This window comes from Arachis hypogaea, chromosome 15, assembly GCF_003086295.3.
Source record: "Arachis hypogaea cultivar Tifrunner chromosome 15, arahy.Tifrunner.gnm2.J5K5, whole genome shotgun sequence".
Taxonomy (NCBI): domain Eukaryota; kingdom Viridiplantae; phylum Streptophyta; class Magnoliopsida; order Fabales; family Fabaceae; genus Arachis; species Arachis hypogaea.
This window is the reverse complement of record NC_092050.1, coordinates 112,622,344-112,694,432: the sequence shown is the minus strand read 5'-3', so window position 1 is coordinate 112,694,432 and position 72,089 is coordinate 112,622,344.

Sequence of the window (72,089 nt, the reverse complement as noted above, 5' to 3'; positions counted from 1 at the left end):
GTTTGGGCGTTTAACTCCAATTCTGGTGCCAGTTCTGCGTTTTACGCCAGAAAAGGGTCTCTGGCTGGCGTTTAAACGCCAGTTTGGGCCATCAAATCTCGGGCAAAGTATGGACTATTATATATTTCTGGAGAGAGCGCCAATTAGGCTTCTCAAGCTCCAGAAAATCCATTTCGAGTGCAGGAGGGTCAGAATCCAACAACATCTGCAGTCCTTTCTCAGCCTTTGAAATCAGACTTTTGCTCAGGTCCCTCAATTTCAGCCAGAAAATATCTGAAATTTCAGAAAAACACACAAACTCATAGTAAATTCCAGAAATGTGATTTTTGCATAAAACTAATAAAAATATAATAAAAAGTAACTAAAACATACTAAAAACTATGTAAAAACAATGCCAAAAAGGGTATAAATTATCCGCTCATCACAACACCAAACTTAAATTGTTGCTTGTCTCCAAGCAACTAAAAATAAAATAGGATAAAAAGAATAGAAAATACAATAAATTTCAAAAATATCAATGAAGATTAGTTTCAATTAGATGAGCGGGACTAGTAGCTTTTTGCTTCTGAACAATTTTGGCATCTCACTTTATCCTTTGATGTTCAGAATGATTAGCATCCATAGGAACTCAGAATTCAGATAGTGTTATTGATTCTCCTAGTTCAGTATGTTGATTCTTGAATACAGCTACTTTATGAGTCTTGGCCGTGACCCTAAGTATTTTTTTTCCAGTATTACCACCGGATACATAAATGTCACAGACACATAACTGGGTGAACCTTTTCAGATTGTGACTCAGCTTTGCTAGAGTCCCCAGTTAGAGGTGCCCAGAGCTCTTAAGCACATCTTTTTGCTTTGGACCATGACTTTAACCGCTCAGTCTCAAGTTTTTCACTTGACACCTTCACGCCACAAGCACATAGTTAGGGACAGCTTGATTTAGCCGCTTAGGTCAGGATTTTATTCCTTCGGGCCCTCTATCCATTAATGCTCAAAACCTTAGATCCTCTTTACCCTTGCCTTTTAGTTTAAAGGGTTATTGGCTTTTTCTGATTGCTTTTTCTTTTTCTTTCTTTTTCTTTCTTTTTCTTTCTTTCTTTTTTTTTTTTGCCATTTTTTTTCACAAGCTTGTGTTTTTCACTGCTTTTTCTTGCTTCAAGAATCAATTTTATAATTTTTCAGATTATCAATAACATTTCTCTTTTTTCATTATTCTTTCAAGAGCCAACAATTTTAACATTCATAAACTTCACTATCAAAAATATCCACTGTTCAAGCATTCATTTAGAAAACAAAAAGTATTGTCACCACATCAAAATAATTAAACTATTTTCAAGATAGAATTCGAAATTCATGTACTTCTTTTTCTTTTTCAGAAAATATTTTTTATTTAAGAAAGGTGAAGGATTCATGGAATCATTCATAGCTTTAAGACCTAGACACTAGACACTAATGATCATGTAATGAAGACATAAACATAGTCAAAAAATAAAGCATAAAAACCAAAAACAGAAAAGAAAATAAACAAGGAGATTAAAGAACGGGTCCACCTTAGTGAGAGCGGCTAGTTCTTCCTCTTAAAGATCCTATGGAGTTTTTGAGCTCCTCTATGTCTCTTCCTTGCATTTGTTGCTCCTCTCTCATGGCTCTTTGGTCCTCTCTGATTTCATGGAGGATAATGGAGTGCTCTTGTTGAGGTCCATGAGTGGGCTCTCTTGTTTGCTCCATCCTCTTTCTAGTGATGGGCTTTTGAGATGACTTTCTCTATTTCCCATGACTCAGAGTTGGAAGCAACTGCCTTCCCTTTCCTCTTCCTAGAGGTTTCTCCGGCCTTAGGTGCCATTAATGGTTATGGAAAAACAAAAAGGATAGCTTTTTCCACACCAAACTTAACAGGTTTGCTCATCCTCGAGCAAAATAAGATAGAAGGGAGTAGAAGAAGAATGATGCAATTAATTTTGAAAACTTATTACTGTATGCAAGAAAAATTAAAAAGAGTTGAAAAGAATTTGAAAAGATATGTAAGTTTTGAAAACGTTTTGGAAGGAATTGAAAAGAATTGAAAAAAAAGAATTAAAAAGAATTGGAAAGATTATTAATATCTGAAAATAGAATTTGAAAGATGAACGTTTAAAATATGTTTGATGCAAAAATTATGAATTAAAACATGAAAAATTGAAAAAAAATCGAATTGGAAACAAAATTACCTCCCTTGTGTCATCCTGGCGTTAAACGCCCAGAATGGAGCATTCTGGGCATTTAACGCCCACTTGACTGCCTCTTTGGGCGTTTAACACCCAGCCAGATACCCTGGCTGGCGTTAAATGCCAGGAATCCTTCTTTACTGGGCATTTTTCTGAATGCCCAGAATACTGCCTGCATGGGCGTTAAACGCTCATTCTGCTATCCTTACTGGCGTTTAAACGCCAGTAAGCCTGTCCTCTAGGGTGTGCTGTTTTTGATGCTATTTTTTATGACTCTGCATGATCATCAACCTAAAGAAAACATAACATGGCAATGGAAAACAAATGTCTATAAAAAATAAATATAATTAAATAACATTGGGTTGCCTCCCAATAAGCACTTCTTTAATGTCAATAGCTTGACAGTGAGCTCTTTCACAGAGACTCAGAGCTTAATGGTGGCCTCCCAATACCAAACTTAGAAGTTGAGTGTGGGGGCTCTGTTTGGCTCTGGATTGATAGAAGCTTTTCATGCTTCCTCTCCATGTTTACAGAAGAAGATCCTTGAGCCTTAAACACAAGGTAGTCCTCATTCAATTGAAGGACTAACTCTCCTCTGTCCACATCAATCACAGCCCTTGCTGTGGCCAGGAAGGGTCTTCTAAGGATGATGAATTCATCCTCATCCTTCCCAGTGTCTAGGATTATGAAGTCAGCAGGGATGTACAGGCCTTCAACCTTCACTAAGACATCCTCTACAAGTCCATAAGCCTGTTTCATTGATTTGTCTGCCATCTCTAATGAGATTCTTGCAGCTTGTACCTCAAAGATCCCTAGTTTCTCCATTACAGAGAGTGGCATCAGGTTTATTCCTGACCCCAGGTCACACAGAGCCTTCTCAAAGTTCATGGTGCCTATGGTACAAGGTATTAAGAACTTTCCGGGATCCAGTTTCTTCTGAGGTAATTTCTGTTAAACCAAGGCATTTAGTTCATTGATGAGCAATGGAGGTTCATCCTCCCAAGTCTCACTACCAAATAACTTGGCATTCAACTTCATGATTACTCCTGGATTATGGGCAACTTGCTCTTCAACAATATCTTCATCCTCTTCGGAGGAAGAATACTCATCAGAGCTCATAAATGGCAACAGTAAGTTCAGTGGAATCTCTATGGTCTCTGTATGAGCCTCAGATTCCTTTGGTTCCTCATTAGGGAACTCCTTAGTGGTCAGTGGACGTCCAGCAAGGTCTTCCTCACTGGAAATCACTGCTTTTTCTTGCTTCAAGAATCATTTTTATGATTTTTCAGATCATCAAATAACATTTCTCCTTTTTCATCATTTTATCAAGAGCCAACAATTTTAACATTCATAAACAACAAATTCAAAAGACATATGCACTGTTCAAGCATTCATTCAGAAAACAAAAAGTATTGTCACCACATCAAAATAATTAAACTAGTTTCAAGGATGAATTCAAAATCATGTACTTCTTGTTCTTTTGTGATTAAAAACATTTTTCATTTAAGAGAGGTGATGGATTCATAGAAAATTCATAGCTTTAAGACATAGACACTTAAACACTAATGATCATATAGTAAAGACACAAACATAAATAAAACATAAGGCTCAAAAACCAAAAAACAGGAAAATAAGAACAAGGAGATTAAGGAATGGGTCCACCTTAGTGAGGGTGGCGTCTTCCTCTTCTTGAAGAACCAATGGTGCTCTTGAGCTCCTCTATGTCTCTTTCTTGTCTTTGTTGCTCCTCCCTCATAGCTCTTTGATCTTCTCTAATCTCATGGAGAATGATGGAGTGCTCTTGGTGTTCCATCCTTAGTTGTCCCATGTTGGAACTTAATTCTCCTAGGGAGGTGTTGATTTGCTCCCAATAGTTTTATGGAGGGAAGTGCATCCCTTGAGGCATCTCAGGGATTTCATGGTGAGGAATTTCCTCATGCTCTTATTGAGGTCCATGATCTCTTGTTTGCTCCATCCTTTTCTTAGTGATGGGCTTGTCCTCATCAATGAAGATGTCTCCCTCTATGTCAATTCCAGCTGAATTGTAGAGGTGGCAAATGAGGTGAGGAAAGGCTAACCTTGCCAAAGTGGAGGACTTGTCAGCCACTTTGTAGAGTTCTTGAGGTATAATCTCATGAACTTCCACTTCCTCCCCAATTATGATACTATGGATCATGATGGCCCGGTCTACAGTAATTTCAGACCAGTTACTAGTAGGAATAATTGAGCGTTAGATGAACTTCCAACCATCCTCTAGCTACAGGCTTAAGGTCCGGTCTTCTCAATTGAACCGGCTTGCCTCTTGAGTCAACTTTCTATTGAACTCCTTCCACACATATGTCCATGAGGACTTGGTCCAACCTTTGATCAAAGTTGACCCTTCTAGTGTAGTGGTGTGCATTTTCTTGCATTATTGGCAAGTTGAACGCCAACCTTACATTTTCCGGACTGAAATCTAAGTATTTCCCTCGAACCATTGTAAGCCAGTTCTTTGGGTTTGAGTTCATACTTTGATCATGGTTCCTAGTGATCCATGCATTTGCATAGAACTCTTGAACCATTAAGATTCTGACTTGTTGAATAGGATTAGAGAGAACTTCCCATCCTCTTCTTCTAATCTCTTGTCGGATCTCTGGATACTCGCTCTTTTTGAGCTTAAAAGGGACCTCAGGGATCACCTTCTTCTTGGCCACAACTTCATAGAAGTGTTCTTGATGGACTTTTAAGATGAATCTCTCCATCTCCCATGACTCAGAGGTGGAAGCAATTGCCTTCCCTTTCCTCTTTCTTGAGGTTTCTCTGGCCTTAGGTGCCATTGATGGTTATGGAAAAACAAAAAGCAATGCTTTTACCACACCAAACTTAAAAGGGTTGCTCGTCCTCGAGCAAAAGAAGAAAGAAAGTAGTAGAAGAAGAAGAAAATAGAGGAGATGGAGTGAGAGAGTGTATTCGGCTAAGGGGGAGAAGTAGTGGTTGTGATGTGTGAAAATGGAGTAGTGTTAAGGGGTTTATATAGGGGTGGGGAGAAGGTTAGGTTTCGGCCATTAGGGTTGGGTTTGGAAGGAAAAGGAATTTGAATTTGGAGGTAGGTGGGGTTTATGGGGAAAAGGTAATAAGGTGATTGGTGAAGGGTATTTGGGGAAGAGGTAATAAGGTGATTGGTGAAGGGTATTTGGGAAAGAGTATTATGTGAAGGTGTTAAGAGGAGAGAAGAAGAGGTGTGGTAGGTGGGGATCTTGTGGGGTCTACAGATCCTAAGGGGTCAAGGAGTAAGCATCCCTGCTCCAAGTAGGCGTGTAAAACGCCCTTAGAATGCATGTCTGGCGTTAAACGCCAATTCCATGCTCTGTTCTGGCGTTAAATGCCAGTCTGGTGCTTGTTTCTAGCATTTAACGCCAGCTTGATACTTCTTTATGGCGTTAAACGCCAGTAAGCTCTTCCTCCAAGGTGGGCTATTTTTAATGCTATTTTTCATTCTGTTTTTGATTTTTCAGTAGTTTTTGTGACTTCACATGATCATCAACCTAAAGAAAACATAAAATAGCAATGAAAAACAAATAGATATAATTAAATAACATTGGGTTGCCTCCCAACAAGTGCTTCTTTAATGTCAATAGCTTGACAGTGAGCTCTCATGGAGCCTCACAGAAAATCAGAGCAATGTTGGGGCCTCTTAACACCAAACTTAGAGTTTGGTTGTGGCTTCCCAACACCAAACTTAGAGTTTGAATGTGGGGATTTTGTTTGACTCTGTATTGAGAGAAGCTTTTCATGCTTCCTCTCCATGGTTACAGAAGGAGAACCTTGAGTCTTAAATACAAGGTAGCCCTCATTCAACTGAAGGACCAACTTTCCTCTGTCAACATCAATCACAGCTTTTGCTGTGGCTAGAAAAAGTCTGCCAAGGATGATGGATTCATCCTCATCCTTCCCAGTGTCTAGGATTATGAAATCAGCAGGGATGTAAAGGCCTTCAACCTTTACTAACACGTCCTCTACTAGTCCATAAGCATGTTTCATTGATTTGTCTGCCATCTCTAATGAGATACTTACAGCTTGTACCTCAAAGATTCCCAGTTTCTCCATTACAGAGAGTGGCATGAGGTTTATCCCTGACCCAAGGTCACACAGAGCTTTCTCAAAGGTCATGGTGCCTATGGTACAAGGTATGAAGAACTTTCTGAGATCCGGTTTCTTTTGAGGCAATGTCTGCCTCATTAGTGCACTCAGTTTATTGGTGAGCAAGGGGGGTTCATCCTCCCAAGTCTCATTACCAAATAAACTGGCATTCAACTTCATGATTGCTCCTAGATACTTAGCAACTTGCTCTGCAATGGTGTCTTCATCCTCTTCAGAGGAAGAGTATTCATCAGAGCTCATGAATGGCAGAATGAGGTCCAATGGAATCTCTAGGGTCTCTGTATGAGCCTCAGATTCCTTTGGTTCCTCAAAAGGGAACTCCTTTCTGTCCAGAGGACGTCCCAAGAGGTCTTCCTCACTGGGATTCACGTCCTCCTCCTCCTCTGGGCATTCGGCCACACCAACTAAGGTTATGGCCTTGCACTCTCTCTTGGGATTTTCTTCTGTATTGCTTGGGAGAGTACTGGGAGGAGTTTCAGTAATCTTCTTACTCAGCTGACCCACCTGTGCCTCCAAATTTCTAATGGAGGACCTTGTTTCATTCATGAAACTTAGTATGGTCTTGGATAGATCAGAGACTATGGTTGCCAGGCCAGAATGGCTCTATTCAGAATTATCTGTCTGTTGCTGAGAAGATGATGGAAAAGGCTTGCTATTGCTAAACCTATTTCTTCCACCATTATTATTGAAGCCTTGTTAAGGCTTCTGTTGATCCTTCCATGAGAAATTGGGATGATTTCTCCATGAAGGATTATAGGTGTTTCCATAGGGTTCTCCCATGTAATTCACCTCTGCTATTGCAGGGTTCTCAGGATCATAAGCTTCTTCTTCAGAAGATGCTTCTTTAGTACTATTGGATGTAGCTTGCAATCCATTCAGACTCTGAGAAATCATATTGACTTGCTGAGTCAATATCTTGTTCTGAGCTAATATGGCATTCAGAGTATCAATTTCAAGAACTCCCTTCTTCTGAGGCGTCCCATTGTTCATAGGATTTCTCTTAGAGGTGTACATGAACTAGTTATTTGCAACCATTTCAATGAGTTCCTGAGCTTCTGCAGGGGTTTTCACGTGAAGAGATTCTCCTGCAGAATGGTCCAATAACATTTTTGACAACTCAGACAGACCATCATAGAATATACTTATGATGCTCCATTCTGGAAGCATGTCAGTAGGACACCTTTTGATCAGTTGCTTATATCTTTTCCAAGCTTCATAGAGGGATTCTCCTTCCTTCTGTCTGAAGGTTTGGATTTCCACTCTAAGCTTGCTCATCTTTTGAGGAGGAAAGAATTTGGCCAGGAAAGCACTGACCAGCTTATCCCAAGAGTTCAGGCTTTCCTTAGGTTGTGAATCCAACCATGTTCTAGCTCTGTCTCTTACAGCAAAAGGGAAAAGCATAAGCCTGTAGACCTCAGGATCAACTCCATTGGTCTTGACAGTGTCACAGATTTGCAAGAATTCAGCTAAAAACTGATGAGGATCTTCCATTGGAAGTCCATGAAACTTGCAGTTCTGCTGCATTAGAGAAACCAATTGAGGCTTAAGCTCAAAATTGTTTGCTCCATTGCAGAAATTGAGATGCTTCTTCCATAGAAGTTAGAAGAAGGTGCAATAAAGTCACTAAGCATCTTCCTTGCATCTCCACCATTGTTATTAGGTTCGGCCATGTCTCCTTCTTTTTCGAAAATTTCTGTCAGGTCCTCTCCAGAGGGTTGTGCTTTAGCTTCTCTTAGTTTCCTCTTCAGAGTCCTTTCAGGTTCAGGGTCAGCTTCAACAAGAATGTTCTTATCCTTGTTCCTGCTCATATGAAAAAGAAGAGAACAGAAAAGAAAATATGGAAACCTCTATGTCACAGTATAGAGATTCCTTTATGTGAGTAGAAGAAGAGAAGAATAGAAGAAGGAGAAAATAAGAATTCGAACACAGAGGAGAAGAATGGGTTCGAAATTTTGAATGGAAGAGGGGGAAGAATTCGAAAATTAAAAAGAAAATAAAATAAAATTAAATTAGAATTTAAAACAAATAGTTAATTAAAAAGGAATTTTGAAAAAGTGGGGAAGAGTTTTCGAAAATTAGAGAGGGAAAATTAGTTAGGTGATTTTGAAAAAGATATGATTGAAATAGAAAAAAAAATAAAAAATTCAAGTAGTTAATTGAAAAATATTTGAAAATCAAATTTGAAAAAATAAAAAGTTAAAAAAGATTTTGAAATTAAGTTTTGAAAAAGACATGATTGAAATTGAAAAGGATTTGAAAAAAAGGAGATTAAAAAGATTTGATTTTGAAAATTAAAGTTGATTACTTGACTAACAAGAAACTAAAAGATATGATTCTAAAATTTAAAGATGGAACCTTTCTTAATAGGCAAGTAACAAACTTTAAAATTTTTGAATCAATCACATTAATTGTTAGTAAAGATTTTGAAATTATAAAATGAAATTAAAAAAGATTTTGAAAATCATTTTAAAAAGTTTTCGAAAATATGAAAAAATGAGAAAGATTTGATTTTTGAAAAGGTTTGAAAAAGATAGAATTTTTAAATTGAAAATTTGACTTGACTAATAAGAAACAACTAGATTTTAAAAATTTATAACTAAATCAATTCAAATTTTCGAAATTTATGAGAAGAATAAAGGAAAGATATTTTTTTATTTTTGAATTTTTAAGAAGAGAGAGAAAAACAACAAAAAGACTCAAAACATAAAAATTATGAATCAAAACACACAATGCATGCAAGAACACTTTGAATGTCAAGATGAACACCAAGAACACTTTGAATATCAAGATGAACACCAAGAACTTATTTTTGAAAATTTTTAAGAAAAGAAAAACATGCAAGACCCCAAACTTAGAAATTTTCAATAATTAGACACTAACAAATTGAAAATGCATATGAAAAACAAGAAAAGACACAAAACAAGAAAATGCAAAGATCAAACAAAGAAGATCATCAAGAACAACTTGAAGATCATGAAGGACATTATGCATGAATTTTTCGAAAATTTTTAAGAAAAATAAAAGAATGCAATTGACACCAAACTTAAAAATTGACACTAGACTCAAACAAGAAACATCAAATTTTTTGTTTTTTATGATTTTATTATAATCTTTTTGTATTTTTTTTCAAAAATTAATTTGAAAAAGAAAAATAAGGATTTCAAAATTTCTAATGAGAATTCCAGGAATCATGCAATGTTAGTCTAAAGCTCTGGTCCAGGAATCAGACATGGCTTACTAGCCAGCCAAGCTTTCAGTGAAAGCTCCAGTCCAAAACACTAGACATGGCCAATGGCCAGCCAAGCTTTAAGATACAAATCAGGCATACAACAGCTGAATTGATGAGAATCAAAAAAGCTCTTGTGATGATAAGTTGAAATCTCGGTCCAAAAGATTAGACATGGCTTCACAGCCAGCCAGACTTCAACAGATCATCATGAAACTCTAGAATTCATTCTTAAAATTTCTGAAGCCATAGAATAATTTAAATTTTTTTTTAAGTTTTTTCGAAAATAAAAACAAAAACAAAAAGCTTAAAATTAAAATAAAATTACCTAATCTGAGCAATAAGATGAACCGTCAGTTGTCCAAACTCGAACAATCCCCGGCAACGGCGCCAAAAACTTAAGACGCACGTTCATAATCTTAGTTCTTTTTCACAACTTCGCACAACTAACCAGCAAGTGCACTGGGTCGTCCAAGTAATAAACCCTACGTGAGTAAGGGTCGATCCCACGGAGATTGTCGGCTTGAAGCAAGCTATGGTCATCTTGCAAATCTCAGTTAGGCGGATTCAAATGGTTATGGTGAATTGATAGTTAAAATATAATTAAAATATAAAATGGGATAGAGATACTTATGCAATTCATTGGTGAGAATTTCAGATAAGCGTATGGAGATGCTTTTGTTCCTTCTGAACCTCAGCTTTCCTACTGTCTTCATCCAATCATTCATACTCCTTTCCATGGCAAGCTGTATGTTGGGCATCACTGTTGTCAATGGCTACATCCCGTCCTCTCAGTGAAAATGGTCCAAATGCGCTGTCACCGCATGGCTAATCATCTGTCGGTTCTCGATCATGCTGGAATAGGATCCAGTGATCCTTTTGCGCCTGTCACTACGTCCAACACTCGCGAGTTTGAAGCTCGTCACAGCCATCCCTTCCCAGATCCTACTAGGAATACCACAGACAAGGTTTAGACTTTTCGGATCTCAAGAATGGCCGCCAATAATTCTAGCCTATACCACGAAGACTCTGATCGTAAATCAGGAGGCTAAGAGATATGCATTCAAGCTTGCTTTCATGTAGAACGGAAGTGTTTGTCAGGCACGCGTTCATAAGTGAGAATGGTGATGAGCGTCACATAGTCATCACATTCATCATGTTCTTGTGTGCGAATGAATATCTTAGAGAAGAAATAGGCTTGAGTTGAATAGAAAAATAATAGTACTTTGCATTAATTCATGAGGAACAAAGAGCTCCACACCTTAATCTATGGTGTGTAGAAACTCTACCGTTGAAAATACATAAGAACAAGGTCAAGGCATGGCCGAATTGCCAGCCTCCCCAAATGGCATATGAATTTGAAAATAGGGAAAAAGACCAATCCCAGATCAAGGATGATCAAAAGATGTAAAATAAATCACTAAAAGTACTTTTTATACTAAACTAGTAGCTAGGGTTACATAAGATAAGTAAATGATGTAGAAATCCACTTCCGGGCCCACTTGGTGTGTGCTTGGGCTGAGCATTAAGATTTCATGTGTAGAGACTCTTTTTGGAGTTAAACTCCAGGTTGTAGCCTGTTTCTGGCGTTTAACTCTGATTTGCAACATGTTTCTGGCGTTTAACTCCAGGATATGACAGGAAGTTGGCGTTTGAACGCCAGTTTGCATCATCAAAACTCGAGCAAAGTGTGGACTATTATATATTGCTGGAAAGCCCTGGATGTCTACTTTCCAATACAATTGAGAGCGCGTCAATTGGGTTCCTGTAGCTCCAGAAAAGCCACTTTGAGTGAAGGGAGGTCAGAATCCAACAACATCTGCAGTCCTTCTTCAGCATCTGAATCAGATTTTTGCTCAAGTCCCTCAATTTCAGCCAGAAATTACTTGAAATCATAGAAAAACACACAAACTCCTAGTAAAATTCCAGAAATGTGATTTTTATTTAAAAACTAATAAAATTATATTAAAAACTAACTAAATCATACTAAAAACTATGTAAAAACAATGCCAAAAAGCGTATAAATTATCCGCTCATCAATCTTTCCATGAGAAATTTGGATGATTTCTCCATGAAGGATTATAGGTGTTTCTATAGGATTCTCCCATGTAATTCACCTCCTCCATTGCAGGATTTTCAGGGTCATAAGCTTCTTCTTCAGAGGAAGCTTCTTTAGTATTGCCAGATGCAGCTTGCATTCCAATCAGATTCTGAGAAATCATATTGACTTGCTGAGTTAATATTTTATTCTGAGCCAATATTGTATTCAGAGTATCAATTTCAAGAACTCCTTTCTTCTGAGTCATCCTATTATTCACAGAATTTCTTTCAGAAGTGTACATGAACTGGTTATTTGCAACCATTTAAATGAGTTCCTGGGCTTCTGCAGGTGTTTTCTTCGGATGAAGAGATCCACCAGCAGAGTGGTCCAATGACATTTTGGACAATTTAGACAGACCGTCATAGAATATACATAAGATGCTCCATTCTGAAAGCATGTCAGAAGGACACCTTTTGATCACTTGCTTGTACCTTTCCCAAGCTTCATAGAGTGAGGGATTCACCTTCCTTTTGTCTGAAGATTTGGACTTCCACTCTAAGCTTGCTCAACTTTTGAGGTGGAAAAAATTTGGCCAAGAAAGCATTGACCAACTTTTCCCAAGAGTTCAGGCTTTCTTTAGGTTGTGAGTCTAACCATATCCTAGCTCTGTCTCTTACAGCAAAGGGGAAAAGCATAAGTTTGTAGACCTCAGGATTAACCCCATTGGTCTTAACAGTGTCACAGATTTACAAGAATTCAGCTAAGAACTGATGAGGATCTTCCAATGGAAGTCCATGAAACTTGCAATTCTGCTGCATTAGAGAAAAAAATTGAGGTTTAAGCTCAAAGTTGTTTGTTCCAATTGCAGGAATTGAGTTGCTTCTTCCATAGAAGTCAGAAGTTGGTGCAGTAAAGTTACCAAGCATCTTCCTTGCATCTCCACCATTGTTGTTGGATTTGGCTACCATGTCTTCTTTTTTTACGAAAATTTCTGTAAGGTTCTCTCCGGAGTGTTGTGCTTTAGCTTCTCTTAGCTTCCTCTTTAGAGTCCTTTCAGGTTCAGGATCAGCTTCAACAAGAATGTCCTTATCCTTATTCCTACTCATATGAAAAAGAAGAGAGCAGAAAAGAAGAGGAATCCTCTATGTCACAGTATAGAGATTTTTTTATGTGAGTATAAGAATAGAAGAGTAGATGAATGAGGTAGAGAGAGAGTGAGAGGAATTCAAACACAGAGAGAGGGAAAGGGTTCGAATTATGAGTAGAAGAGAAGTGTTAGTACATAATTAAATAAATAGAAAGAGAGGAGAGAGAGAGTATTCAAATTTTGAAAAGAGGGAGAAGAAAAATATTTATGTTTTTATTTAATTAATTAAGTTAGAATTTGAAATTAAAAAAATAAAATAAAATTAGAATTTAAAATAATTAGTTAATTAAAAAGATTTGAAAAGATAAAATTTTTAAATTGAAATTTTGACTTGACTAACAAGAAACAACTAAATTTTGAACATTTTTGACTAAGTCAACCTAAAATTTCAAAATTTATGAGTAAAATAAGGAAAAGATATTTTTTTTATTTTTTTGAATTAATGAAGAGAGAGAAAAATAACAAAATGACACAAAACATAAGAAATTAAGATCAAAACAAATAATGCATGCAAGAACACTTTGAATGTTAAGATGAACACCAAGAACACTTTGAAGATCATGATGAACATCAAGAACATATTTTTGAAAAAGTTTTTTTTTTAGAAAAGAAACACATGCAAGACACCAAACTTAGAAATTTTTAATGTTTAGACACTAATAATTCGAAAATGCATATGAAAAACAACAAAAAAATCAAACAAGAAAAATTAAAGATCAAACAAGGAAAATTATCAAGAACAACTTGAAGATCAAAGAAGAACACAATGCATGAATTTTTGAAAATTTAAGAAAAATTAAAAACATGCAATTAACATCAAACTTAAAATTTGACACTAGACTCAAACAAGAAACACAAAATATTTTTGGTTTTATGATTTTATTAAATTTTTTGTATATTTTTCGAAAATTATTTTGGAAAAAGAAAATAAAGAAATTCAAAATTTTTAATAAGAATTCCAGGATTCGTGCAATGTTAGTCTAAAGCTTCGGTCCAAAAGAATTAGACATGGCCAAATGGCCAGCCAAGCTTTAACATAACATTACATACAACAGCCCAATGAATAGGAATCCAAAGGCTCCTGCAATGATAAGTAGAAACCTCAATCCAAAAGATTGGACATGGCTTAACAGCCAGTCAGGCTTCAACATATCTCATGAAGCTCTAGAATTTGTTCTTAAAAATTTTTACGAATTTTTCGAAAAACAAGATTTTTTTTGTGTTTTTATTTCGAAAATAAAAATAAAAAGCTTAAACATAAAATAAAATTACCCAATCTAAGCAACAAGATGAACCGTCAGTTGTCCAAACTTGAACAATCCCCAAAAACGGCGCCAAGAACTTGGTGCACGAAATTGTGATCACACTTTTCACAAATCCGGTACAACTAACCAGCAAGTGCACTGGGTCGTCCAAGTAATACCTTACGTGAGTAAGGGTCGATCCCACGGAGATTGTCGGCTTGAAGCAAGCTATGGTCATCTTGTAAATCTTAGTCAGGTGGATTCAATTGGTTATGAGTTTTGATAATTGAAAGATAAATAAAACGTAAATTAAAATAAAGATACTTATATAATTCATTGGTGGGAATTTCAGATAAGCGTTTGGAGATGCTTTGTTGCTTCTGAACCTCTGCTTTCCTATTGTCTTCATCCAACCATGCGTGCTCCCTTCCATGGCAAGCTGTATGATCCTCTCGGATGAAAAATACCAGGTACAGTTTCTGCACGGCTAATCAACTGTCGGATTTCTCATCTCGGATGAAAAATACCAGGTACAGCTACCGCACGGCTAATCATCTATCGGTTTTCACTAGCGTCGGAATAGGATCTGTCTATCCTTTTGCACACTGTCACTGTGCCCAACATTCGCGAGTTTGAAGCTCGTCACATTCATCCCTTCCCAGATCCTACTCGAAATACCACAAACAAGGTTTAGACTTTCCGGATCTCAGGAATGCTGCCAATTGGTTCTAGCCTATACCACGAAGATCCTAATCTCACGGACTCGGTCCGTGGATTAGAGACCCAAGAGAATATACTCCGGCTGTCATCCAATGGCTACGTTGAACATCATGTAGACCGCTTGTGGTTGTCAGGCACGCGAATCTTGGCAAAGCGAGTAACGAAGATAGTGGGTGATTGTCACGGGTCACCTCTTCATTCTAACTTAACTGAATTAACTACGAGAGTATATCTTGGAGAAGAAGTAGGCGTGAATTGAAAGAAAAATAATAGTACTTGCATTAATTCATGAAGAACAGCAGAGCTCTGCACCTTAATCTTTGAGGTGTAGAAACTCCACTGTAGAAAATACATAAGAGAAAAAGGTCTAGGTATGGCCGTGTGGCCAGCCTCCCAAATGCAACATAAAAGTTCCAAGTCAAAGGACTAAACGTCCAGAGATATATTATATATGCGAATACAATAGTAAAAAGTGCTATTTATACTAAACTAGTTACTAGGGATTACAGAAAATAAGTAACTAAGTGCAGATAGTACAGAAATCCACTTCCGGGGTCTACTTGGTGTGTGCTTAGGCTGAGCATTGAAGCTTCCACCTGCATAGGCCATTCTTGGAGTTAAATGCCAGCTTGGATGCCAGTTTGGGCGTTTAACTCCAGTTCTGGTGCCAGTTCTGGCATTTTACGCCAGAAAAAGGTCTCTGGCTGGCGTTCAGACGCCAGTTTGGGCCATCAAATCTCGGGCAAAGTATGGACTATTAAATATTGCTAGAAATCCCAAGATGTCTACTTTCCAACGCAATTCAGAGTGTGCCAATTGGGTTTCTGAGGCTCTAGAAAATCCATTTCGAGTGCTGGAGGGTCAGAATCCAACAGCATCTGCTGTCCTTTCTCAGCCTCTGAATCATACTTTTGCTCAGGTCCCTCAATTTTAGCCAAAAAAATACCTGAAATTACAGAAAAACACAGAAACTCATAGTAAAGTCCAAAAATGTGATTTTTTCATAAAAACTAATAAAAAGTAACTAAAACATACTAAAAACTTTGTAAAAACTATGCCAAAAAAGGTATAAATTATCCGCTCATCAGCCTGCGATACTTTCATAATTTAAATTTGAGATTGGTCACCGACGCGAATTCGTGCATGGTGTGCACGCGTCGATGTGATGTTATGGGAGATTGGCGCAGACGCGTACATGATGCCAAGGCGCAGAAGTGAAGTTTCATCATCCACGCGCACGCGCAAAGGGCGCGTATGCGTGAGGAGCGTTCATGGCGCGAACGTAGTGTTGAGTTAATGAACACTACCAAGGGACGCGCCGTAGATGGTACGCACACGCGTCGATGGGGAAAAGCGCAATGGACGCGCATGCACTAAGGACACGCACGCGTCGGTGAAAGAACGCTACGTTCACCTGATGCTGCATGGAATTACCATTTTGGACCCACTTCATCAGAAAACCAACAAGCCCACTCCAAGCACCGAATGACTGAATTAGAAAGTGTATAAATAGGAGATCCTTTTTTGGAAAGAGGGAGCTCTCTTGGAATTTTTCTTTTAGAATTTTAGCATTGAGATCAGATCTAAATTTTCCTTTCTGTTTTGCTTTCTCTTTTCTGCAATTGTTACCTTCTGCTTTTGGGTTTTGGAACTTTGATTGGAGAATTCTTTGAAATCTCTTCACCTTGGAGTATTCTTTTTATTTTTCATGTTTCTAGTTTTATGAATTTGAGATCTGATCATAGTTTACCTTCTAATTTTCTTTCTTCTGCAATTATCAATTTCTCATTTAGAATTTTATAGCTGATCTAAGTTTTCATTCTGTTTTGATCTTCTTCTGAAATTTTCCATTTATGTTTTGGTACTAAAATCTTGATTGATCTACTTTCTAAATCTCTTCATATAATAGTGTTGGCGCTACATTTGTTCCAAGAGCGCTTGCGATAGCAAAGTTGAAAAATTTTGTCGGTGATGCGTACGCGTGAGATTGATATTTTTGAAAGTCCCCGCGTACGCATGGACGAGGCATACAGGTTAAATAGCACCGTTGAGGCTAACGCTATGCTTTTCCCAAAAGCGCTGAAGACCACGCGCACATGTGTGTGACGCGTACGCGTGAGTGCACGAGCACTAACACTGCAGAAAAATGCTACGCCAGCCTGGGAGCAGAATATTCTACAGCCAATGCCTATAGGACTGTACCAACTGAAAGTTTGAAAAGCCCACTTTGAGAAACTTGCAAGTACACCTGAGGAGCCAGGAAATTTGTATAAATAGGTGGTACCTTGAATCAAAAGGGGACTTTTTGGACTTTTGGAACTTTTACTTTTTGCTCATACTTTATATTACTTTCAGTTTCATCTTTGCTTGTAGCTTTCCTTTTCTTTTAATTTTGTACTTAGTTTAATTTCTAGTTTTGAATTTCTGTTTGTACTTGGAGCTATGAGTCACTAAACCCCATTTTCATTAAGGGAAGGAGCTCTGTTGGTTTTAATGAATTAATACTTCTTCTTTTCTTCTCAATTCAAGTGGTTTATCTAAGAGGAAACTCTTGTGCTTCATAGATTCGATTACTATCAAGAGAGGGATTGAATCTACTTGAATTGTGTGATAAACTTGAGAAAGGAGTCATAAAATTTAGTTTGGGGTTTATCCTCTCATGATTCTCTTGGTTGATATATTCTTGATTTGGTATGTGAGATGTAATCACCTTGAATTGAAATCCTGGGAATTATGTGGCATTTGGGATTAGCAATTGATCTTCATCTCTTCTCATGAGCAATTAGATCAAGAGATTGGCAATTGTTTGTGATAAGAGAAATTGAATCACCAAGAGATTGGGATTCAATTACTCACAATCCGCCATAGATCTATTCACATGATTGAGAAGGAATTGATCACCATTAATTTATGAGAAATCAACATATCTGATCCCTAGTGATCTCACCCATCACAAATCTTCACTTCTATTCCTTTGAGTTTCTAATTACCCACTACCCAACTTCCCTGTTTACATTCCTGCAATTTATAATTCCTGCCATTTACATTTAAGCTCCTACTTACTTGCAATTTACGCTTTAGCCATTTACATTTTAGTTCTTAGTTTCTTGCACTTTAAGTTTCCGCTCTTACATTTCCAGTCATTTATTTCATTCTTTTACTTTCAGTCATTTCAATTCCTTGTCATTTATATTTTTGTATTTTACTTTCATGTTGAATACACCAAGAAATCACGAATCGTTTGTCTAACTAGAGCACTATTTAACTAAAATTGCTTAATCCACCAATCTCTGTGGGATCGACCTCACTCTTGTGAGTATTACTACTTGATACGACCCGGTATACTTGCCGGTAATTACATGAAATTAATTTTTTCGTATCATTACTTCAATGTCAAATTCTTGTAGCAACAACACCCACCTAATAAGCCTTGGCTTAGCATCCTGTTTAGACATGAGGTACCTGAGAGCAGCATGGTCAGTGTATACTACAGTTTTTGAACCAATCAAGTATTGCCTGAATTTGTCAAATGCATAAACAATTGCCAATAGTTCTTTTTCTGTGGTGGTGTAATTTTTCTGTGCCTCATTTAACACTTTACTTGCATAGTATATGACATGATGCAATTTATTCTTCCTTTGTCCCAACACAGCACCAATTGCAAAATCACTTGCATCTCAAAAGGTAGTCCCCATTCCTGGGGTGTGATAATTGGTGTTGTAGTAAGTTTAGTTTTCAAGGTTTCAAAAGCATGTTTGCATTCATCATAAAAAAGAAATGGATTATCAACCACCAGCAAGTTGCTTAGTGGCTTAGCTATCTTTGAGAAATCTGTGATGAATCTCTTGTAAAATCCAGCATGCCCAAGAAAACTTCTTACTGCTTTCACATTGATTGGTATAGGAAGCTTTTCTATGATTTCTATTTTGGCTTTGTTAACTTCTATACCCTTGCTTGAAATTTTATGCCCAAGAACAATGCCTTATGGTACCATGAAATGACATTTTTCCCAATTCAAGACTAAGTTTGTTTCTTGGCATCTTTTCAAGACAAGGGTTAGATGATGCAAACAAGTGTTAAAAGAGTCACCAAAAACAGAAAAATCATCCATAAACACCTCTAAGAATTTCACTACCATGTCAGAGAATATGGAAAGCATACACCTTTGAAAGGTTGCTGGAGCGTTGCACAGCCCAAAGGGCATCCTTCTGTAGGCAAAGACTCCGAATGGACAAGTGAAAGAGGTCTTTTCTTGGTCCTTGCGATCTACCACTATCTAATTGTACCCGGAGTACCCATTTAAGAAGCAATAGTAGGCATGGCCAGCCAATCTTTCTAGTATCTTATCAATGAAGGGGAGATGAAAGTGGTCCTTTCTTGTAGCATTATTCAATCTCCTGTAGTTAATGCACATTCTCCACCCGGTCACTGTCCTTGTGGGGATGAGTCCATTCCTTTCATTGAAGATGACAGTCTCGCCTCCCTTCTTTGGTACCTGACGTTAGGATTTTTGCTGGTAAAAAATTTTATAAAAATAGTCGCGTTGTAGATATAGTTTCTAAACCGACAGAAATCCCTTTGTACAAACGTTTTGGTTGTCACAAGTAACAAACCCCTTTAAAATTAATAACCGAAGTATTTAAACCTCAGGTCGTCTTCTCAAGGAACTGCAGGGAGGTATGTTCTTACTATTGGTTATGAAGATTGTAAATTAGGGTTTTAAAAGTAAGGAACAAGTAATTTAAATGACAAGTAAAATAAATAAATAACTGTAAAATACACTTTTGGCAAGGTATGAGAAATTGAAAGTCCTATCCTAGTTATCTTTATCAATGGTGTTGAGAATTGAGTCTTACTCCCACTTAGTTAGCCTTTACTAAAGCAAGGGAAGATCAAGTGGATTAATTAGTCTGATCTTCAGGTTCTAGTCAATTCTTGAGAAAGGACTGGAATTATTGAAGTTCAATTCAATTAGCAAAGATAACAATTATCGATCACGTTGAGTTTGATAACTCCTGAGTTATTGATTTCTTAACCAAGACCAAAAGGGGAAAAGTAAATCTACTCGAATAAAAATATCTTCAGGTTGGAAGTAACAGTAACATAAACAAAAGAGAGCAATCATAAACTGAAATACCTCAAATAACATTAATTAAGAGAATTATCTGTAACATAGAAAAGTTCATAAATTAAATTGAGAAGATAATAAAAAGGAAAGTTGAACCTGATAAAAAGGAACAATCATGAAAGCAAGAAAAATCCTAAATCCTAATCGTAAGAGAGAGGGGAGAGAACCTCTCACTAAAAACTACATCTAAATCCTAAAATTGTGTATTATCAGCTTGTTCTTATGAATGAATGGGTTCCTCCACTTTATAGCCTCTAATATGTGTTTTTTGAGCCGCAAACTGGGTTAAAAACAGCACAGAAATCGCTGTAGAAGAAATCTGCCACGCTGATTTTTGTCAGTGCGACGCGTCCGCGTGGAGCACGCGTTCATGTCGCTTAGCGTCATGGCAACTATGGCATATTATATATCAAATCGAAACCCCCGACGTTAGCTTTCCAACACAACTAGAACCGCATCATTTGGACCTCTGTAGCTAAAGTTATAGCAGTTTGAGTGCGAAGAGGTTAGGCTAGACAGCTTAGCAATTTCTCCAACTTCTTGTATTCCTTCCACTTTTGCATGCCTCCTTTCCATCCTCTGAGCCATTCCTGCCCTGTAATCTCTGAAATCACTTAACACACATATCAAGGCATCTAATGGTAATAAGAGAGGACTTAAACATAGGGAACTTAAGGCCAAAGAAGCATGGTTTCAATCAAAGCACATAATTAGGAAGGCAAATGTAAAACCATGCAAATAGTATGAATAAGTGGGTAAAGAGTTGATAAAAACCACTCAATTGAGCACAAGATAAACCATAAAATAGTGGTTTATCAACCTCCCCACACTTAAATATTAGCATGTCCTCATGCTAAGCTCAAGAGAAGCTATAAAAGTGTGAAGAGGAATGGTAAAATTTATGAAATGCAACCTATCTATTTGAATGCAACTATATGCTAAGATGTTTCTATCTACTTGGTTAAAAGTAAACAAGTTCTCCAAGACAAAAATAATTTAAATTCCACTAATTCAAATCATATAATAAAAGACAAGTAAACTTGTGAGAAGATAGCTCATAAAAGTAGGGAACATAGAATCAAGCATTGAACCCTTACTGGTAGTGTATATCACTCTAATCTCTCAAGTGTCTAGGGTTAATCACTCTATTCTTCTCTAATCATGCTTTCTAAACCTTGTTCTTCATCTAACCAATCAACAAATATTTAGCATACTAATGCAAACATCATGAGGTCTTTTCAGGGTTGTAATGGGGCTGAGGTAAAGATATGGGTACATGTATGGCCAAGTGAGCTATAATATGAATCTTTGACTAACCTAAGCTCTCACCTAATATACATATACTCTATATACTGTTAAATTCATGCCTAACTATCCATAATTCCCATTTTTGTATGATTCCCATACTCATGTACCAAATTTTTTATATTTCTTTAAATTATCACATGTGCATTGATCTTTTTATTAACTTAGCATTGGAGTAATTTTGTCCCCTTATTTATTTACTTATTTATTGAATATTTTTGGATTTTTCTCTTTTTTTTTGTAGAGAAATAAACATAACTTATCAATGCACATGGATTTTTCTATTATTTTTCTATTTTGGTTTTTTTTCATGAGTCGGTTCCCAAATTTCCAATATTCAAATAAATTAGAAACATGATACATTCCCTTATTAACCCATGTTCCTACAATTTTCCCACACTTAGTTGATGCACAATCTCTATCTTAAGCTAACCAAAGATTCAATTGGGGTATTTAATTTGTTTTTCTGCTTAAGGCTAGTGATGTGGTAAAATATAGAATAAATGGGATTAAAAAGGCTCAAGGTGGCAAACAAAGGTGATTGAAAGGGTAGGCTTATTTGGGATAAGTGAGTAAAAATTCATATAATGGCCTCAATCATATGCAAGCATGTAAATACACTAAATAATGGACATACAGACTGGAACAAAATATAGATTACAATCATAGAGAAGAAAACACACAAGAATAAAATATTATGGTTAAATAATGTAACCATATAAATAAGCTCAAAGTCTCACAGGTTGTGTGTTCTTAGCTTTTTAAACTATGTTCCAAATACAACTTCAAACAAGTTTTAATAGAAAAGTTTTTAATTTAAATTAGTGAAATATTATAAAAATTTCTTGAAAAAGAAAATACTACTTTAACCAAGCAGTGGTAAAATATGCACAAAATCAAGAGAATATGCAATCAAACATGCAAATGCAACAATGAACAAACAAAGAAAATAGAGTATTGGTGTTGAAAAAAAGGTAACTAACCCCTGGAAGTCGGTATCGACCTCCCCACACTTAAAGATTGCACCGTCCTCGGTGCATACTAAGATGTACAAGTGGATGGGGGTTGTGGTTCCTTAGCTGGGGCTCTTTTTGTTCCTTTCCTTGCCGGTGGTTTGGGAGTAGCTTTCTCTTTACCCTTCTTGGTGGCCATCCTAAAAAGGGAAAAAGAAAGTAACTTTTAAAGCTAAGGGTTAGAGCAAGGAAGAGAGCGGTAAAGGTGGTAATCAATGCACAATAAAGAAGAATGACGTTAACACATGGTCATGACTACATGTGAAAAGTTCATCAATAGAAATATAGCAAGTGCATGTAATAACAATTAAATGCAAGATGTTTATTGGCATGCTGGCAAAGGCATGAGTAGCATAGATCAATCATTCAATGTCCAAGTTAGATTACCAAGTATTTCAAACTAACAACATGTTTGTAATGACAATTATATTGAATGAATATGATATGAAAAAGGGTTTTGTGAAAAGCAAGCATTCAGAGTAGTAGGAGAAAAGATATTGAAAAACAGTGCATAATGCCGTACGGGCGTTTTCACAAACACATAGCATGCATGGTAAATAATCTAAGGAAAATAATAAATTGAACATGCAAGCAACCCTTTAAATTAATATATAATTGCCAAATAATTTTGCAGCAATCCACAATGACCCAAATAAATTTTCAACACCAATTAAAAGAAAAAGAAAGAAAAAAGAAAACATGTACAATGAAAGTAAAAAGAAAGAGAAAGGAAGAAGAAAACATAAAATAAAGAAGAAGAATAGAAAAGAAATGAGGGAAGAAGAAAAGAAAAACCTTGATAATGGTGGTGAGAGAGAGAGAAAGTAGAAAGTGAGAAGGAGGAAAGAAGGAAGAAAGGGGAAGAAAGAAAGAAGAAGGGAAAAGAAAAAGTAGGATTTGGGGAAGAGAAAGAAAAGATATTTTGGCAGATTAGGGTAAGCTGTGCGGCGGAAGCGACGCGGACGCGTGAGTGACGCGTTCACACGGATAGCACTTCGATGAAGTGATGCGAACGCGTGGGTCACGCTTTCGCGTGAAGTGATTCGTGCCTTCAGCGTGAGTGCAGTCTCGCGGCCGCGCAACTCTCTGGTGAAAAGCTCATTTTGCCAAAAATTTGGGTCACGCAATCGCATGGTGGATGCGATCGCGTGAATGGCCTTGTTTAAAGAACGACACGGATGCGTAGGGCATGCGTTCGCGTGGTAAGGCTTGTGCTGCTAGCACGAGTCCAGCCCAATTCCAGCTCAACTTTCGGCCATACACCCTTTTTACGTCGATTTACAGGGCCACGCGGTCACGTGGATTAGTTTGTGCGAAAGGCACGCCTTCAGCCACACTTTCGCGTGACTCTCTGTTAAATTTCTTTTCTTCCTAAGGCACAGATGACGCGAACGCGTCGGCGACGCTGTCGCGTCGCGTGCCATTTTTTTTGCAGTATGCAGAATGCAATGCTAATATGAATGTTATGCAAAACTCCAGGTTCAATACAATAAAATAAAATAAAACTCGAAAACAAATAAAACTAAATAAAAATGAAAAAGGAACGATCATACCATGGTGGGTTGTCTCCCACCTAACACTTTTAGTTAAAGTCCTTAAGTTGGACATTTGATGAGCTTCCTGTTATGGTGGCTTGTGCTTGAATTCATCCAGAAATCTCTACCAATGTTTGGAATTCCAGTAGCCTCCGGGATCCCAAACTAGGCATAGAAAGCCTTCAAGTAAGTTGAAGCAGGTGACAAGGCCCCAAGAGTGTTGATTGGTAGAATGAATTCCGGGGTCCCAAGTCTTGCTTTTGCACCCGTCTTCTTGTTGATCATTATTATTCCATCCAGGTAGCAAGCAATCTGAATTCTCACTAAAGCGGCCAAACAACTTCCTAGACCCATTCAATTGAGCTCTACACCAACTTTTGCATTTAAACTTTGAGCACATAACCATGTTGAACCTTGCTTGACAACTCCAACCACTAACCATCTTCCTCTTACTCTTAATGCCACAAAGAGCTCTAAGTTGACCATCTGTCTCCAGTAGCCCATATTCAAGTAGAATTAGAAAGCTAAGGGATATGAATTTTACCCACTTGAATGTTGTGAAGGATGATGGCAACTTAGGGGGAGGTATTGTTAACGAATTTGCAAGCTCCACTCCCTTGTGCTCTTCTCTGACAACTTCCACCTCTTTACAAGTTTCTTCAATATCAACCTCTTCCTCTTGGTAGCTTTCTTCCAGTTCAATCTCTTCTTCATTGCTCACCAAGGGCATGAGAGGCTGTGCTTCTTCTTCTTTAATCTCCATCTCTTGACCAACCTCTTCCAAGTCTTCAACTATGATATGCCTTGGAGGTTGTACACCCGCCTCAGCATCAATTTCAATCGCCTTGGAAGGAGGCTCTATGTCTTGACTTTCCCATGGAGGTTCAACATCTCCCAAGTCTTCAACCACTTCTTCTTCTTCTTCAATAATTCTGGCTTCCTCCACTTGTTCCAGTACAAATTCATGCTCCTTACTGTCCACCGGAGTTTCTAATGTCTCCTTCATGCTACGTTCTTCATTAGATTGTCCACATGAAGCCATGGGGTTCCTTAATTGTCCGAAAGTCGGGAAGCTAATTGATGTATCGCTTGCTCCAATTGATGAAGGGTTTCATGAAATTGATCCACTATTTACTTGAGACGATCCGTTGATTCTTGTTCCGCTTGGGTATCATAAGTAGGACCATAAGGCTCTTGGATTGATGGATATGGATATGGTGCATATGGAGGTGGTGGTTCTTGAGAGTAATTGGGTTGGAATTGGGGTGGTTCTATTTATGGTTCATATGGTTCATAAGGTGGTTGGTATGGTGGATGAGGGTTAGGATCATATGAAGGTAAATGGTGGTAGTTAGCTTGTGAGTGTGGTGGTTCAAAGTTGTGTTGAGGAGGTTCATAGGCATATGATGGGGGTCCATCATATCTATCATCTTGGTATGCCCCCTGGAATGGCTCTTGACTATAGTAATTTGGTGGGTGTTGGTTGTCACGGAAGGGTCCACCATAACTATTGTCTTGGTATACATCGTGGAATGGTCTTTGTCTGTGGTACTGTGGAAGGTGTTGTTGCCAGAAGGGTCGATCAGATCCTCGTGGCTCCTTCTATCTCTGATTGTTTTGACCTTGATGCATGTTCCTGTTATAATTTCCATTCCTTACAACAACATTGGAACCAAACTCAAAGCGAGAGGGGTGAGAACTCATAATAGTAATTAAAAATTAAAAACGAAAACAAAAACAAATTTAAATTAAAAGGTTATTTAAATTTTGAATTTGAAAATTAAATTTCGAAATTTGAAATTTGAAATTTTGAAATTTGAATTTTGAAAAAGTCAACAATATAAGATAAAGTTTTGAAAAAAATTTAAATTTTAAAAAGGTTTGATTTTTAAAATTTTAAATTTGAATTTTGAAAATTGAAATTTGAATTAAATTTTTTTTTAATTTCAATTTTGGGAAATTGAAATTTGAAATTTGAAATTTTGAGTTTTAAATTTTGAATTTTTGAATTTAGTGAGGAAAGAGAAAAACAATAAAATGACACCAAACATAAAATTTTTAGATCAAAATGAAGAAAACAACTAAGAACAACTTGAAGATCAAGATGAACACGAAGAACAAATTTTTGAAAATTTTTTAATAACTAAATAAAAACCAATAACCTCTTAATTTAAAAAAAATTAAAAAAATAAAAACAAATAAACAAACAAAAAGCAAATATTTACAATAACCAATAATAAGGCACACGTTTGCAATTCCCCGGCAATGGCGCCATTTTGACGTTAGAATTTTTGCTGGTAAAGAATTTTATAAAAATAGTCGCGTTTTAGATATAGTTTCTAAACCGACAGAAATCCCTTCGTACAAACATTTTGGTTGTCACAAGTAACAAACCCCTTTAAAATTAATAACCGAAGTATTTAAACCTCGGGTCGTCTTCTCAAGGAACTGCAGAGAGGTATGTTCTTACTATTGGTTATGAAGATTGTAAATTGGGGGTTTTAAAAGTAAGGAACAAGTAATTTAAATGACAAGTAAAATAAATAAATAACTGTAAAACATACTTTTGGCAAGGTATGAGAAATTGGAAGTCCTATCCTAGTTATCTTTATCAATGGTGATGAGAATTGAGTCTTACTCCCACTTAGTTAGCCTTTACTAAAGCAAGGAAAGATCAAGTAGATTAATTAGTCTGATCTTCAGGTTCTAGTCAATTCATGAGAAAGGACTGGAATTATTGAAGTTCAATTCAATTAGCAAAGATAACAATTATCGATCACGTTGAGTTTGATAACTCCTGAGTTATTGATTTCTTAACTAAGACCAAAAGGGGAAAAGTAAATCTACTCGAATAAAAATATCTTCAGGTTGGAAGTAACAGTAACATAAACAAAAGAGAGCAATCATAAACTGAATTACCTCAAATAACATTAATTAAGAGAATTATCTGTAACATAGAAAAGTTCATAAATTAAATTGAGAATATAATAAAAAGGAAAGTTGAACCTGATAAAAAGGGACAATCATGAAAGCAAGAAAAATCCTAAATTCTAATCCTAAGAGAGAGAGATGAGAGAACCTCTCTCTAAAAACTACATCTAAATCCTAAAATTGTGTATTATCAGCTTGTTCTTATGAATGAATGGGTTCCCCCACTTTATAGCCTCTAATCTGTGTTTTCTGGGCCGCAAACTGGGTCGAAAACAGCCCAGAAATCGCTGTAGAAGAAATCTGCCACGCTGATTTTCGTCACTGCGATGCGTCCGCATGGAGCACGTGTTCGCGTCGCCTATCATCAGGGAAACTATGGCATATTATATATCAAATCAAAGTCCCAGACGTTAGCTTTCCAACGCAACTGGATACGCGTCATTTGGACCTTTGTAGCTAAAGTTATAGTCGTTTGAGTGCGAAGAGGTCAGGCTGGACAGCTTAGCAATTTCTCCAACTTCTTGTATTCCTTCCACTTTTGCATGCCTCCTTTCCATCCTCTGAGCCATTCCTGCCCTGTAATCTCTGAAATCACTTAACACACATATCAAGGCATCTAATGGTAATAAGAGAGGACTTAAACATAGGGAACTTAAGGCCAAAGAAGCATGTTTTCAATCAAAGCACATAATTAGGAAGGCAAATGTAAAACCATGCAAATAGTATGAATAAGTGGGTAAAGAGTTGATAAAAACCACTCAATTGAGCACAAGATAAACCATAAAATAGTGGTTTATCAGTACTCACCCAAGAGCTGTCAGAAATGGGGTATATGATTCCAACATTCCATAACTTCATCATCTCCTTTTGAACCACCTCTTTCATGGTTGGATTGAGCCTCCTTTAATGTTGCACCACTGGCTGTGAGTCCTCCTCTAGCAGGGTTTTATGCATGCAAATAGCAGGGCTTATACCCTTGATGTCATCAATTGTCCACCCTAGAACAGTTTTGTGAGTTTTTAACACCTCAAGCAGCTTTGCTTCATCTTGTGTACTCAAAGGAGAGTTGATGATTACTGGAAGGGTTTCCTTCCCACCAAGGAATGCATATTTGAGATGAGGGGGGAGAGGCTTCAGTTCTTGCTTTGGTGCCTCCTCTTTCTTTCCTTCAAGAGAGTTTTCGGCTACTTGCTTCTCTTTGGCATCTTCAACGTGAATCTCTTGAATTTCTTCTTCTTTTTCTCCATGATAACTTGTCTCAAGCACTACTTCCACTAATGTTTCTATCATCTCCACCCTCATATGGTTCTCTTTCTCAGGGGGGTATCGCATTGTCTTAAAGACATTGATGATCATTTGCTCATTATGTACCCTGAGAACCATTTCACCTTTTTCTACATCAATGATGGTTCTTACTGTGGCTAAGAAAGGTCGTCCCAAGATAATCGAGTTGTTTCCTTCCTCTTCCATGTATAAGATTACAAAGTCAGCATGGAAAATAAAATCTCTAACCTTCACCAATAAGTTTTCCACAACTTCATTAGGTATCTTGACGGATCTATCAGCCAATTGAAGTGACATTCTGGTGGGTCTAACTTCCTCTATTGACAGCTTTTTCATCATAGAGAGGGGTATCAGATTTATACTAGCACCCAGGTCACAAAGTGCTCTTTCTAATGTTATGTTACCTATGGTACATGATATGAGGAAACTCCTTGGGTCCTTGAATTTTGGTGGAATACCTCTTTGGATTATAGCACTGCATTCCTGGGTGAGGATCACAGTTTCCTTCTCCTTCTAGCTCCTCTTTTTGGTGATGAGTTCTTTGAGAAACTTTGCATAAAGTGGCATTTGCTCCAAGGCTTTAGCTAGTGGAATGTTGATCTCCAATTTCCTGAAAATCTCAAGGAACTTAGGAAAATGTTGATCCTTAATCTCCTTGTGCAATCTCTGAGGGTAAGGTAGTTGAGGAACATATGGTTTCACTTCCTCTTTCTTCTCTTGTGTTTGTAACTCTGAGACTTGCTTGCCCTACCTTGGAGCTTGTGGCTCATTATCCTTCTTGGGATCCACCTTATCATTTTTCTTAATCTCTGTCTCTTCCTTGCTATCAACCTTGTTGTCCTTTCCCAATGTTTTGCCACTCCTAAGCTATATTGCTTTGCACTCTTCCTTTGGATTTGGGATGGTGTCACTTGGGAAGGTATTAATTGGCCTCTCAGCAGGTTGCTTGGATAGTTGCCCTATTTGTCTTTCAAGGTTTCTCATTGATGCTTCATGGTTCTTGCTTGCCATCTCTTAGTTTCTTCATGAGCTTTTCCATCATCATCTCTAGATTAGTGATTCTTTAAGACTCTTGATGTGGCTGGGGTTGTGGATGAGATGTTAGTTGTTGATGGAAGTTGGTTGGGTTATTTGAAGGGTTATTTTGTGGGTAGAATATGGATGTAGAAACATTATTTTGTGGTTTTCTGTATGGACTGTTGTTAGTGGGGTGATGGTTTTGGTTGCTTGTGTTGCGGAAGTTATTGGAATTGGAGTTCTTCTGCCATTGGTTCTGATTGTCTCCCCACCTCAAGTTGGGATGGTTCCTCCATGAGGAATTGTATGTGTCCCCATGGAAATCATTGTGGGAAGAGTTTGTGTGGTGCATATATTGGACTTGCTCAGGCTGCTGCTCACTTTTGTATGCCTCAAAGCTTGGCTTGTTGTGCTGATTGCAGCCAATTGAAGTCCATCCATCATTTTTTCCATCATTTCCATCTGCTGCTGGATTTATCGGTCCATCAGTTTGTTCTAGACTAGGATTGCATCCACACCCTCAAACTCATATACACCTCTCTTTTGAGTTGCTTGTCTCTCTGAGGAGTAGAAGTACTGGTTGTTAGCTACCATATCTATGAGATCATGTGCCTCTTCTGGAGTTTTCATCATTTGAAGTGATCCTCCTGAAGAATAATCCAGTGCCTTTCTTGCTTTCATGGAGAGACCTTCATAGAAGTTCTGAAGCTTCACCCATTCACTAAACATATCCGAAGGACATCTTCTGATCAGTGCCTTATACCTCTCCCAAGCCTCATATAAGGATTCTCCCTCCAATTGTCTGATGGTTTGCACCTCAGTTTTGAGCTTGATAATTCTTTGAGACGTGTAGAACTTGGCCAAAAATTTGTTAACCTAGTCATCCCAATTTGTGATGCTCTCCTTTGGGAAGGTTTCTAACCACCGAGTTGCTTTGTCCCTTAGAGAGAAGGGAAATAGCAGTAGCTTATAGATATCTGGGTGTACTCCATTAGTTTTGACAATGTCACATATCCTCAGGAAAACGGATAAGTGTTGATTTAGGTCCTCCATGGCACCTCCTCCAAACTGGCAGTTATTCTTAACCAGAGTAATGAGCTGAGCTTTAAGCTCAAAGTTGTTGGCATGTACATTAGGTGTAAGAATACTACTCCCACAATTCCTAGGATCAGGAATGGTATAAGAGGCTAGCACTCTCCTGGCAAGTTGGTTGTTGTTGTTAGCCACTCCTTCCTCATGCACCTCATCCTCCTTGACTTGATCCAAGTCCTCTTCTGAGTCCTCTTCACCAACAACTCTCTTCCCTCTAGCTTCACTTCTTAGTCTGAAAAGAGTTCTTTCTGGCTCAGAATCAAAGGATGTTAATGTTTCCTTTCTCCCTCTTGGCATACACAACATTAAGACAAACCAAATGACAAGTAAACACTCTATTGCTAGGGTGTGTGTTAGAGTTAGCTGACACAATGTGTCAAATAGTTAGTATGCTTAAACAAAAACAAAGAAAAGTGCTTAATCTAGACTATCACCCACTTAATCGTTGTTAATCTGAATCAATCCCCAGCAACAGTGCCAAAAATTTGATAACTGGAAATTTGCACAGCACAAATTTTCTCGGCAAGTATACCAAATCGCCAAGTAATAACTCGCTGTTGAGTGAGGTCGATTCCACAGGGATTGATGGATTAAGAAAATTTAGTTAGATGATTTATCTAGTCAAGCTAATGTTTGATGATGTTGGTGTAATTGAACGAACAGAATGTAATTAACAAAGAAAGTAATTATACTGAATTTAAATTGCTAAAGCATAAAGAGCTGAAAGTAATTTACAAAAGGTTGATGGCAGAAACTTAAATGACAAGAAAGTAAAGAGCTAAAGCTTAAATGACAAGAAAGTAAAAGCAAGAATGTAAATAGCAATGAAAGATAAATTGCATGAAATGTAAATGGGCTTTGGGTGTTGGGATTCAAAGGAAACAAGAAATTCAAAGCAATTAAGTAAGGGAAAAATAATGGGGAAGATTCATTAGGGATTGGAGATATTATAATCCATTATGAATCAAAGGGCACTAACCCTTCATTACTCTCTTTCTCATATTTATTCTTGGTCCCACTTATAAAATTAATGATGAGAGATCACACTTTACTCCCTCAATTGTTAAAAAAAATGAGAGGATCCATTTCCTATTTCTCTCCTGCTATTTGTAACATCCTCACTATCGGAATGTCACGCTTCCAGCTGCGTCACTCTGATAGCGAGAATATTACGACGACTTTCTTATTTTTATTAAATAGATATGAGCCTTTAACTCGAAACCATATCACTATTTTCTTTAAAAAAATTAGAAATACATTTTATTTCAATCAAACATGCATATAACCAAATTCAAATCACAATAATCATATATATATATATATATATATATATATATATGTTCTTTCTGAACCAAAGGAGGGCAATGATATCAGATTTCTAAAAATTATGTCTAATCTCTTCCGTTCACTCTCTAGATGTCTCTCCATTAAGGGATCTTCTTCACCTTCTTCCTCATTGATCCGCTTCGGGCCATCTGGTATCAGAGCCTGATGGGGAAGTAGGAATATTATTATTATTATTATTATTATTATTATTATTATTATTATTATTATTAAACTATCTCTGAGGTTCATGGATCTGGAAGTTATATTCTTTGCTTACTATTCATGTTCTTATTTACTGTTCATGTTCTTGATCTCTGTACATACTAATATATATATATATATATATATATATATATATAGACACACACACATACATATACAAAACTCCGTATACAAGTAACTTGCAAATATAAATACATACATATAATTACAACTCCTATCCCTCTTACAAATATAATAATAAAGGCGAGGGAGAACTATAACTATATATATACAATAACAGATGCTCAAAAGAAACTCCTTAAACTCTTCGTCTATCCTAAAAAGAGAAATCTGTATGGGGTGAGAACATCATCCTCGCTGATTCTCAATAGAGAATTTTTAAGAATTATCATAAGAAGATATTTAAAAGAAAGTTGTTTTCAATTGCATTGATTATCACTCTTCTTATGAATCTTTTTGAAAACCAACTACTAATCATCCAAAAACTCAAACCTTTTTGAAAACCATTAATTAATTACCCAAAAATCCATATTCATGTTTCGAATTTATAAAAACTTCAATTAAACACCATATCTCGTAACGTTTCACTATATGTATCAATGGAGTAATTTCATCAAACTGACCACCGATTCATCTAATAACAGCCTCCGCTCTAAACATAACCAAATCACGGCTTCCGGCCCAACACAATATTACATTACGGCCTCTGGCCCAAAATAATATCACATCGTGACCTTTGGCCCAACACAAACAAATCACACTTCAACCACCATAATCCGAACCAACAGTCACAATCACAAGTAATGTAATTCGAGCACAATCAAGAGTAATTACATCAAATATAGCAATTAACAGTTAAATAGAATTATTCACGAAGGCAAACGAAATACAATATACACACCCAAACAATGTCACATTGATGCATATGATGCATGCCTGTCTTACTGGCCAATGATATCATCTGTTGGTTATACAGCCAAACACTACATGTCCGGAGCAAGTGAAATCACTCCACTGCATCTACCCAGACAAGTATAGCTGGTAAACAGAATTACTCCGATACGGCAAGTGGAATCACTCCACTGCAAGTGATGTCAAACGGAATCACTCCTTTGTGACAAGTGGAATCACTCCACTGCATTACAACACAAGTAGAATCACTCTACTGCGGTAAGTGGAATCACTCCACTATAAGTGATGGCAAATAGAATCACTCTGCTGCGGCAAGTGCAATCACTCTACTGCATTACAAGGCAAGGAGAATCACTCTACTGCGACAAGTGGAATCACTCGACTACAAGTAAATTATTTTCAAAACCATTCTCTTCATACCTTAATCAAAATTGATCGTTCATCACCTCTTAACATTATAATCATCGTTATCATATCTCAATCAAATTCATTCATCCTCATCCTCTCAATCAAAATTGATGGAGTTTGATTGATTGTATATTGAATTCTGTTGATATATTGTTATATATGATTAAGCTTGTGATTTGGTCATATTTGTGCTGCCCAAACTGTGATAATGAGGCTGATTTGGGGCTGTCATTGTGTTAGTTTTTGAATAAAATGGGTGAGGTTTAATGGCTGAGGAATTAAATTAAAAGCTATGAAAAAATTGGTAACCGTAAAACTCAAAAACGGATTAAGATTTAAATGTATATTTTAAAAAGAAAATAAGGAGGGTTTCGGTTCTTGGTGAAGAGAAGAATTATCCAAGAAGAATTATTTTTGAGGAAATATCTTGTATTTTTATGAAAAGACTGAGTTTAATATTATAATTATATAAGTTTTTTGGGTATTTTGGGTAATAAATAAAGTTCAGGGTAAATGGATATTTTATAAAAGTTCAGGGTCATTGATGAGCGGATAATTTATACGCTTTTTGGCATTATTTTTACATAGTTTTTAGTATGATTTAGTTAGTTTTTAGTATATTTTCATTATTTTTTAAATAAAATCACATTTCTGGACTTTACTATGAGTTTGTGTATTTTTCTGTGATTTCAGGTAATTTCTGGCTGAAATTGAGGGACCTGAGCAAAAATCTGATTCAGAGACTGAAAAAGGACTGCAGATGTTGTTGGATTCTGACCTCCCTGCACTCGAAATAGATTTTCTGGAGCTATAGAAACCCAATTGGCGCGCTCTTAAATGCGTTGGAAAGTAGACATCCAGGGCTTTCCATCAATATATAATAGTCCATACTTTGTCCGAGTTTTGATGATGCAAACTGGCGTTCAAATGCCAACTTTCTGCCCTATTCTGGAGTTAAACGCCAGAAACGGGTTGCAAATCAGAGTTAAACGCCAGAAACAGGCTACAACCTGGCATTTAACTCCAAAAAGAGTCTGTACACATGAAAGCTCAATGCTCAGCCTAAGCACACACCAAGTGGACCCGGAAGTATGTTTCTACATCATTTACTTTTCTTATGTAACCCTAGCTACTAGTCTAGTATAAAAACTACTTTTAGTGATTTATTTTATATCTCTGGATCTCTGGTTAGTCTTTGAAGAATTTTATGTTCAGAGATCACGTTTAGGGGGCTGGCCATTCGGCCATGCCTGGACCTTCATCGCTTATGTATTTTCAATGGTAGAGTTTCTACACACCATAGATTAAGTTTCTTATTCAATTCAAGCTTATTCCTATTCTAAGATATTCTCTTGCACTTCAACATGATGAATATGATGATCCGTGACACTAATCACTATTCTCAACCTATGAACGCGTGCCTGACAACTACTTCCGTTCTACCTTGGATTGAGCGTTTATCTCTTAGCCTCCATTCCGAAAGATCGGAGTCTTTATGGTATAAGCTAGAATTATTGGTGGCCATTCCTGAGATTCGGAAAGTCTAAACCTTGTCTGTGGTATTCCGAATAGGATCTGGGAAGGGATGACTGTGACGAGCTTCAAACTCGCGAGTGTTGGGCGTAGTGACAGACGCAAAAGGATCAATGGATCCTATTCCAATATGATCAAGAACTGACAGATGATTAGTCGTGCGGTGACAGCGCATTTGGACCATTTTCACTGAGAGGACGGGAAGTAGCCATTGACAACGGTGATGCCCAACATACAGCTTGCCATAGAAAGGAGTATGAATGATTGGATGAAGGCAGTAGGAAAGCAGAGATTCAGAAGGAACAAAGCATCTCCATACGCTTATCTGAAATTCTTACCAATGAATTGCATAAGTATCTCTATCCTATTATATATTTTATTTATTAAAATCTCCATAACCATTTGAATCCGCCTGACTGAGATTTACAAGATGACCATCGCTTGCTTCAAGCCAACAATCTCCGTGGGATCGACCCTTACTCACGTAAGGTTTATTACTTGGACGACCCAGTGTACTTGCTAGTTAGTTGTGCGAAGTTGTGAAGAAGAAGTGAGATTATGATAGTGCGTACCAAGTTTTTGGCGCCATTGAGATCACAATTTTGTGCACCAAGTTTTTGGCGCCGTTGCCGGGGATTGTTTGAGTTTGGACAACTGACGGTTCATCTTGTTACTCAGATTAGGTAATTTTATGTTATTTTATTTTTAAGCTTTTTATTTTCGAAAAATACAAAAAAAAATAAAAATTAAATTATTCTATGGCTTCAGAATTTTTAAGAATGAATTCTAGAGTTTCATGATAATCTGTTGAAGTCTGGCTGGCTGTGAAGCCATGTCTGATCTTTTGGACTGAGGTTTCAACTCATCATCACAAAAGCTTTTTGATTCTCATCACAAGAGGTTTTAAAATGATTTTCAATCACATCTTTTTCAAAATCAATTTCAAAATCTTCTCTAAGTTCTTATCTTTTCAAAATTGATTTTCAAATCTTTTTCAATTAACCACTTAACTTTTTGTTTGATTTTTAAATTCTTGTCTTTTTCAAAACTATCTAACTACTTTCCTCTCACCAATTTTTGAAAATCACTAACTTTTTTTTTCAAAATTTCTTTTCATTAACTAATTGTTTTAAATTTCAATTTAATTTTATGTTTCTTCTTAATTTTCGAATACTAACTAATAATTAAAATAAAAACAAAAATATTTTCCTTTTATTTTAAATTAAATTCGAATTCTCTCCCCCTCTCTCATCTCCTTATATTTATTTATCTACTAACATTCTGCTTCTACTCATAATTCGAACCCACTCTTATCCTCTGTGTTCGAATTTTTCTCTTCTCCTTCTTCTATTCTCCTATTCTTCTACTCACATAAAGGAATCTCTATACTGTGACATAGATGATTCCTCTTCTTTTTTGTTCTCTTCCTTTTCATATGAGCAGGAACAAGGATAAGAACATTCTTATTGAAGTTGACCCTGAACCTGAAAGGACTCTGAAGAGGAAGCTAAGGGAAGCTAAGGCACAACTCTCTGGAGAGGACCTGACAGAAATTTTCGAACAAGAAGGAGACATGGCCAAACCTAATAACAATGGTGGAGATACAAGGAAGATACTTGGTGACTTTATTGCACCCTCTTCTAACTTCTATGGAAGAAGCATCTCAATTCCTGCAATTGGAGCAAACAACTTTGAGCTTAAGCTTCAATTAGTTTCTCTAATGTAGCAGAATTGTAAGTTTCATGGACTTCCAACGGAAGATCCTCATCAATTTTTAGCTGAATTCTTGCAAATTTGTGACACTGTCAAGACCAATGGAGTTGATCCCGAGGTCTACAGGCTTATGCTTTTCCCTTTTGCTGTAAAAGACAGAGCTAGAACATGGTTGGATTCACAACCTAAGGAAAGCTTGAACTCTTGGGATAAACTAGTCAGTGCTTTCCTAGCCAAATTCTTTCCACCTCAAAAGATGAGCAAGCTTAGAGTGGAAATCCAAACCTTCAGATAGAAGGAAGGTGAGTCCCTCTATGAAGTTTGGGAAAGATATAAGCAACTGATCAAAAGGTGTCCTACTGACATGCTTCCAGAATGGAGCATCATAAGTATATTCTATGATGGTCTGTCTGAGTTGTCAAAAATGTCATTGGACCATTCTGCAGGAGGATCTCTTCATCTGAAAACCCCTGCAGAGGGTCAGAAACTCATTGAAATGGTTACAAATAACCAGTTCATGTACACCTCTGAGATGAATCCTGTGAACAATGGGACGCCTCAGAAGAAGGGAGTTCTTGAAATTGATACTCTAAATGCCATATTGGCTCAGAATAAAATATTGACTCAGCAAGTCAATATGATTTCTCAGAGTCTAAATGGATTGCAAGCTGCATCCAACAGTACTAAGGAAGCATCTTCCGAAGAAGAAGCTTATGATCTTGAGAACCCTACAATGGCAGAGGTGAATTACATGGGAGGACCTTATGGAAATACCTATAATTCTTCATGGAGAAATCATCCAAATTTCTCATGGAAGGACCAACAGAAGCCTTAACAAGGCTTCAATAATAATGGTGGAAGAAATAGGTTTAGCAATAGCAAGCCTTTTCCATCATCTTCTCAGTAACAGACAGAGAATTCTGAACAGATCCATTCTGGCCTGGCAACCATAGTCTCTGATCTATCCAAGACCACACTAAGTTTTATGAATGAAACAAGTTCCTCCATTAGAAATTTGGAGGCACAGGTGGGTCAGCTGAGTAAGAAGATTACTGAAACTCCTCCCAGTACTCTCCCAAGAAATACAGAAGAAAACCCCAAGAGAGAATGCAAGGCCATAACAATGACCAACATGGCCGAACTTGGAGAGAGTGAGGAGGACGTGAATCCCAATGAGAAAAGCCTCATGGGACGTCCCCTGGATAGAAAGGAGTTCCCCTTTGAGGAACCAAAGGAATCTGAGGCTCATACAGAGACCCTAGAAATTCTATTGAACTTTCTTCTGCCATTCATGAGCTCTGATGAATATTCTTCCTCTGAAGAGGATGAAGACATCACTGAAGAGCAAGTTGCTAAGTATCTAGGAGCAATCATGAAGCTGAATGCCAAGTTATTTGGTACTGAGACTTGGGAGGATGAACCCCCCTTGTTCACCAATGAACTGAATGCATTAATGAGGCAGACATTACCTCAGAAGAAACTGGATCCTGAAAAATTCTTTATACCTTGTACCATAGACACCATGACCTTTGAGAAGGCTCTATGTGACCTGGGGTCAGGGATAAAGCTCATGCCACTCTCTGTAATGAAGAAACTGGGAATCTTTGAGGTACAAGCTGCAAGAATCTCACTAGTGATGGCAGACAAATCAATGAAACAGTCTTGTGGACTAGTAGAGGATGTGCTAGTAAAGGTTGAAGGCCTTTACATCCCTGCTGATTTCATAATCCTAGACACTGGGAAGGATGAGGATGAATCCATCATCCTTGGCAGACCTTTCCTAGCCACAGCAAAAGCTGTGATTGATGTTGACAGAGGAGAGTTGCTCCTTCAGTTGAATGAGGACTACCTTGTATTTAAGACTCAAAGGTCTTCTTCTGTAACCATGGAGAGGAAGCATGAAAAGCTTCTCTCAATACAGAGTCAAACAAAACCCCCACATTCAAACTCTAAGTTTGGTGTTGTGAGGCCACAACCAAACTCTAAGTTTGGTGTTGAGAGGCCACAACCCTGCTCTGATTATCTGTGAGGCTCCATGAGAGCTCACTGTCAAGCTATTGACATTAAAGAAGCACTTATTGGGAGGCAACCCAATGTTATTTAATTATATCTATTTATTTTCCATTGCTATTTTATGTTTTCTTTAGGTTGATGATCATGTGAAGTCACAAAAACAACTGAAAAATCAAAAAACAGAATGAAAACTAGAATGAAAAATAGAATGAAAAACAGCACACCCTGGAGGAAGAGCTTACTGGCGTTTAAACGCCAGTAAGAAGCAGCAGACTGGCGTTTAACGCTAGAAAGAAGCATCAAGCTGGCATTAAACGCCATAAACAAGCACCAAACTGGCGTTTAATGCCAGAACAGAGCATCTACTTGGCATTTAACGCTAGAAATGGGAGAAAAGCTGGCGTTAAACGCCAGAAACAAGCAGCAACCTAGCGTTTAACGCCAGAAGTGCACTCTAAGGGCGTTTTCCACGCGTAAATGGAGCAGGGATGTTAAATCCTTGACCCCTCAGGATCTGTGGACCCCACAGGATCCCCACTTACCCTACCTCTTCTTCTCTCCTCTTCACACCCGTTCATAACACTCTTCCCAAAATACCCTTCACCAATCACATCCATATCTCTTCCCCAAATACCCTTCACCACTCACGTCCATCCACTCTTCCCCAAAAATCCCACCTACCTCTAAATTTAAAATCCATTTCCCTCCCAAACCCAACCCTAATACACGAAACCTAACCCTCCCCCCACCCCTATATAAACCCCTCAACACTACCTCATCTTCACACATTACAAACACTTCTTCCCTCCTTGGCCGAATACACACTTCTCCTCCATCTCCTCCATTTTCTTCTTATTCTACTATTTTTCTTCTTCTTTTGCTCAAGGACGAGCACACATTTTAAGTTTGGTGTGGTAAAAATGTTGCTTTTTGTCTTTCCATAACCATTAATAGCACCTAAGGCCAGAGAAACCTCAAGAAAGAGGAAAGGGAAGGCAATTGCTTCCACCTCTGAGTCATAGGAGATGGAGAGATTCATCTCAAAGGTCCATCAAGACCACTTCTATGAAGTTGTGGCCAAGAAAAAGGTGATCCCTGAGGTCCCTTTTAAGCTCAAAACGGGCAAATATCCGGAGATCCGATAAGAGATTAGAAGAAGAGGATGGGAAGTACTCTCCAATCCTATTCAACAAGTCGGAATCCTAATGGTTCAAGAGTTCTATGCAAATGCATGGATCAGTAGGAACCATGATCAAAGTATGAACTCGAATCCAAAGAATTGGCTTACAATGGTTCGGGGGAAGTACTTAGATTTCAGTCCAGAAAATGTAAGGTTGGCGTTCAACTTACCAATGATGGAAGAAAATGCACACCCCTACACTATAAGGGTCAACTTTGATCAAAGGATGGACCAAGTCCTCATGGACATATGTGAGGAAGGAGCTTAATGGAAAATTGACTCAAGAGGCAAGCCGGTTCAATTGAAAAGGCATGACCTTAAGCCTGTAGCTAGAGGATGGTTGGAGTTCATCCAACGCTCTATCATTCCTACTAGCAACCGATCTGAAGTAACTGTGGATCGAGTCATCATGATCCATAGTATCATGATTGGGGAGGAAGTGGAAGTTTATGAGATTATACCTCAAGAACTCTACAAGGTGGCTGTCAAGTTATCCACTTTGGCAAGGTTAGCCTTTTCTCACCTCATTTGTCACATCTACAATTCAACTGGAATTAACATAGAGGAAGACATCCTCATTGATAAGGATAAGCCCATCACTAAGAAAAGGATGGAGCAAATAAGAGAGCCCACTCATGGACCTCAACAAAAGCATGAGGAAATTCCTCATCATAAAATCCCTGGGATGCCTCAAGGGATGCACTTTCCTCCACAAAACAATTGGGAGCAAATCAACACCTCCCTAGGAGAATTAAGTTCCAACATAGGACAACTAAGGATGGAGCACCAAGAGCACTCCATCATTCTCCATGAGATTAGAGAAGATTAAAGAGCTATGAGGGAAGAGCAACAAAGGCAAGGAAGATACATAGAGGAGCTCAAGAACACCATTGGTTCTTCAAGAGGAAGAAGACGCCACCCTCACTAAGGTGGACCCGTTCCTTAATCTCCTTGTTCTTATTTTTCTGTTTTTCGGTTTTTGAGCCTTATGTTTTATTTATGTTCGTGTCTTTATTACATGATCATTAGTGTTTAAGTGTCTATGCCTTAAAGCTACGAATGTCCTATGAATCCATCACCTTTCTTAAATGAAAAATGTTCTAAATATAAAAGAACAAGAAGTACATGATTTTGAATTCATCCTTGAAATTAGTTTAATTATTTTGATGTGGTGACAATACTTTCTGTTTTTTGAATGAATGCTTGAACAGTGCATATTTTTGAATTTGTTGTTCATGAATATTAAAATTGTTGGCTCTTGAAGAATGATGAAAAAGAGAAATGTTATTGATAATCTGAAAAATCATAAAATTGATTCTTGAAGCAAGAAAAAGCAGTGAAAAACAAGGCTTGCAAAAAAATGGAAAAATAAAAGAAAAAGAAAAAAAGAAAAAGCAAGCAGAAAAAGCCAAAAGCTCATAAAACCAAAAGGCAATAGCAAAAAGCCAGTAACCCTTTAAACCAAAAGGCAAGGGTAAAAAGGATCCAAGGCTTTGAGCATCAGTGGATAGGAGGGCCCAAAAGGAATAAAATCCTGGCCTAAGCGGCTAAACCAAGTTGTCCCTAACCATGTGCTTGTGGCGTGAAGGTGTCAAGTGAAAAGCTTGACACTGAGCGGTTAAAGTCGAGGTCTAAAGCAAAAAAAGAGTGTGCTTAAGAACCCTGGACACCTCTAATTGGGGACTCTAGCAAAGCTGAGTCACAATCTGAAAAGGTTCACCCAGTTATATATCTGTGGCATTTATGTATCCGGTGGTAATACTGGAAAACAAAGTGCTTAGGGCCACAGCCAAGACTCATAAAGTAGATTTATTCAAGAATCAACATACTGAACTAGGAGAATCAATAACACTATCTGGATTCTGAGTTCCTATAGATGCCAATCATTCTGAACTTCAAAGGATAAAGTGAGATACCAAAACTGTTCAGAGACAAAAAGCTACTAGCCCCACTCATCTAATTAGAGCTAAGTTTCATTGATATCTTGGAGTTTATAGTATATTCTCTTCTTTTTATCCTATTTGATTTTCAGTTGCTTGGGGACAAGCAACAATTTAAGTTTGGTGTTGTGATGAGCGGATAATTTATACGATTTTTGGCATTGTTTTTACATAGTTTTTAGTATGATTTAGTTAGTTTTTAGTTTATTTTTATTAGTTTTTAAATAAAAATCACATTTCTAGACTTTACTATGAGTTTGTATGTTTTTCTATGATTTCAGGTAATTTCTGGCTAAAATTGAGGGACCTGAGCAAAAATCTGATTCAGAGACTGAAAAAGGATTGCAGATGCTGTTAGATTCTGACCTCCCTGCACTCGAAATGGATTTTCTGGAGCTACAGAAACCCAATTGGCACGCTCTTAAATGCGTTGGAAAGTAGACATCAAGGGCTTTCCAGAAATATATAATAGTCCATACTTTTCCCGAGTTTTGACGATGCAAACTGGCGTTCAAATCAGAGTTAGCCAGAAATAAGCTACAACCTGGTGTTTAACTCCAAAAAGAGTCTCTACACATGAAAGCTCAATACTCAGCCCAAGCACACACCAAGTGGGCCCGGAAGTGGATTTCTACATCATTTACTTATCTTATGTAACCCTAGCTACTAGTCTAGTATAAAAACTACTTTTAGTGATTTATTTTATAACTCTGGATCTCTGGTTAGTCTTTGAAGAATTTTATGTTCAGAGGTCACATTTAGGGGGCTGGCCATTCGGCCATGCCGGGACCTTCATCGCTTATGTATTTTCAACGGTAGAGTTTCTACACACCATAGATTAAGGTGTGGAGCTTTGCTGTTCCTCATGAATTAATGCAAAGTACTATTGTTTTCTTGTTCAATTCAAGCTTATTCCTATTCTAAGGTATTCGCTTGCACTTCAACATGATGAATATGATGATCCGTGACACTCATCACTATTTTCAACCTATGAATGCGTGCCTGACAACCACTTCCGTTCTACCTTGGATTGAGCATTTATCTCTTAGCCTCCATTCCGAAAGATCAGAGTCTTCGTGGTATAAGCTAGAATTATTGGCGGCCATTCCTGAGATCCGAAAAGTCTAAACCTTGTCTGTGGTATTCCGAGTAGGATCTGGGAAGGGATGACTGTGACGAGCTTCAAACTCGCGAGTGTTGGGCATTGTGACAGACGCAAAAGGATCAATGGATCCTATTCCAACATGATCGAGAACCAACAGATGATTAGCCGTGCGGTGACAGCGCATTTGGACTATTTTCACTGAGAGGACGGGAAGTAGCCATTGTCAACGGTGATGCCCAACATACAACTTGCCATAGAAAGGAGTATGAATGATTGGATGAAAGCAATAGGAATGCAGAGATTCAGAAGGAACAAAGCATCTCCATACGCTTATCTGAAATTCTTACCAATGAATTGCATAAGTATCCATATCCTATTTTATATTTTATTTATATTTTAATTATTAAAATCTCCATAACCATTTGAATCCGCCTGACTGAGATTTACAAGATGACCATAGCTTTCTTCAAGCCAACAATCTCCGTGGGATCGACCCTTACTTACGTAAGGTTTATTACTTGGACGACCCAGTGCACTTGCTGGTTAGTTGTGCGAAGTTGTGAAGAAGAAGTGAGATTATGATAGTGTGTACCAAATTTTTGGCGCCATTGAGATCACAATTTCATGCACCAGTCATTTATATAAATATTAAAAAAAGTGAAGATTTAAATATAATTTTATAAAATATTGAAGTCAAAAATAAAATATTAAAGAATTCGTGATTTAGAAAGTAATTAATAAAAGTTTGAAAATAAGGTTTTATAAAATAAGTTTTAAGAGTATTATAAATATTATTTTAAATATTTGTTTAAAATTACTCATTTACATTAGAGTAAATTATTATTACAAATTATTATTTATCAAGATATTATTTTATAAGAATATTATTGTATGTATTATGAAAAATAAAACAGAGAGTGGTAAACAGACAAGTTTTTCCAAAAGCTTTAGAAAGACAAATTTGGGCTAAGGATCTCATGATCCCCTCTTCATAAAACATTTAGGGAAAGATGAGGAAAGAGTGTGAAAATAGTTTTTTATGTTAAAATTTAGGAATTAAAAGAATGATGAGAAAAGAAAAGATAAGAAAAGAATATATTAGTTAAAGGGATCTCTACCAGAGGAGACCAGAGAGTAAAAGATTAAAAGAATCTAAAGAACCTCTGCGACAGGAGAGCAGAGAATCAAAAGATTAAAAGAATCTAAAGAACCTCTGCCATAGAAAAGCATAGAATAGAAAAGAAAAGAAAGAAAGAAAGAAAAGAAAAGGAGAGAAGCAGGGATGATTGTTTACCTGCGAAAAACGAGCAAAGATATGGTGGTGAGTCCACCGAGATTTGCTTTCCAGAGATACATCGACCAATCCAGGGGATGGTCGCACCTGTAAGATAGAGGTTGCTTACAGAGGTTATCGCTACATACATTGGCTAGAGAGAGCCTCACCTGTAAGACAGAGGTTGCTTACAGAGGTTATGTTTGCATACATCGGCTCAAGAGAGTCGCACCTGTAAGATAGAGGATGCTTATAGAGGTTATGACACTGGAAACTAAACTCAGACAAAGGTTGCTAAGTTACGTCAGGAGCAGGTCGAAACCGACAGATGATCTCATTACCTGCACTAGGGATAGACATGCATCATACTTGTTTGTGCATATTTGTTTGTGAGTATAATTTTCTATGATTGTGGTTGTGCTAAATGACTGTTTGAATTCTGTGTTCTATAATTGTTGAATTAGATGGTACTGATGTGCGGAAAATGATCCGACACAAAACTCACCGGCAAGTGTACCGGGTCGCATCAAGTAATAAAACTCACGGGAGTGAGGTCGATCCCACAAGGATTGAAGGATTGAGCAACTTTAGTTTAGTGGTTGAATTAGTCAAGAAAACAAGTGTTGATTGTGTGAAATTGTGTTGACAGGAATTAAATTGCATAGAATGTAAAGGGGAGTGGGTGATTTGCAGGAAATTAAAGGGAACAAAAAAAGAAAAAGAGCTGAATCTTAAAGAACAAGAAATTAAATGGCAGAAACTTAGAACGCAAGAAATGTAAAGTGCAGAATCTTAAAGTGCAAGAAATGTAAATTGCTTGAATTATAAAAGGAGTTGGGAATTGGGATTGCAGAAATTAAACAAGGAAAAGTAAAATTCAACAAACAGAAATATAAAAGATGGATTCAATTAAACCGGATCTCAAATGACAATAGCAACAAGCTTGGTGTAGCAACGAAATAAGGAAATTGAAATTGAAAAATGTAGATCTCAGGACCCAAGAGACTATATAACCAAGTCTAGATCTCAATGCCTTCCTAGATCCAAACTTAGAATTCAATTGCAAGAAAAGTAAAGATCAAGCAGTAAAAGAAAGGAATTCAAATATTGATTTCTCAAAAAGTGTAGTAAAGAAAACAGAGAGATCTCAAGGTGAGATTGAGACAGAAATTCCTCAATTCTTCAACACCCAAGACTCAAAATCTCCAAATAGCTCAAAACCCAAGAGCTCTCCAAAAACTACTCAGCAAAACTAAAAAGGAAAAGCTCTTACTGCAAGTATTAAAAATTCTAAAAAGGAAGCTCTCTAAAACTTCAAATCCTAAGCTATTTATACACTTTCTTCAAATGATCATTAAGCCTTGAATTGGGCCTTTAGTCTTGATGGAATTGGGTTGATAGTAGCCTCCGTTGATTGCTCTTGGTGTTGGGAAGAAATCCATTAGTGAACCGCGCAATGAACCATTCACGTTTGAGTCAACGTTTGAGGCAAACGTTGACTCAAACATCCCTTGTGTGACATTATGCAGCTCGGCCAAGTTGTTGTCTTCCACGTTTGAGCCAACGTTTGAGGTCAAACGTGAGCTCAAACGTGGTTCCCCCATGCTACTCCTTTGGCCAACGTTTGGTCCAACGTTTGAGGCAAACGTTGGCGCAAACGTGGCTCACTCAATGCATCAAACAGAGGTGCTCTTCTTTGCTTTTATGGCGCCAACGTTTGACCTCACGTTTGAGGCAAACGTTGGCGCAAATGTTGGTTTGCTCCAGGGGTGCTTCTCCTTGCTAATATGTGGCCAACGTTTGACCTCACGTTTGAGGCAAACGTTGGCTCAAATGTTGCCATGCCCAAGAGTATTCTTTCTCTTCTCTTTGGCGCCAACATTTGACCTCACGTTTGAGGCAAACGTTGGCGCAAACGTTGCCTTCCCTTGCTCCTTCTTCAGCCAACGTTTGCCTCAACGTTTGAGGCAAACGTTGGCGCAAACGTTGGCTCTTTTCCAGGGTGTTCTTCATCTGCTTATCACATTTGAGTTGACGTTTGAGGCAAACGTTAGCTCAAACGTGAATCCCTCTTTTCAAGCCCATTCTTGCAACTTTCTTCCAAGCTTTATTCGACCTATCATCAACCAACAATTGCATCAAAGCTATGCTCTAATCATGAGAGTTATTCTTTTTCTTGTTATATAAGCAATTATGGCATAAAACTCATGAAAATACATCAATTCATCCATAGTTGATTGAATCTAAGGAAACATGATATTCCACCCAATTGGCTTACTTGTGGCCCAAGAAAATGCATAAAACTAAATGAAAACAAAGGAAAAAGACTAGTGAAACTAGGGTAAGATGACTTGTCATCAGGTACCTTGTTGACTGTTATTGCTTACCAAGTATATATAGAATGAGCTTAACTCCTAACCCCAACCCTACTGAGAACTCCCCAGTTCTTACCCCCTATTTCTGCCCCTTTCAGCTACAGGTGCGAAGGCTTATTACGAAGCTGCACGAGCATAGAGGAATATGTTTACGAGTTGAGTTGTTAGAATTTATTTTTCCCTCGCCTTGTTAGTTAGAGTTTTATTCAGAGGGGTAGGTTCTGTAATTGCTTTTGTATGTAATACTACAATGTATCATTAGTATTAAGTATTTGAATATGTGTTGTTTGTACTTGTTGGAAAAGTTATAGTTTTAGTAAAGCCATTGATAGATTTACGCGTAAAGGCTCAATATTAGATAGATAATAAAAGGAATTAGGTTAGTAACGCCTTACTTTTGGTACGATCATTGATGGCAGGAAATCATCCACACAAACTACCGCCAAGTATACCAGGTCGCATCAAGTAGTAAAACTCACAAGAGTGAGGTCGATCCCATAAGGATTGATGGATCAAGTAATTTTAGTTGGGTGATGAGTCTAGTCAAGCTAATATTGAAAAGAGTTTGGTGATTTAAAGAGTAGAAAGTAAATTGCAAGAAAGTAAAACAACAAAGTGTAAAGTACTGGAAATATAAATGCAGGAAAGTAAAGGACTAGAGAATTAAATGCTGGAAAGTAAATGACAGAAACTTAAATGGCGGGAAATATAAATGGGCTGAATCTTAAATTGCAAGAAATGTAAATAACTTGGATCTTAAATTGCAAGAAAGTAAAGGACAAATGTAAACGGCAAGTGAAATGTAAAGCGCATGAAAATTAAATGAGGACTTCGGTGCTCGGAATCAAGAAAGTAGTAAACAATTGCAATTAAAGTAGATTCAGGGTGATCTAAATTGAAGAAAATCAAAGTGAAAGATTCATTAGGGATTGGAGATATCATAATCCATCATGAATCAAATGGGTCTCAACTTTCTTCTCAATCATATGAGTAGATCTTTGGCGGATTGTAATTGATTGGATCCCAATTTCTTGGCAATCCAATCTCTCTAATCACAATCAATCTTACCAATTCCTTGATCTAATTGTCATGAGAAGAGGTTAAGCATGTTCTCTTATCCATAAGCCACACAAATCCTCAAGACCTCAATTCCTCCCGAATACTGTTGGTCAAGAGAAATGTGAAGGATAGAGTTCCAATTCTAATGCTTATGATTCCCTTTCCGAGGCTCACACAAGCATTCAACAGATTTAAACCCCCTTCCGAAGTGAGTGAATCTCAATCAAAATAGAAGATATCCTATAACTACCCAAGCGGATTGAGATTAAGAAGATGTTCATTCAATCATTAGGATTACAATAGAGCTCTTCCCCTAATGAAATGGGGGTTTAGTTCATCATTGCTTAATCAAAACAAAAAGGAAAGAAAGTACGTAAAAGAAAGAAAAGTACAAAAGAAAATCTTCTCAGGGTTTCCCAATTAGGGTCCCGTGCTTCCCAGCCTTCTTTTCTAACTCAAATTCTAGCCTATTTACACACTTCCCCATTCAGTCTTCAAGTCTTTGGATGTGGGATTTTGCCTTTGTTGAAGCAGGTTAGGAGTGGAATTTAGTAACGTTGACAAGGACATTGGCAATCTGACGTTCATACTGCATGGGTGCCACTTTGAATTGGAGTTGGTGATAACGTTGGTGACCAACATTTGCATAAAAATGTTGACTCAAACATTGCATGTAAAAACCCTTCTGGGTGTTGCCACTAACATTTGACTCAACGTTGGTGCACCAACGTTCATCTGGTCACGCATGCGCCTCACCCACGCGTACGCGTCAAAACTACTTTTTTGCCATTTTGCGCGTGCGCATCACCTACGCGTACGCGTGACTTGCTATTTTTCCACTTTCACGTGTACGCATCATCGACGCGTATGCGTCACAGTAAAATTTTCCAACTTCAAATTGATATTCTATCGGAGATGTTGGTGGTAACGTTTGTTCACCAACGTTCCCACCAACGTTTGACACCCTTTCTTGTAACGTTTCCAGCAACGTTGGTGAGCCAACTTTGGCCACCAATGTTGCACATCAAGCCTAGGAACCTAGCAACGTTGGTGAGCCAACTTTGGCCACCAACATTGATATGTCCTCCTCCATCAATGTTTGAGCCAATGTTGGTGAGCCAACTTTGGCCACCAACGTTGCTTCCTCCTCTTCATCCTTGCCTTTCCTCTGCTTCTCTTCACCTATCATCAACCAAACAAATGCATCAAAGTCTTGCCATAACCACAAGATTTTACATCATTCTTAGCATCAAGTAAATCTTGCATAAATCTCATGAAAATGTACATAATTAACCATGTTTGATTGAGTCAAGATATGCATGCAATTCTCATCCAAATACTTACTTATTACTCAAGAAAGTGCATGAAACCAAATGAAATCAAATGAAAAAGGCTTGTGAAACTAGCCTAAGATGTCTAGGCATCAATTATGAGGTGCTAAAAGTTAGGGTGTTACACTAAACACCCAAAATCACAAGAATCACTAAAAACCCAAACCTAGAATTTCAAATTTCATAGAACTGCAGAATAGGGAGTGAGTTTTAGTGCGCAAAATTTAAAGTCACACAACTGAACCGAAAAGTACCCCGGGTCATCCAAGTAATACCTCAGGTGAGTGAGGATCGAATCCCACGAGGATTGCAGGATTGAGCAATCTATGGTTATTCTGTAGATCTTAGTCAGGCGAATAGAAGGATAGTTGTTGTTTGTTGCAGGCGCATAAACAAGCAATCACAATTGAACGTAGAGATAGTAATTAGCAGTAGTTAAGGCTTCGAAGGTGCTTCTTCTTCTGAATTAACACGTCATACTTTCTACTTCAACGATGAGTGATTTATTCAATGGCAAGACTGTAAGTGATTAAGTCATGGGTTGTGGTTATTAATCTCCTCAGGTCTAAACCAAACATCCGAACGTTCTAGATCAATCTGAGAGAGGGCGAAGCATGCGCGAGTCAATCTCTTTGTTGATCCTCAATTGCCCCTGACTAACAAGGTTATATGTCACATACCCAATTAATCCAGAAAATTCTGTTGGAAATGCATCCTCAAGCTGTAGCTCAATACTATCCGGGTCAGGACTCGTAAGAACTCATCTAGAATCGAGATTCATAAGGATGAAGAACGACAATGCATCATAGAATAGAATTACACAATGATTGAGATAGAGAAGTACTTGTATTAATTCATAGGAATCAGCAGAGCTCCTAACCTTAACCTAGGAGGTTTAGTTGCTCATACTGTACAAAAGGTTCACACGTTCCAAAAGCCTAAAAGAAAGATCAGATGGAAAGCATTCCTTAACAAGAGAGATCTTACTTCTACTTATACTAGACTAATAATTCCCAATTACAAAAATGAAGTAAACAAAGTAAAGTGATGCGAAAATCCACTTCTGGGCCCACTTGGTGAGTGTCTGGGCTGAGCTTGGCTTCTAACTTGGAGGAGTGGCCGTCCAACGCCCATTAGGGGGTGTATCCATGCTGCCTTGTGTTCCTTGGTGGCGTTGAATGCTGGATTGAGTCCTCTTGGGGCGTTGAATGCCCCACAAGAGGTAGTTTGGGCGTTCAACACCCATTTTAGGCAGTTCCTTCTGAACAAAAGTATAAACCATTATATATTGCTGGAAAGCTCTAGAAGTTAGCTTTCCAAAATCGTTAAGAACACATCATTTGGACTTCTGTAGCTCCAAAAATGCTCATTTGAATGCACAGAGGTCAGATTCTAATAGTATCTGCTATGCTTTCCTTGCCTCTAAATCGGACTTTTGCTAGAACTTGCCAAATTCATCCAAAAATTACTTAAAATCATAAGAAAAACATAAAAGCTCAAAGTAGTAGCCAAGAAGTAAAATTTGCATAAAAACCTACTAAAACATAATAAAATAGATTGAAAGCACTAAGAAATTGATACTAAAAAGTTTATAAAATATCGACTCATCAAGTTTCGAAATTTTACCAACAAAAGCTAGATAGAACTAATGGGCTCAGCAAGAGCTTCGCGTAGCTGCTGACGGCACACAAATCGGAGCACCGTAGCTCAAGTTAGGGTTGAATGAAGAAGAAGGTGAATAGTGTTTTGAAACCCTTGCTCTCTTCTCTCTCAACTCACGTTGCTGCTATTGTCTTGTGTTAAAAGTGGCTGAATTTGTTACTTAAATGGCTTCATATATGTTGGGCTTGGGTCTAACTTGCGCTCGGTCTAACCCGTTAACATTTTCAGCTTTAAAATTAGCGCCTGGTTTTCAACTTTAATTATTTTCCTAAACTTTTCTACAGTTTTTATTATTCTCACGCAATACCGGACAAACTTAAGCCGGTACTGTCGGCTAATTTATCGGTACACATTTTTACGCAATTTTCCGTAAAAAATCACATTTTCTAACTCAGAAAAATCTACTGAGTCAAAATATCATATTTAAATTTTCTAATTAATATCCTAAATTTTTTAAGCTATTTTAGACAATTAAATTATTTTAATTAACTATTTAATTAATTATGGTTCTTTCACCCTTGACCAACCTCCATAAGAAGGACAACTTTGTTTGGTCAGAGCAAACCACGGTAGCCTTTAATCAATTGAAAACTACCTTGTCACATTCTCCCATTTTAGCTTTGTCAGACTTCTGTAAACCTTTTATCCTAAAGATGGATGCATCGAGAATGGGTATTGGTGCCATCCTTTCCAGCAGGGTCACCCTATCGCCTACTTTTCTAAGAAGCTCTCTGGCACGGGTTAGAAATAATATGTCTATGCGAGGGAGATTTAACGCATTATCGTTGCTATCACCAAATTTTGTCACTATTTACTCGGCCACAAATTTGACCATAAGAGCCTCAGTGGATTGTAGGGCCAGACCATTCAAACCCCGGAGTAGCAAACGTGGTTAGCAAAATTGTTAGGCTATGACTTCTCAATTGAGTACAAGAAAGGGTGTGATAATAAAGGTGCAGATAGGTTATCCCAGGCTTTAATGAAATGCACTTCAGTGACAAGCAGCCTGCTGTCATTACTACAGTAGGAGCTTTAAACTTCTTAGGTTGAAATCTAAGTTTTCAGAAGCTGAATAGAATTTGGGTAGAAGTCAAATGCATCACGGCTTATGGTACTCGGATGATAGGCTTGTTATACCAGCCACTTTGCCTGACTCCTCTCTTGCTTCATGAGAGTCATGATTCTATTATTGGGGGACATAGGGGTTACTAGAAGACACTTGCTTGCCTGACTGCCCAATATTTTTGGAAGCATATGGCTAGACGCATTAAAGAATATATCAACGCTTGCTCTATTTGTCAACAGGAAAAGTATAGTACTTAACCCCCAATTGGACTATTGGAGCCATTGCCATTCCTAACCCATATTTGGCATGATATATTGATGGATTTCATCATTAGTCTCCCTTTATCTCACGGCTGCCCCGTTATCTTGGTGGTTGTTGAAAGGTTGTCTAAATTTGCGCACCTTATTCCTCTTCCTTCGGATTTTATGGCCCCAAAAGTGGCTGAAGCTTTTGTGCGAGAGATAGTGAACATTCAAGGTTTCTCTCATTCCCTTATTTCAGATCGACACAAAATTTTTACAAGTAAATTTTAGGATCAGTGTTGTGGAAATTAAGGAACTATGCTAGCCAGGAGTTCTGCATACCATCCAGAGTCTGACGAACAAACGGAGGTCCTTAACCACTGCTTGGAAATGTACTTACGTTGTTACATGTAGTAGATCCCAAAAGACTGGTTTAAGTTGCTACCATGGTGATAAACTGCTATTTTACAGTTTATTTTGTTTTGAATTGAGTGGATTTTATCCATTATTCTCACACTTATGCATGTAAATTGCATGTTTTACATTTTCCTTCCTAATTTTATGCTATGATTGAAAATATGCTTCTTCGGCCTTGAATTTGCTAATTTTAACCCTCTCTTATTACCATTCAATATCGTGATATGTGTGTTAAGTGTTTTCAGGTTTTATAAGGTAGGAATGGCTTAGGATGGGAAAGAAGCATGCAAAAGTGCAAAGAATACAAGAAATTGAAGTTTTGGGAAGCTGGCCACGACGCGTACGCATGACCAGTGCAGCAGGTAAGCGACGCGTACGCGTGGATGACACGTATGCGCGGATGACGCGTATGTGACCAGGAATTCGTTCAGCAGCGCGTACGCGTGGCTGACGCATACGCATGACGAAACGCCAGTTTGGGTCATCAAAATGCAGTCCTTTTTCAGCCTCTGAATCAGATTTTTGCTCAGGTCCATCAATTTCAGTCAGAAAATACCTGAAATCATAGAAAAATACACAAACTTATAATAAAGTCTAGAAATGTGATTTTTGAATAAAAACTAATAAAAATATAATAAAAAGTAACTAAAACATACTAAAAACTATGTAAAAATAATGTCAAAAAGGGTATAAATTATCCGCTCATCACAACACCAAACTTAAATTGTTGCTTGTCCCCAAGCAACTAAGAACTAAATAGAATAAAAAGAAGAGAATATACAATAAATTTCAAATATCAATGAAGTTCAGTTCCAATTAGATGAGCGGGATTCGTAGCCTTTTTGCTTCTGAACAGTTTTAGCATCTCACTTTATCCCTTGAAGTTCTGAATGATTGGCATCTATAGGAACTCAGAATTCAGATAGTGTTAATTATTCTCCTAGTTCAGTATGTTGATTCTTGAACACAGTTACTTTATGAGTCTTGGCCGTGACCCTAAACACTTTATTTTCCAGTATTACCACCGGATACATAAATGCCACAGACAGATAACTGGGTGAACCTTTTCAGATTGTGACTCAGCTTTGCTAGAGTCCCCTGTTAGAGGTGCCCAGAGCTCTTAAGCACACTCTTTTTGCTTTGGACCACGACTTTAACCACTCAGTCTCAAGCTCTTCACTTGGACCTTCATGCCACAAGCACATGGTTAGGGACAGCTTGATTCAGCCGCTTAGGCCAGGACTTTATTCCTTTGGGCCCTCCTATCCATTAATGGTCAAAGCCTTGGATCCTCTTTACCCTTGCCTTTTAGTTTAAAGGGTTATTGGATTTTTCTGCTTGCTTTCTCTTTTTCTTTCTTTTTCTTTTATTTTTTGCTATTTTTTTTTGCGAGCTTTGTATTCACTGCTTTTTCTTGCTTCAAGAATCAATTTTATGATTTTTCAGATTATCAATAACATTTCTTTTATTCATTATTCTTTCAAGAGCCAACAGTTTTAACATTCATAAACAACCTTTTTCTTTCTTTTTCTTTTATTTTTTGCTATTTTTTTTCGCAAGCTTTGTATTCACTGCTTTTTCTTGCTTCAAGAATCAATTTTATGATTTTTCAGATTATCAATAACATTTCTTTTTTTTCATTATTCTTTCAAGAGCCAACAGTTTTAACATTCATAAACAACAATATCAAAAATATGCACTGTTCAAGCATTCATTCAGAAAACAAAAAGTATTGACACCACATCAAAAAAATTAGATTATTTTCAAGATATAATTCAAAATTCATGTACTTCTTTTTCTTTTTCAGAAAACACATTTTTTTTCATTTAAGAAAGGTGAAGGATTCATAGGACATTCATAGCTTTAAGACATAGACTCTAAACTTTATTGATCATGAAATAAAAATAAGACATGAAATAAGCATAAAAGCAGACAAATAATAATAAAAGAAAGGAAATTAAAGACATAAAAATAAATGACTCTAATACTAATGTTCATGTAACTCTTAAAATAGATCTCTAATAACAAAAGTTATCATAGAGTTAGGACTCAACAACCTGCATTGGGAGACGCAATTGCTCCTTCAATTTGTAGGACGCCTGGTTCTTCAAGGGACAGCTTATGGCACTTTAGCTTCTGTATCTCACGCCCTTGTTTCTCTTGTTCTATGAGCAGTTTGCAAAGCATGCTATTTTGATTCTGCTGTTCCTCTTTGAGTTGATTCATAGCTTCTTGCAGCTTGGTGACAGATACTTCTAAGCGAGCCCAATAGTCAAATTGAGGAATTTCTGGAAGGAGTTCATGCCCCCCCTCTTGGTGGTGTTATTTTGAATTTGAGGTCCATCTATCACTTTTTTGGTGATTGGGTGTTCAACTAGGATAAATTCATCTACACCCATCTGTACCCCGCATCTTTGCATAGCAGACTAATCAAGCTGATGAATCTCTACCTCCTTCCCTAGCATAATACAATAAATCATCACTGCCCTCTTGATAATGAATTCAGATCGGTTGCTAGTTGGGAGTATAGAGCGCCCAATGAAATCCAGCCAACCTATGGCAACTGGTTCAAGATCTCCTCTCTTTAATTGGTTTGGGACACCCTTTGAATTGGTAATCCATTTGGTTCCAGGGAGGCATATGTCCTCTAGAACTTGATCCAGCGTTTTATCATTAGCCATCCTCCTATTAAAGGACTCTGGATCATCTTGCAGTTGAGGGAGTTTAAGAACTTCTCTCACTTTGTCCAGGTGGAAGTAAATAATCTTCCTTCTGACCATAGTCCGGAAGGTGTAGAAAGCAGTTCTCTCTAATCTTTGCTTCTCTGTCATCCACAGATTTGCATAGAATTCTTGTACCATGTTTCTTCCAATAGGTATCTCAGGATTAGCCAGGACTTCCCAGCCCCTATTTTGAATCTGCTCTTGGATCTCTGGGTATTCATCTTCTTTCAGATTGAATCTAACTTCCGGGATCACTGATCTTCTGCATACTATTTTGAGGTAGTGGTCTGCATGTTCTTTGGAGCAGAATTTCTCGTGCATCCAAAGTGGCTTTGAGTTGCCTTTTTTCTTGCCTCTTGAAGTGGTTTGTTTTCCCTTGGGAGCCATGAACTTTATTTGTTTTGGCTTAGGGATTACGAAAATCACACCAAACTTAGTGCTTTGCTTGCCCTCAAGAAAAATAGAAAGAAAGAAGATGAATAGATGGAGAGAAGGATTCCAGTGATGAACCAAAGGGGGTGGCCGAATTTATAAATAAAGGGGAGGGAAGGAATGGGGTCGAAAATTAAAAAAAAAAAAAGAAAAAGATATGATTGAAAGATTTTATTGATAAAAGATAAACATGATATGCAAAAGAGAATATTGTTTTCAAAATTTAAGAGATATGAAGAAGATATGAGGAAGTTAAATCTGAATTTTTGTTTATGTATCTAAGATTATGAATTTTTGTTGATGGAAGTTGGAAATTGAATGTTTGTAATGTTTGGATGCAGAAAATTTTGAATTAAAACAAGAAAATTTGAATCAAAAACGAAATTACCTCTCCTCTATCTGTTCTGGCGTTAAACGCCCAGAATGATATCCATTATGGCGTTTAACGCCCATCTGGTGGCCATTTTGGGCGTTTAACGCCCAGCTAGGTACCTTGGCTGGTATTAAACGCCAGAAATCCTTCTTCACTGGACGTTTTTCTGAACACCCAGAATGCTGCCAATTCTGGCGTTAAACGCCCAAAATGCTGCCTATTCTGGCGTTTAACGCCCAGAATGATACCTTTACTGGCGTTTTGATGCCAGTGAGCTCCTTTTCTCTGTGATTTCTCTGTTTTATGTCATGAACCTCCATTTTCCTGACTTATTCACTGAAAATATATTAATTAACAAGGAAAACAAAATTAAAAAGACTTATCTAACTATTACAAACATCTAATTATTGATAATGGCTGGGTTACCTCCCAGCAAGTGCTTCTTTACTGTCTTTAGCTGGACTTTACTGAGCTTTTAACTTAGTCTCAGCTTTGAGCATTCTTGCTCAACATTGCCTTCAAGATAATGTTTGATTCTTTGTCCATTAACAATGAACTTTTTGTCAGAATCAATATCTTGAAGTTCTACATAGCCATATGGTGACACACTTGTAATCACATATGGACCCCTCCACCGGGATTTCAATTTCCCGGGGAACAATCTGAGCCTAGAGTTAAACAGCAGGACCTTTTGTCATGCCATATTTTTGCTTTCTCCTTATAAATTTTTGCATTTTCGAAAGCATTGAGTCTAAATTCTTCCAGCTCATTCAACTGGAGTAATCCCCTCTCTCCAGCCACCTTAGTATCAAAGGTTTAGAAACCTGGTTGCCCAGTAGGCTGATGACAAGTCATCATATGCTAGCTTTGCAAAGCATTTTTCACATGTTTCATTAGTTTTTATGCACTTTCTTGCACTGTAAGTTAGTAATTTGGAGTGGAATTGTATGGTTTATTTGAATCAATCAACAACCCTTTAATTGGCACAAAATCATGAGGTTTAAGCTTGAATTAATTAATTTTTAAATGAATTTTAAACCTTGTGAATTTGGTGATACTTTTATTGGTTGTTTTGGTTACTTGTAGGTGAAGAAAAGAAAACAAAATGAGGAAAGCGTGGCCTAGGGACCGTGCTCAAAGGAAATAAAGAAAGCATGGGCCAAGGGAAGAAAAGCATGGCTCAATTCAAGGAACAAGAGCACAATGCTCTTGCCAAGAGCCTAGAGCTCTTGTGGAGAGCTTTAATTCAAAAAAAAATCAAAGGCCAAGCTCTTGCCAAGAGCCTAGAGCTCTTGCCAAGAGCTTAATCAAGTGCTACAAGGAAGAAGGAAGCAAGGCAAACTCAAAGCAAAGCTCTTTCCAAGAGCTTTCTCCAAGAGCTTTTTCGGGCTTCTTCAAGGAAAAATCAAGGGAAAAAGAGCTCAACAATACACTCACCAAGGCTTGAACCCAAGACCAAGGGGGAGGGGGGTAGCGCTACCTCACAAGAAAAACAAGCCAAAATTGGCTTGTTTTCACTCCATGGGGTTCGAACTAAGTACCTCAAGGAAGCAAAGCTTTAGGCGCTACTCTTGTGCCATGAAAAATGGGCAGCTTCTGCACTCCCCAAGGATCGAACCGGGCACCTCAAGGAAGGGAGACATTGGGCGCTACTCCTGTGCCAAGAAAAATGGCCAGCAAGTGCTCCACACAAGGATCGAACCATGGACCTCAAGGGACAAGCAAAGCTCTTGCCAAGAGCTTAGAGCTCTTGCAAAGAGCTTTGTTTCCTTGTCACAATGAGGAAGTGCGCAACACATTGGTAAGGCCAAGAGCACCAAAGCTCTTGCCAAGAGCCGAGCCAAAATTCACCAAAAATCAAATTAAATCCATTTCTTCACTAAATTTAGAAGCCCACCCAAATTCTTAGATCCAAATTAGGAAGTATATAAATAGAAGCTAGTTTGATTTAGAAAGCACCTTTTTCTTCTTTGAGAATTTTTATTTGTAATTTTAAGAGTTTTTACTTTGATTTTGGATCTTGGAGAATTTGGACGGAGAATTGATCTCTCTTCTTCCTTGTTCTTGTTTTTGCACTCTTTACTCTTAGTCTTGAGTCTTGGTGTTGAGAATTGAGGAAATTCTGTCTCAATCTCACCCTGAGATCTCTTTGTTCCTTTCTCTGCATAATTCAAGATTTGGTGATTTGAATTCAAGTTTCTTTACTCTTTTGATCTTTAATTTGTTTGCAATTGTTCTTTGAGTTGGATCAAGGAAGGTAGTGAGATCTAGACTTGGATTTCTAGTCTTTTGATCCCTAAGATCTGCATTTTCATTTTAGTTCATCTGCTGAATACTTCTTCAAGCTAATTTACTTTTCTGTTTGAGATCTACTTCAATTCAATTCATCTTCTACTCTTCTGCCTGTTGCAATTTACTTGTGATTGTTTAATTTCTGCACTCCCAGTCCCAAAATCCTTTTATTATTCAAGCCATTTACATTTCTTACATTCTAAGTTTCAGTTATTTACATTTCTTACAATTTAAGTTTTTGCAATTTACATTACTTGCACTTTAAGATTCAGCTCTTTTAATTTTTCTGCACTTTAAATTCTTGTCAATTATCTCTCTCCCTTTAAATTTCTTGTAATTTAGCTTCTGTTGGATACAAATCACTCAAATCAACTCTTGTTCGCTTGACTAAATCAATCACCTAACTAAAATTGCTCAATCCTTCAATCCCTGTGGGATTGACCTCACTCACGTGAGTTATTATTACTTGATGCGACCCAGTACACTTGCCGGTGAGTTTTAGGTGTTGGGATTTTGTTTCCAACCCATCAAGTTTTTGGCGCCGTTGCCGGGGATTCATTAGATTGACAATGATTAAGTAAGGTGGTGGTCTAGATTAAGCACTTTTTCTTTTTCTTTTTACTAAGCATACTAACTGTTTGAATTTTTGCTTAAGCTATCACTAACTTCACTCTAGCAATAGAGTGTTTAATTCTGGTTCCTGGTTCTGTGTTTATGTTAGGAGGAAGAAGTGATGAATCCACACCTTTTGATCTTGAAACACTTTGGAGGTTGAGAAGAGAACTAAGAAATAGAGGAAAATCCAACAAATCCACCAGTGGGAGTGGCCAACAACAATGGTCAACCCCAGAGGAGAATTTTGGCCTCATATACGTTTGCTAATCTAAGGCATTATGGGAGTAGCATCCTTACCCCAAATGTCAATGCAAACAACTTTGAATTGAAGCCTCAACTCATCATCTTGGTGCAAAACAACTTCTTATGGAGGAGGCCCCTTGGAAGATCCAAACCAGCACCTATCTACCTTTCTAAGGATATGTGACACAGTGAAGATCAATGGTGTGCATCCTAACACTTACAAGCTGCTGTTATTTCCATTTTCCCTGAGAGACAAAGCTACCCAATGGTTGGAGGCATTTCCAAGAGAAAGCATCAACAATTGGGAGGATCTAGTGAACAAGTTCCTAGCCAAGTTCTATCCTTCCCAAAGGATCATCAAGCTGAAAACAGAAGTGCAAACATTTATTCAAGTGGATGGAGAGTCGCTGTATGATGCCTGGGAGAGATACAAGGCCTTAATCAGGAAGTGTCCTCCAGAAATGTTTAGTGAGTGGGATAGACTCCAAAACTTCTATGAAGGGTTGACCCAGAAAGCTCAGGAAGTATTAGATCATTCAGCAGGAGGCTCATTGCAGCTAATGAAGACAGCAGAGGAAGCCTAAAACCTCATAGAGATGGTGGCAAACAATCAATACTTCTTTGCTCCTCAAAGACAATGCCAACCAGCCCAGAGAATGGGTGTATTGGAGCTGAAAGGTGTGGATACCATCTTCAAAGTGATGCATCAACAAATTCAGCAACAATTTGAGCAGATGGCTAAGAAAATTGATGGACTACAAATCGCTGCAGTAAATACACAAAGCCAATCTCAAACCTCACATGGGTGGAAGCAATCTGAAGAAAGTTTTGGGACATTCAATTATGAGCAATAAAGCCCTGAGCAGGTGCAATGCATGAATAACACTTCAAGTTCATTTCAACATAATTTTCATGGTGATGCACACAAGACACCCTGGAAGACTCATTCTAATTCAAGGTGGGGTGAGCATCAGAATCAAGGACAAAGGGACTTCAACTCTGGCAGCCTCAGCAACACAAACAACCATAACCATTCATCCAATAATACTAACCAATTCAAAAATTCATAAAACACATATCACCAACCCCATAACGACTCACAAAACCACCAGAATAACTTGTCCACATCCACATTCCACCCACAAAACACTCTCGCAAATGGTTCAAACAATTTCCAGCAATAACCATCTCATTTTACACAACCACAACCAAATCCAGACTCTCAAAGAATCTCTAGTCTGGAGATGATGATGGAGAAACTCATGAAAAATCAAGAAGCAGCAAGAAAAGATCAAGAGATGGCAAGCAAAAACCAAGAAGCGTCAATCAAAAATCTTGAGAGGCATATGGAGCAAATGGCTAAGCAAATTTCAGAAATGGGTGAGGAGAGATCAATTACCTTCCCCAATGTCACTGAAAGAGACAAAAGAAAAGCTACAAAGTGGGAGGAGTGTAAAGCAATCATAGTGGAAAGTAAGGAGACTAGGGAGAAGGAAGCCATCAATCAAGAAGAACACAACAGAGAAGTTCCACAAGAAGAGACAGAAGAGAAAAGTGAAGAGGATAGAAAGACCAAGAATGCAAAAAGCTCAAAGAGAGACAAAAACATCCTTGAGCCACAGCTACAAAAGAAGAAGGAAGGGGTGAAGTCATATGTCCCCAAACTTCCATACCCTCAAAGGTTTCGGAGAGAAAATGAGGATAAGCAATACTCAAAATTCCTTGATATATTCAAGACTCTCAGTATCAATATTCCTTTCTTAGAAGCACTTGAACAGATGCCATTATATGCCAAATTTATGAAAGAAGTACTCACAAAGAAAAGATCCCTGAAGGAAGGACAGATTGTTGAGATGACAAAGGAATATAGTGCTATCCTCTAAAGAGAGTTGCTAGAGAAGAAAGATGATCCTGGGAGTTTTTACATACCTTGCACCATAGGAAACATAACAATTGAAAAGTCATTATGTGACCTCGGTGCAAGCATAAACTTGATGCATTTGTCTCTAATGAGGAAACTTAAAATTTCTGAGCTGAAGTCCACACGAATAGTTCTCCAAATGGCTGGCAAATCCATTAAGCAAGCACTGGGAGTTGTGGAGAATGTGTTGGTAAAAGTGGAAAAATTCTTTCTCCCTGCTGACTTTGTTATCTCAGATATAGAAGAGGACCCTAACACTCCCATCATCCTGGGAAGGCCTTTCCTAGCTACGGGCAGAGTATTGATAAATGTTGAAAAAGGGGAATTGTTTCTGAGAGTGCATGATGAGCACCTAGCATTCCATGTTTTTAAAACCTTGTATGAGCCCATTCAGGAAGAAGATTTTATGAAGGATAAGGCCAAAGATCAAAGCCTGAAGGAGGCAGTCAATGAGTTAACTCCAAGACTTCTGAATCCATGCTTGAAAGAAGTAGAAATGGTGCAACAGACCAAAGAAATCAAGAAGGAACTTGATCCAAAACCCCCAGATGAGAAACTCAACACCCTAGATAAAGAGCCACCAAGGCATGAATTATCTTCTGAGAAAGAAAAGAAGAAGAGGTCAAAAGGGTGGAGAAACAAGAATATCCCCACTGAAGGCCTCTCACCAGGGGATAAAGTGATGTTAAACACCCAACCAATGAAGGTGTCTCCACAATTATCTGAGTGCTATACTGTGAACCGGATCCTTTCACTTGAACACCTAGAGATCATCAAAGAGGAGACCGGAAGAATGTTCACAATAAGAGGAGAAAAGCGGAGGCACTATGATTTTCAACCCCCATGATCAAAGGATGAAATGTCAAGCTAGTGACAATAAAGAAGCGCTTGTTGGGAGGCAAACCAACCTGAGGTAGTTTTCTTTTCATAGCTATTTCAATAAAAAGGTTGAGTGGTTTTGTCTGTATTGCAAGGATCTAAGTTTGGTGTTGCACACCCAAACAATTTAAGGGAGAATGAAGTGATGACAAGTCATCTTAGCCTAGTTTCACTAGTCTTTTTCTTTTGTTTTCAATTGATTTTATGCACTTTCTTGAGCCATAAGTAAGCCAATTGGGTAAAATTTCATGTTTCCTTTGATTCAATCAATCATGGATAAATTGATGCATTTTCATGAGATTTTGTGCTATAATTGTCATATATTATGAAAGAGAAACAATCTCATGATTTTGAGCATAGCTTTGATACTTTTGATTGATTGATGATAGGTGAAAAAGCTTTGAAGGAGGTTGAAGAAAAGAAGATGGCAAGGGCAAGAAGGAAAACTCACGTTTGAGCTAAAGTTTGCCTCAAACTTAAGCTCAAACGTGAGGAAAAGCAAAATTTCACCCAGGGAAGCCAAAAGCTTGCGCCAACGTTTGCCTCAAACTTGAGGTCAAACGTTGGTTTGCAAAAATCTCACCCAGGGAAGCAAAAAGCTTGCGCCAACGTTTGCCTCAAACTTGAGGTCAAACGTTGGCTTGAAAAATTTCACCCAGAAGGCCAAAAAGCTTGCGCCAACGTTTGCCTCAAACTTGAGGTCAAACGTTGGCGCCATTTTAGCATGAAGAAGAGTCCCTGATTGAAGGTTTAATTGAGCCACGTTTGCGCCAACGTTTGCCTCAAACGTTGGGCCAAACGTTGGCCAAAAGAGATGCAAGGGAGGAGCCACGTTTGAGCTCAAGTTTGACCTCAAACTTTGAGCCAAATGTGGATGGCAGCACAAAGGGGCAATCTGCAAAAAAAGGTTTGAGTCAAAATTTGCCTCAAACTTTGACTCAAGCTTAAATGGTTCATGGCCCGATTCACAAGTGGGTTTCTTTCCAACACCAAGAGCAATCAACAGAGGCTTTTGTCAACCCAATTCCATCAAGAGCAAGGGCCCAATTCAAGGCTTGAAGATCATTTGAAGAGAGTGTATAAATAGCTTAGAATTTAAGTTTTCTAAGAGCTTTCCTTTTAGTTTTGCTGAGAAATTTTGGAGAGCTTTTGGTTAGAAGTTATTTTGAGATTCTGAGTTTTGGGGAAGGAGAATTGAATTCTCTTCCTCTTAGTTTTCTTGTTTTCAATTTCATTTACACTTGTTTTGAGTCTTGGGTGCTGAGAATTGGGGAAATTCTGTCTCAATCTCACCTTGAGATCTCTTTCTGTCTCTTTTACTGCATCATTGGAGAATTGAAATTTAAATTTAAGTCTCTTCTACTGCTTAATCTTTGTTGTTCTTTCAATTGAATTCTAAATTTGGATCTAGGAAGGCAGTGAGATCTAGACTTAGCTATCTAGTCTCTTGAGACTTGAGATCTACATCTTTCAATTTCAATTTCCTTGTTTCATTGCTACTCCAAGCTTATTTTCATTTTCATTTAAGATCCGGTCTAATTGAATCCATCTTTTACATTTCTGTTTGTTGAATTTTACTTTTTCTTGTTTAATTTCTGCAAATCACACTCCCAATTCCCTTTTACAATTCAAGCAATTTACATTTCTTGCACTTTAAGATTCAGCCATTTACATTTCTTGCAATCTAAGTTTCTGCAATTTACATTACTTGCTCTTTAAGATTCAACTTATTTACTTTCTTTGCTCTTTAATTTCCTACAATCTACCCCTCTCCCTTTACATTTCAAGCAATTTAGCTTCTGCAATCATAAATCACCCAACCAACACTCGATTTGCTTGACTAAATCAATCACTAAACTAAAATTGCTCAATCCTTCAATCCCTGTGGGATTGACCTCACTCACATGAGTTATTATTACTTGATGCGATCCGGTACACTTGCCGGTGAGTTTTGTGTTGGATCGTTTTCCACACATCAAGTTTTTGGCGCCGTTGCCGGGGATTGAAATAGATTGACAATGATTAAGTGAAGTGGAGATCTAGATCAAGCACTTTTTCTTTTTTGTTTCTTTAATCTTTGACTAACCCACTAACTGTTTGAATTTTTGCTTAAGCTAACTAAAATTTCATTCTAGCAATAGATTGAAGTGTCACTGGTTTTGTGTTTCTTTTGTTTGGTTTGTATGTCAGGTACAGGGAGAGCTACTTCTATTTTATCTGAAGCTGACCAGAGAACTCTCAGGAGATTAAGAAGAGCTGAAAGAGGGAAAGGCATTGTTGGAGAAGAAGAATCTGAGGAAGAATATCACGAGATGGAAGGAGATCCATCTAATCCCAACCATCCAGGAGGAGGGGTTAACAATAACCCACAACAGAGGAGAGTACTGGCCTCCTATACATTTGCAAATGCTAGACATTGTGAAAGCAGCATTCTTACCCCTAATGTCAATGCAAATAACTTTGAACTGAAGCTATAACTCATCACATTGGTCCAAAATAATTGCTCTTTTGGAGGAGGACCATTGGAGGACCCAAACCAACATCTATCCACTTTTCTGAGGATTTGTGACACAGTTAAAAGCAATGGAGTGCACCCTGACATATACAAGCTGCTGTTATTCCCATTCTCTCTCAGGGACAAGGCCACTCAATGGCTAGAAACATTTCCGAAAGAAAGCATCAACACTTGGGATGATTTGGTGAGCAAGTTTCTTGCCAAGTTTTACCCCCCTCAAAGGATCATTAGGTTGAAGACCGAGGTGCAGACATTCACACAATTGGATACTGAAAATCTATATGAGGCATGGGAAAGATATAAAGCGCTGCTGAGGAAATGTCCACCAGAAATGTTCACTGAGTGGGACAAGCTACAGAACTTCTATGAAGGGCTCACTCTAAAGGCTCAAGAGGCCCTTGATCACTCAGCTGGAGGATCATTGCAATTGATGAAAACTGCAGAGGAAGCTCAAAACCTCATTGACATGGTGGCTAACAACCAGTATTTCTTTGCTCATCAAAGGCAACGCCAACCATCACAAAGAAGAGGAGTAATGGAGCTGGAAGGAGTGGATTCAATTCTGGCTCAAAACAAAATGATGCAGCAGCAGATTCAGCAACAATTTGAGCAAATGGCCAAAAGAATTGATGGCCTACAAGTAGCATCAGTGAGTGCCACAAGCCAACCAACAACTCCTTGGGGGCAGAATGAGGAGAACCAAGAAGAACAACAATAAGAGCAAGTGCAGTATATGCATAACCAATGATCAAATGAGGTGTATGGTGACACCTACAATCCATCCCGGAAGAACCACCCAAACCTCAGATGGGGGGATAATCACAACCAGAACCAACAACCATGGCAGAGGAACTCAAATCAAAACACTTCAAGAAATAACCAAAACCACAACCAACAGCAAACTAACCAAAACCCTTACAGAAAACCCCAAAACAACTTCCCAAACTCTAACCATTATCCATCCAATAACTAACCCACCAACTAAAACACTTACCATCAACCATCAACACCCCATAACCAAGCAATTTCACATGACTCTCAGAGGATCACTAATCTGGAAATGTTAATGGAGAAGATGATGAAGCACCAGGAAATGACAACAAGAAACCAGGAAGCCTCCATGAAAAATATGGAAAGGCAAATTGGCCAGCTCTCTAAACACCTTGCAACAGAAAGACCATCAAGTTCCCTGCCAAGTGACACAATTCCAAATCCTAAGGAAGAGTGCAAGGCGATACAGTTAAGAAGTGGGAGAACATTGATGAGCAACAATGACACTACAAAGAAATAAGTGGAGAACAGCAAAAGGCCAATAGAGGAGGAAAAGCCAACACACGCAGAGGAAGCCAATGATCAAAATGTGATGCCAAACAAGAGCACTGAAAAGCAAAAAAGGAAAGAAGACCAACCAACTACTTCACAAAAGGGAGAAGAAGAAGCAATTCAAGGACAGCAGCAAGTAGAAAAGAGCATTACACCTCCACTGCCATATCCCCAGAGGTTCAACAAAGAGACTAAGGACCAACACTTCCCAAAATTTCTTGAAATCTTCAAGAAGTTGGAGATCAATATTCCCTTAGCTGAAGCACTTGAGCAAATGCCCCTGTATGCAAAGTTCTTAAAAGAACTTATCAACAAGAAGAGGAGTTGGCAAGAGAAGAAAACTGTGCTTCTCACTGAAGAATGCAGTACACTCATCAGAAAAGGACTTCCCCCTAAAGTGGAAGACCCTGGAGGTTTCTTCCTACCTTGCACCATTGGAAATCTACTTATCAACAAGGGGATGTGTGACTTAGGAGCAAGCATAAATTTAATTCCATCATCCTTAGTGAAAAAGTTTGGCATAAGGGAGATGAAACCAATACAGATGTCCTTAGAATTGGTGGACCAGTCAGTAGTATATCCCAAAGGAGTGATTGAAAACCTTTTAGTTAAGGTTGACAAGTTCATTTTTCCTGCGGACTTTGTAATATTGAACATTGAAGAAGAAGAAAACAATTCAATCATCTTGGGAAGGCCATTTTTAGCCACTTCAAGAGCCATCATAGATGTAGAGCAAGGAGAATTAACCCTCAGGATGCATGATGAGAGTGTCACTCTAAGTGTACTGCCAGAAACATAGTTCAATCATAAAAAAAAGGATGGTAAGAAAATGACAAAGAAAATTTATAATGGAAAGAGGGAATCAACAAGACAGACAACAGCTGCCCTCCCAAGCAAGAGATAGATGATACAACAAGTCAAAAAGAGAAAGATACTGTGCAAAATAATGAAGAAGTTCAAGAGGACATTGTAGTGTTAGCCACTAAGAAGAGAAATCTCCAAGGTAAACCTACGACCAAAGAAGAAAGGTCAACAAAAGGAGGGAAGAAAAACAAAAACAGAATCAGAAAGGGTTGGAAGAACAAAAAAAATTCCAACAGAAGAGCTTTCCAAAGGTGACAAAGTGTAATTGGTCTATCAACAGCTGGGAGCAAGCCAACAGACTGATGATTACTATACTATGAACAAAATACTCTCACTAGAGCATGCTGAAATAGAGCACCAAGGGACAAAGAAGAAGCTCACAGTCAGAGGGGATAAGCTGCGACATTTCAGTCATTAACCACCCTAAAGGGATTGATGTCAAGCTAATGACAATAAAGAAGCGCTTGTTGGGAGGCAACCCAACCTGAGGTAATTTTCTTTTCATAGCTTTTTCAATAAAAATATTGAATAATTAAGTATGTATTGCAAGGAGCTAAGTTTGGTGTCGCACACCAAAACAATTTAAGGGAGAATGAAGGATTTTAAGTTTGGTGTTCCACCAAAATCTCATTTAAAAGCATACTCTCACCTCTTGCATAATGCTAGCTCCAAGCAATCAGACAAATTATTCAACCAGTTAATTGCTTTTTAGTTTTGGTTCCATAACCTTTAGCAAGGCCAAAAGAATTCATAAATGTACAACCTGTTGCATTAGAGACAGTGGCAAGGAATTAAGTTTGGTGTTCCCACACCAAATTAAATACAAAAGCCACACTCAATTCATGCATACTAACCAGTCACCTAAGGGCTTGAGAAGCAAGCAACTTTTGAGAATTGCGCAGGGAACTAACCACCATTTGAAGACATTATGCATCATAACTCAAAAGGGGCACAACAGAAGGAAGGACAAAAGAACTGCAAACCAATAGGTTGTATCTATACTTAACTTTTGCTGTTGAGAAATGCTTTGATTTATGTCTTGCTAAAGTGTTCATCTAGTACCAGTAGAATCATTTATTTTTTTTGCAATAAGTAAGCTAGTCTAAGTGTGTGCTTGTGTGTTTACTTTCACTTAACTAAATGCATGCTTTGTCCCCTGCATCTTTAATTCAATAAAAGAAATGTTTGGAATGTGAAGTAAGATAGTTCTTTGTTAGCTAGAAGTACAATAATAGTAAGTGGTGGTATGTATGTGTGATTGTATGATAGCTCACTTTTAGTGAATAAAAGAATTAGACTGTCTCCTTTTAAGTAGAAAGTAGCTCACTGTCTATGAATCTCAACAAAATAAAAATCCTTGGTTAAAAAAGAAAAACAAAAAGAGAAAAGAAAAAGCCAAAGGTGGCAGCAGAACAAAAGAAAAAAAAAAGAAATAAAGCTAGACACCAATAGCTTGAACCTTAGAATATATGCCTGTGGTGTCTTTGTACTAGGATCTGCTTGGATTATTAAGTTCTTTGGAGTGCATCAACACTTGGTAACTTGGGTTAACTAACCCGGGATTATCAACTGAGAGTCCACTATCAAGAGCAACCTAACTACAAGGCATTTAGTAACCCAAAGAGGTGCTGGACATTAATGTTCTAAGAAGGAATGTGAGCCAAGTATCTATAATGAATAATGTGTCAAGCATAAATAAAGAAAAAAGCTTGCTACACATGACACTGAACTGAAGCTTATAGAAAAAAAAATAATAACCAAGGACAAAGGAATAATGAGAGGTCATAGCAGTGTGTTGCTTGATGCTTGGAGGAGACTTTTTAGGCCTAAATGTCAATAAGAAGTGAGTAGTTACATATCTACATAAAACCCCATGAGCTACCAATAATACTCTGCTAGCATAAACATCCTCTTCCATTTCATTCTTTCTTCTCAATAAATTCAGTACTTGCTTGGGGACAAGCAAGTTTTAAGTTTGGTGTTGTGATGACAAGTCATCTTAGCCTAGTTTCACTAGTCTTTTTCTTTTGTTTTCAATTGATTTTATGCACTTTCTTGAGCCATAAGTAAGCCAATTGGGTAGAATTTCATGTTTCCTTTGATTCAATCAATCATGGATAAATTGATGCATTTTCATGAGATTTTGTGCAATAATTGTCATATATTATGAAAGAGAAACAATCTCATGATTTTGAGCATAGCTTTGATACTTTTGATTGATTGATGATAGGTGAAAAAGCTTTGAAGGAGGTTGAAGAAAAGAAGATGGCAAGGGCAAGAAGGAGGACTCACATTTGAGCTAAAGTTTGCCTCAAACTTAAGCTCAAACGTGAGGAAAAGCAAAATTTCACCCAGGGAAGCCAAAAGCTTGCGCCAACGTTTGCCTCAAACTTGAGGTCAAACGTTGGTTTGCAAAAATCTCACCCAGGGAAGCAAAAAGCTTGCGCCAACGTTTGCCTCAAACTTGAGGTCAAACGTTGGCTTGAAAAATTTCACCCAGAAGGCCAAAAAGCTTGCGCCAACGTTTGCCTCAAACTTGAGGTCAAACGTTGGCGCCATTTTAGCATGAAGAAGAGTCCCTGATTGAAGGTTTAATTGAGCCACGTTTGCGCCAACGTTTGCCTCAAACGTTGGGCCAAACGTTGGCCAAAAGAGATGCAAGGGAGGAGCCACGTTTGAGCTCAAGTTTGACCTCAAACTTTGAGCCAAACGTGGATGGCAGCACAAAGGAGCAATCTGCAAAAAAAAGTTTGAGTCAAAGTTTTCCTCAAACTTTGACTCAAGCTTAAATGGTTCATGGCCCGATTCACAAGTGGGTTTCTTTCCAACACCAAGAGCAATCAACAGAGGCTTTTGTCAACCCAATTCCATCAAGAGCAAGGGCCCAATTCAAGGCTTGAAGATCATTTGAAGAGAGTGTATAAATAGCTTAGAATTTAAGTTTTCTAAGAGCTTTCCTTTTAGTTTTGCTGAGAAATTTTGGAGAGCTTTTGGTTAGAAGTTATTTTGAGATTCTGAGTTTTGGGGAAGGAGAATTGAATTCTCTTCCTCTTAGTTTTCTTGTTTTCAATTTCATTTACACTTGTTTTGAGTCTTGGGTGCTGAGAATTGGGGAAATTCTGTCTCAATCTCACCTTGAGATCTCTTTCTGTCTCTTTTACTGCATCATTGGAGAATTGAAATTTAAATTTAAGTCTCTTCTACTGCTTAATCTTTACCGTTCTTTCAATTGAATTCTAAATTTGGATCTAGGAAGGCAGTGAGATCTAGACTTAGCTATCTAGTCTCTTGAGACCTGAGATCTACATCTTTCAATTTCAATTTCCTTGTTTCATTGCTACTCCAAGCTTATTTTCATTTTCATTTAAGATCCAGTCTAATTGAATCCATCTTTTACATTTCTGTTTGTTGAATTTTACTTTTTCTTGTTTAATTTCTGCAAATCACACTCCAAATTCCCTTTTACAATTCAAGCAATTTACATTTCTTGCACTTTAAGATTCAGCCATTTACATTTCTTGCAATCTAAGTTTCTGCAATTTACATTACTTGCTCTTTAAGATTCAACTTATTTACTTTCTTTGCTCTTTAATTTCCTACAATCTACCCCTCTCCCTTTACATTTCAAGCAATTTAGCTTCTGCAATCACAAATCACCCAACTAACACTCGATTTGCTTGACTAAATCAATCACTAAACTAAAATTGCTCAATCCTTCAATCCCTGTGGGATCGACCTCACTCACGTGAGTTATTATTACTTGATGCGACCCGGTACACTTGCCGGTGAGTTTTGTGTTAGATCATTTTCCACACATCATGAAGGATTCTAAGTTTGGTGTTCCACCAATATTTTATCTAAAAAGCACACTCTCACTTCCTGCATAATGCTAGCTCTAAGCAATTAGACAAATCATATAACCATTTAGTTGCTTTCTAATTTTTAGCTCCATAACCTTTAGTAAAGCCAAGAGAATTCATAATTGGTTAACTTGTTACATCAGAGGCAGTGGCAAGGAATTAAGTTTGGTGTTCCCACACCAAAATAAAGCCAAAAGACACACTCAATTCATGCATACTAACCATTCACTTAAGGGCTTGAGAAGCAAGCAACTTTTGAGAATTATGCAGGAAACTAGCCAACATTTGAAGACAATTTGCATTATGACTCAAAAGGGATACAACAGAAGGGAGAATGAAAAGCGACAACCCGAAAGGTTGTCTCTACACTTAATCCTTGTTGTTGAAGAAGTACTTTAAATTGGGAATTCTTATATGTCTTACTAAAGTGTTCATTTGGTTGTAAGTGGAATTATTTATCAAGAATGATGATCTGCATAATGCTTGTTGCCCATTACTTAGCTTGAATTTTGTTTTGTTTCCCATATACTTGAATAAAAGAGAAATGTTTGAATTAGGAAGTAAATATCCAATGTTGCATAAGTTAGAATGAAAGTTAGTGGTGGTATTTGTTGATTTAATGTATGGCTCATAAAATAAATGCTGCATAATGATATGTTCTTTGAAGAAGGAACTAGTTTGCTGTTATAAATGCTTGTATCATTAAAGATCCCTTGAGAATGAAATAAAATAAAAAGAAAAAGAAAAAGAAAAAGCCAAGAGTGGCAAAGAAAACAAATAATAAGGCTAGGCACCAATAGCTTGGACCCTAGGACACATGCCTGTGGTGTTTTTGTGCTAGGATATGCTTGGACAAGTAAGTTCTAAGGAGTATTTCAAAACTTGGTCACTTAGATCAACTGATTTGGGATTGCCAACTGAAAGTTCACAATAAAGATCAACCTAGCTATAAAACACTTAGTTATCCAAAGAGATGCTGGGCATCAATGATCCTAGGAAGAAAAGGGTGAGCCATGTGTTTGTGGTGAAGGAATGTTGAGCAAAATTAAGCCAAAGGCTGCTGCAACATTTGCCACCAAGCCTTCAAAGAACAATAAGCTCTCTGAGCAAAATAAAGAAGGAAAAGTTAGCAAGGGAACAAGCAAAAGTAAAGCCTTATAGCAGCAAACTTAGTGATCCTTTGAGGAAGCATCTCCTATATAACAGCAAGCAATAAATGAGCCACCATTGTCTTCATAAAAACCCCATGAACCAAGTTCAACTATATGCTCAATAAGGATATGCACACTTCTCTGTTTCATTTCATTCCCTCTTATGTTTGATTCTTGCTCGGGGAGAAGCAAGATTTAAGTTTGGTGTTGTGATGACAAGTCATCATATGCTAGCTTTGCAAAGCATTTTTCACTTGTTTCATTAGTTTTTATGCACTTTCTTGCATTGTAAGTTAGTAATTTGGAGTGAAATTGCATGGTTTATTTGAATCAATCAACCACCCTTTAATTGGCACAAAATCATGAGGTTTAAGCTTGAATTAATTAATTTTTAAATGAATTTTAAGCCTTGTGAATTTGGTGATACTTTGATTGGTTGTTTTGATTACTTGTAGGTGAAGAAAAGAAAAAAATTGAGAAAAGCATGGCCTAGGGAGCGTGCTCAAAGGAAATAAAGAAAGCATGGGCCAAGGGAAGAAAAGCATGGCTCAATTCAAGGAACAAGAGCACAAAGCTCTTGCCAAGAGCCTAGAGCTCTTGTGGAGAGCTTTACTTCAAAAAAAATCAAAGGCCAAGCTCTTGCCAAAAGCCTAGAGCTCTTGCCAAGAGCTTAATCAAGTGCTACAGGAAGAAGGAAGCAAGGCAAACTCAAAGCAAAGCTCTTGCCAAGAGCTTTCTCCAAGAGCTTTTTCGGGCTTCTTCAAGGAAAAATCAAGGGAAAAAGAGCTCAACAATGCACTCACCAAGGCTTGAACCCAAGACCAAGGGGGAGGGGGGTAGCGCTACCTCACAAGAAAAACAAGCCAAAATTGGCTTGTTTTCACTCCATGGGGTTCGAACTAAGTACCTCAAGGAAGCAAAGCTTTAGGCACTACTCTTGTGCCATGAAAAATGGGCAGCTCCTGCACTCCCCAAGGATCGAACCGGGCACCTAAAGGAAGGGAGACATTGGGTGCTACTCTTGTGCCAGGGAAAATGGCCAGCAAGTGCTCCACACAAGGATTGAACCATGGACCTCAAGGGACAAGCAAAGC